Below are 72,089 nucleotides of genomic sequence, written 5' to 3'. Positions count from 1 at the left end.
AAAACACCTCAACATCAACTATAGCTGTCACACCAGTAAAGTTTTATGGAAATACTTTCCAAGCAATGAACCTCAGAAGGAAGCTAGCTTAGCTGTTCTATCGTGTAACAAAATAGAATCCAAACAAAAATTAAGAAAAAAAACTAAAAAAACCAAACAGGGAGGAACACTTCAAAATCATTAGAGGAAAAATCTACAAAGATGATGTTTCAATTCTTAACATCTTTATAAAAAAATTCAAGGACTTATGACTAAAAGAGAAACATTACCAAGCTTAAAACCACACTGGCCCTAACATATTTCTTGTTGGAGAGTTCAGTACCCCACTCTCACCAATAGACAGGTTGTCCAGCCAAAAGCTAAACCAAAAAAAAAAAAAAAAAAATTGCCAACATTAAAACAAATGGACCTGGAGGATATCTGCAGAACCTTTCACCCCAAAACAAAAGAATATACCTTCTTCTCAGCTCTTCCAAATGGAATACTCACTTGGTCACAAAGCAACTCTTTCCAGGCATAAAGAAATTGAAATAACCCATTGATTCTGTTCAGACCATCATGGATTAGGCCTGAAAAAGAGAAGAACTGAAGTCTCAAGGGAATCTAACAAACTCTCCAGAATGGAAATAGACTTTCAAAGAACAGCTAAGGCCAATAATCGTTAATTGTTCCACAACAATAGAAATAGAGGAAACTTTTCAAAACTCATTTTATGAAGCTATGCTAACCCTGATACCCAAACCACACAAAGATTCAAAGAAGAAAGAGAATTACAAATAACCTGAATAAACATAGATGCAAAAAATGCTCAATACAGTTCTTTAAACCCAACCTAGGAACAGGCCAAAGATTTTTTTTTTTTTTTTGAGACAGGGTTTCTCTGTGTAGCACTAGCTATCCTGGAACTCACTCTGTACAACAGGCTGACCTGGAACTCAGAAATCCACCTGCCTCTGCCTCCCAAGTGCTGGGATTCAAGGCATGAGCCACCACAGCCCAACACCAAAGATGTCATAAAACATGACCAAGGAGGCTTCCTCTCAGATATGAAGGGATGGCTCTACATTTAAAAAAATAGTCAATGTAATATACCATATAAAAAATTAAAACTATATGCTCATCTCATTAGACACCAAATAAGCCTTTGACAAAATTCAACCCACTCTAATGAAAAAAGTCTTTGAAAGAGTAGAGATACAATGGACATAGCTAAATATAATACAGCTGATTTACATCAAAGCTTTAGTCAATGTCTTAGTCAGGGTTTGTATTCCTGCACAAAATATCATGGCCAAGAAGCAAGTTGGGGAGGAAAGGGTTTATTCAACTTACATTTCCACATTGCTGTTCATCACCAAAGGAACTCAGGATAGAAACTCACACAGGGCAGGAACCTGGAGGCAGGAGCTGATGTAAAGGCCACAGAGGGGTGCTGCTTACTGGATTGCTTCCTCTTGCTTGCTCAGCTTGCTTTCTTATAGAACCCAGGACTACCAGCCCAGGGATAGCACCACCCACAATGGGCCCTCCCCTGCTTGATCACTAATTGAGAAAATGCCTTACAGCTGGATCTCATGGAGGCATTTCCTCAAGGGAGCTGTCTCATTACCTAACATATGGCCTGAGTTAGAGCTCCTGGGGGCCCCTGCTTCCTCTGGGTTTTGTGAGGTTGGGTTCAGAGCTGCCACCCAGGATCTGCTCAGTCTATAGGTTACATTTTTAAGAAAACTGCTTGTGTATGATACCTAAAACACGTTTGAAACATAATATAGTAATTTTAATGTAAATATCCTTGACTGGTTCCTTCCGGTCTGGGCCAGAGCACTGAGCAGATCTTGGGTGGCAGCTCTGCCCCCAACCTCCAAGAACCCAAAGGAAGCGGGGATCCCAGGCGCTCTAACTCAGGCAGTATCTTAGGTAAGCAGACAGCAGGGCCCGCCCTAAACAGTGAGTAACTGGGACCCACAAGGACCCAGGAAGTCACTCCTGGCCTGGAACACTGGTTCCTTCCGGTCTGGGCCAGAGCACTGAGCAGATCTTGGGTGGCAGCTCTGCCCCCAATCTCCAAGAACCCAGAGGAAGCAGGGATCCCAGGCGCTCGAACTTGGACAGTGTCTTAGAAACTAGCTCTCAGATCTGAGGCCTGGATCAGAGCTCTGCCAGGTCTGCTGTTGTGTGGACCCCGGATTCCACCTGAGACATACTGGAAGGTCCACTCAACCCAGAGCCACAGAGGAACAACTGAACTCAGAGCGTCAGACAACATATCCTGAGATATTCTAGAGGAGACACTGCACCCAGAACAGCAGACACCTAGCTGGACTGCTACCTTGGAGGCACCATATCCTGAGGCATCCTAGAGGTACTACTGTAACCAGTGCAGCTGGAAAAGATCACAGAGACATCTGGACTCTGAGGAGATTAGACACAAGCTAGATAACTGGAAAGACAGGCTTCAGTCAGAGACAGCAAGTACAGGCAGCACTAGAGTTAACCAGATGGCAAAAGGCAAGAGCAAGAACATAAGCAACAGAAACCAAAGTTACATGGCATCATCAGAACCCAGCTCCCCCATCAGAGCAAGCCCTGAACACCCCATCACACCAGAAAAGCAGGATTCAGAATTAAAATCACTTCTCATGATGATGATAGAGGGCTTTAAGAAAGACATAAATAACACTCTCAAAGAACTTAAGGAGAACACTGGTAGACAGATAGAAACCCTTAAAGAGGAAACACAAAAATCCCTTAAGGAATTGCAAGAAAATGCAACCAAAAGGGAGAAGGAATTAAACAAAACCATGCAGGATCTAAAAATGGAAGTAGAAACAATAAAGAAATCACAAAGGGACAATACCCTGGAGATAGAAAACCTAAAAAAAAGATCAGAAGTCATAGACACAAGTATCACCAACAGAATACAAAAGATGGAAGAGAGAATCTCATGTGCAGAAGATACCATGGAAAACATTGACACAACTGTCAAAGAAAATGCAAAATACAAAAAGCTACTAACCCAAAATATACAAGAAATCCAAGACACAATGAGAAGGCCAAACCTAAGGATAATAGGTATAGATGAGGGGGAAGACTCCCAACTTGAAGGACCAGTAAATATCCTCAACAAAATTATAGAGGAAAACTTCCCTAACCTAAAGAAAGAGATGTCCATAAGTATACAAGAAGCCTACAGAACTACAAATAGTTTAGACCAGAAAAGAAATACTTCCTGCCATATAATAGTCAAAACATCAAATGTACAAAACAAAGAAAAAATACTAAAAGCAGTAAGGGAAAAAGGCAAAGTAACATATAAAGGCAGACCTCTAAGAATTACACCAGACTTCTCACCAGAGACCACAAAAGCCAGAAGATCCTGGAGTGATATCATACAGACCCTAAGAGAACACAAATGCCAGCCCAGACTACTATACCCAGCAAAAGTCTCAATCATTGTTGATGGAGAAACCAAAATATTCCATGACAAATCTAAATTTACACAGTATCTCAACACAAATCCAGCACTTCAAAGAATAATTGGTGGAAAACTCCAACACAAGGAGGGAAACTAGAAAAAGCAAGAAAGTAATCTTCCAAAAACCGTAAAAGAAGGTAGCTACACAAACATATCTCCACGGATGTTATCCCCAAAGCTTGGATTGGCGAAGACTCAACCCGCAGACCACATGAAGCTCATGAAGAAGGAAGACCAAGAGGGGATGCCTCAGTTCTACTTAGAACGAGAAATAAAAATGCTCAAGGGAGCAAATAGGGAAACAAAACATGGAACAGAAACTGAAGGAGGGGCCATCAAGAGACCTTTCCACCTGGGTATTCATCCCATGTACAGCCACCTAAGCTAAACACTGTTGTGGATGGCTGGAAGTGCATAATGTGAGGAACATGATATAGCTGTCTCCTTAGAGGTCTGTCAAAGACTAACACACTCAGAGGACGATGCTCACAGTTAACCACTGATATGATCAGGGGTTTCCCAATGGAGAACTTAGTGACAGGACTGAAGGAGCAGAAAGGGTTAGTGACCCCAGGTGGAAAGCAACAATACCAAACAACCAGAGTCCCCCAGGGTCTAAACCACCAGCCTGGGAACACATAGGGAGGGACCCAAGACTCCAGATGTATATGTAGGGGAGGATGGCCTTGTCGGACATAGGTGGGAGAGGAGTTTCTTGGTCCCATAAAAAAAAAGGAACACAGAGTGTGTGTGTGGGGGAATGTGAGGGCAGGGAGGGGATAGTGAGGGGGGGTAGGTGCGGTCACTGCCTCATAGAAGCATGAGGAGGGGGATGGGATAGGAGGTTTCTGGGTGGTGGGAGGAAGTAGGGTAAGGGGATAAAATCTGAAACGTAAATATTACAACCAATTTTAACAAGCGAAAAAAAAAGTTGTCAGAATCAACATCTTTAAAAAAAATGTCAGCCCCCTGGGGGGAGAAATTTTTTTTCTTGATACTAAAACTTGTTCTGAGAATTGTATATTGCAGAATACACAGTCTTGGTGTATCTACTCATCAAGCATACTGAGCAGACCTGCCCAAACCTCCGATGTACTAGAATTCCATCTGGATTCAGTGAAGACACAGCGTCAGAGGCTTATCAACTTACTCTTCCCCCCACCCCTCTTCTAAAATCTCAACGCCCTTAATCAGCTTGAAGAAGTTAAAGAAGAGTCAGCGCCCCTATTCACTGAGCTTGGGGACTAATGTGGTTAATAATGGTCTGTCTTTCTAGGGACAAGTAGTGGTTTTGTTGGAACAGGGGGGATTAGCTAGGACTTATTGCATAGCCATAACCTATTGGTAGAAATCTGTATAATTATTATCAAGATGAAGTTATGATTTCTTAAATGGTACAAAATTTACTTTGATTTCAAATTTAAGGTTTTCATTGGTACAAGCCTCTTATTAATATAAAAATGAGATGAATATTGATACTTCGATGGGCATTGTGCCTGTATAACACATTTAGGAATACAAGGTCTAGACCCAGCCCTTTTTTAACTTTTTAAACTGATTTGGGACAGTTAACCTATGAGTTAAGGGACTATAGCAAATGCATGGTTTTGAGTTTATTGTTAGGGTGTTTTCCATATTTTATTTAGAAATAGCTGAGAGGAGTGAACAGACAACAGTCCAGGTTACCTTACATGGATAGTTGGTTTTCAAAACATCAGAAGTCCATAGAACTGACGCTACAAATATTTATATATTAATGTTCATTTTGATTAGAGACCTGTCTGCTCCTGACAGCTTCCTGTCGTGGATTCTAAGAAGAAATTGAGCATCTTTGGAGTTACTCCAGTTGTGTGGTGACAGCCACTAGGCAAGAATTGCCTCTCTCCATCTACAGACAAATTACTGTCCAGAAAAGGACACACATGCAGAATAGTTGACTGATTATATCTGCCTAGACAGAGTAATCAGCCCTTAATAATCCTGCATCACTAAGGCCTGTCAGATGATTCTGGGCCAGAAGGTTGAAGATTTGATGCTCCAACGTTCCGTCGTATAGGGGCTTTTCAGGTGTTCAGCGGTCTCTATAAATTGGCTAAGTTTTAGAAGTTATGTTTAGTGCTTCCCATAACTTCAGTTAACTCAGTCATTCTGGATTTCTGATGTGGTTGAAGACCTATAGTCTCATAGCCAATCCTGGCTATTTACTCTGAGAGAAAAGATCTGAGTAGATGGTTTTCAGCTGACATTCATTCTAAAGCCAAAAAAACAAAACAAAACAAAAAACCCAGGATCAAAAGTAAGAGTTTTAGTTAGAAGAGATAACAGAGGTTCTGGTTAGTCAACAAAATGATGGACTGGGTATTAGGACTATCTTGTACCTCACTGGTACAATTAGGAATAAGTATGCTCTAATTGTATTTTGAGAAAAAAGTTTTACTTTAACAGGAAGAGTGATATGTAGGAGGAGCTAAGTGGGAAGGAGTACTGAGAGGAAGAGATGGAGTAAGGAGAGAAGATGAAGAAGAGGAGAAGCTAGGTGTTGAGAGAGAGAAAGAGAGAGGGGGCATGGAGGCAGATGTTCACATGTCTCCACCAGTCCAAGATAGTTTTTATATCTAGGTTGGGTATTGGGTTATGCTTCTGATTGAGCATTACCAAACTTATAAATCCTTTAATTAACACTTTAAAAAATCATATAAAAGCAAAAAGGAAAGGGGGGGCATGGGACAGGGGTGTTCTAGGGAGGGGAAATGTGGAAAGGGGATGGCATCTTAAATGTAAATAAAATATAAAATAAAATTTAAAAAAAGAAAAGGAAAAAAATCCTTAAGTTTGTATGAATATATTAATTCTATACATATGTAATTTATTTGGCCTGTTGATGCTATTTAGTGTAAGCAGATTCAACAATCTACCCTTGCATCCTCTTATTTATATATTTGCCCCTTCTTCTTTTCATTCCCTCTCTACCATTTTGGCCTTAGCACAAGTTAGAAGAGAAAGGAGAGAAGAAAGAAAAAAGATCCTTCCATCTTCTGAGATCTTCTTCAATTTCTTTCTTGAGAGACTTGAAGTTCTTGTCATACAGATGTTTCACTTGCTTGGTTAGATTCACACCAAGGTATTTTATATTATTTGTGAGTATTGTCAAGGGTGTCATTTCCCTAATTTCTTTCTCAGCATGTTTGTCCTTTGAGTAGAGGAAGGCTACTGATTTGTTTGTGTTAATTTTATGTTGTGGCCCAAGCTGCCCCACGCTTGGGGGCCAGAAATGTTGAAAGCTGCTCTAGCCCACATTTGGGGGCCAAAATGTCTCAGACAACTCTGTCAATGTTGGAAACCCGCACTGCCAAAAGCCTTGGGGGCTAAATTGTCCCGTACTGCCCACAAGCAGCTCTAGTCCACGGTTCGGGTCAGCAAGAGAGAGAGTGAGGACAGATTCGAAGAATGGAGACCAGAGTGTGATTCAATCCCATTTATTCTTCAGTCTCTCTTCGTCTCTCCAAGTCCCAAGTCTTGAGTTTCCTAGTCCCTAGTTCCTCCAAGTTCCAAGTTACTTCTTCCAAGTGCTAAGTGCCTAATATCTAATTCCAAATTCTTCTTCTAAGTGCCAAGTGCCTAATACCTAATAACTAACTCCAAGTTGTACTCCAAGTTGTACTGCCTAATGTCTAATTCCTACTCCAAGTTGTACTGTAAGTTGTACTCAACTCTTCTGTCTGCCTCAGTAAGCCATGCCTCTAAGTCACACCTTTAAGTCATGCCCTTAGGTCTTGTCTCTAAATCTGATCTCTAAGTCACATCCTTAAGTCACATACCTTTAATTCTCACACACCCAAGGGAAAATCCTGGGTATCTAAAATAAGATGTTATCAGAGTGTGCTCAGCTGTTGTAGGCTATTGTAATCACATCTCTTATCAGGGTATATGGCTCAAGATGGCTGCAAGGATGATAGCTGCCTACCATTGGCTCCCCACAGTCTTATATCTAGGCACTTTGCTGAACTTGTTTATCAGGTTTAGGAGTTCTCTCGTGAAATTTCTTGGGTCACTTAAGTATACTATCATATCATCTACAAATAGTGAAATTTTGACTTCTTCCTTTCCTATTTGTATCCCTTTGACTTCCTTTTGTTGTCTAATTGCTCTGGCTAGGACTTCCATTCCTATATTGAATAGGCAAGGAGAGAGTGGGCAGCCTTGTCTAGTCCCTGATTTAAGTGGGATTGCTTCAAGTTTCACTTTATTTAGTTTGATGTTGGCTACCGGTTTGTTGTATATTGCTCTTACTATGGTTCAGTATGGGCCTTGAATTCCTGATCTTTCTAAGACTTTTACCATGAAGGGGTTCTGAATTTCGTCAAATGCTTTCTCAGCATCTAGTAAGATGATCATATGGTTTTTTCTTTGAGTGTTTTTATATAGTGGATTATGTTGATGGATTTCCATATATTGAACCATTCCTGCATTCCTGGGATAAAGCCTCCTTGATCATGATGGATGATTGTTTTGATGTGTTCTTGGATTCGGTTTGCAAGAATTTTATTTAGTATTTTTGGGTCTGAGGAAATTGGTCTGAAGTTTTCTTTCTTTGTTGGGTCTTTGTGTGGTTTAGGTATGAGCATAACTGTGGCTTCATAGAATGAATTGGGTAGTGTTTCTTTTGTTTATATTTTGTGGAATAGTTTGAATAAAATTGGTATTAGGTATTCTTGAAAGGTCTGATAGAATTCTGCAATAAAACCATCTGGTCCTGGCCAAGAAAGAAGAAGAAGAAGAAGGAGGAGGAGGAGGAGGAAGAGGAGGAGGAAGAGGAGGAAGAGGAGGAAGAGGGGGAAGAGGAGGAAGAAGAGGAAGAGGAGGAGGAGGAGGGGGAGGAGGGGAAGGACGGGGAGGAGGAAGAGGAGGGGGGAGGAGGAGAAGGAGGAGGAGGAGGAGAAGAAGGAAAGAGAAAAGGAGGAGGAGGAGGGGAGGGGAGGAGGAGGGAGAAGGGGACAAAGAAAAGAAAAAAGAAAGAAAGAAAGAAAAGAAAGAGATCCGTGAATCTAACCACTTTTATTTTGTTTCCTCTCTAACCAACACCATTAACTACCGACAAACCCTCCTTAAAGGATGATAAACCTCCATCACCCATCGAACATCCAATAACTACCCACCCTGGCTCTTGGGAATGAGGCTGTTTTCTCTTTAGATTGATGTACATACTTTAATTTTTCCAAACACATCCATCTGCCAAATTTTTTTTTTTTGTTACTTCTAGAGTTTTTTTTTTTTCTGGCAGAAAATGAAGCTAGATTACAACACAAAGAAAAACACATGAAATTTTTAAAATATTTTTTCAGGCTTGTTGGCAAAGATATAGAAACTTTTCTTTAAGCTTTTACTAATTTCACAATAACTTTTATAAAAATGTGAAGTTTCTAATAAATTTGCTATTAATCATTGATCTATCTCCCCATTTCTTAATGCCTATGGTCCTGGCAAACCTGCATGAGACTGAATATAATATATATATATATATATATATATATGAAGATCTCTGTTTTAGATTCCTAGTCACAGTTGTATAAATACTACCAGTCTTTATTCTGAATCATCTGAAATAAGTTGAGCAATTTCAATATGCAAAAGAAGTTTCTCTGTATATTGAGAGCAGCTATATTAAGAGGTTTTAGAAAATCTGATATAAACATGAGAATTCTGATTTCTGAACTAAACATGTGGACTCTGAATTATGTTACTTATGCTTTCTTACTTATAACCTGCTTTTTCTGATTTATTGCCATCTATAAAAAGGTAGGATCTTTTGAAATTAGTATTCATCCCATTAACTGAGGAATAATTTAATTATGTTTTTGTTGTTGTTTAGTTTTTGTTTTTTAGTAGACTATACTTGATTGCTTTTGTGTTATTTTTTCTTAATTTCTTCTCAAAAAAATCACTGCAAGCTTGTTGCCAATCCTAATTGATTACCCATAATGAGATAATATCAGCATTAGCACAAGGCACTGCAATCTCTGATGGGTCTATTCCTGGTAATTGATGAAATGTTATTCTCAATTTGTCTACTTCTCTAATTTCTATATTATTGATATATCCCAGCTTTTTTCCATCCCCTTCTCTTTTACTTAAGAAGGAAGGATAGAGAAGAGGAAAGAAAAGGTAGAAATTCCTGAGTCTAAGCTCTCTAGTTTCTTCTCCACCCAAAGTTACAATATTTGCAGGTTATCCCTTAAAATGACAATATAGCTATAATATATAAGGTAGTCAGAACCATCCACCACAATGTAAGGGATTGGGGCAAGAATCTTCTTTTGCTTGCTTCTAGCTGAATTGGGGCAAAGATTTCTTTCTGGGTGCCCAAAGGGAAGTAGGAAAACTGATTTTGTCAAAGGATGGCTAGCTGACATCGTTTGATTTCCAGTCTCTATGTGCTGACAAAATTTGTGCCTTAGCTAAAGTCCTGACTGTAGCAGTCTGAAAGGCTGTATAGGCAAACTAGATGTTCTGGAAATGTCCTGGAAGAAAGCCTTTAGAGGAAACAGCTTCGATGTAGTTGAGGTAGAACCAAGAAAGAAGCTGGAATGGAAGGTCCCAGAATCTCAGACTCCCAGAGTGTGAATCGTGTCAGGGCCATTTTTCTCTTCTTCCATTCTGCAATATACAAACCTTACAAGCAGCACATAGCTCTGGAAAGGCATTCATATGGAACATGTAGCATGTACTGATATGTTAAGGAAGAGCAATTTAAAAAGACAACTGTCTTTCTTTAGAGGTTAGTTTGATCACATAATCAAACTACAATAGAAATTTTGATTCATGCCATCTTAAAAGATGGCAGGTAATAATAAGCCATGAGAATTTTGTACCCAATAAGTGTTATTGGCTGTATATAGATAATTAAGTCTCAGCCAGTCCCAGAGCTGTCTCAGTGTATGGAGACATACACATCGAAACCTATACATCACCTATCTTGTTGATCTTGTCATTCTCTTTCCTGTCTGTAGCCAAGGTCTTCAGGAGGTCTCCCTGTGTCATGTCTGATTTTTATCACTTTGGAGGGAGTTTTTCTTTTCCTATGGAAAAATAGGCATAACCTCTCCCCCTGCATAATACATTTCCTGTTTTCTATTCTGGTGTTTTAACATGCTTAAAATAAACGAGTTTAGTTCAGCAGATTTTCCATAATTCAAAGTGCTTCAGCAGCTGTAGTTTTTTTGCTCATTGGCATTTCAAAAATTAAGGTTAATAAAGCACTATGTAATCTATCTCTTGGGGGCCTTTGTTGCCCATTTTTGCCTATAAAGCTCAGCTCTAGCACATACCTTTAATCCAAGAGCTAAATGGAGTCAACCCTAAAATAAGGGGCAGCTGACAGAAAGGGAATATAAGTAAACAGAAAGAGGGCCATTGAGAGGAAGGGTATTTAAGACAGCATGGAAGAGGAGAAAGAACTTTCTCTTTCTGGGAGATTGGTGGAGTATGAAGGTCAGCTGCCTGTTTTCTCTGCCTCTTTGAGCTAGCAGGCTTTTGCCACAGCATATGACTCCTGAGTCTTCATTACTAAAATTGAACTGATGATATATTTGGGTTTTTTTTTGTAAAGGTATATTTACTTCATATATGTGGATACACTGTCACTGTCTTCAGACACACTAGAAGAGGGCATTGGATGCCTATTATAGATGGTTGTGAGCCACCATGTGGTTTCTGGGAATTGAAGTCAGGACCTCTGGAAGAGCAGTCACTGTTCTTAACCACTGAGCCATATCTCCAGCCAGATTCTGTTTGATTGTTTGTTTTGTTTTGATTTTTTTTTGAGACAGGGTTTCTCTGTGTATGACCCATCCCACGTGGGTCAGTCAACAGTGTTTAGCAAGAGAGAGAGAGAGTGGGGATAGAGAGGCAAGAGATGAAGTGTGGAGACAAGATGGAGTCTCTGATCAAGTCCCGTTTATTGAATGGAAATCCTGGGTATTTATAGGCACAAGCAGGGGAACACAGCTGAAGATGATTTGCCACATGCCTTGCAGTGGTGGACAAGCAGGGGGAATACAGCTGAAGGCACTTTGCCATGTGCCTTGCAGCTGTGGGCTCTATACAACAAAATAGGATATTTGAGAAAAACAAAATGTTTATTAGAGTGTTCTCAGCTGTTCTGGGCTGTTGGAAAACAAGTCTCTTGTCAAGATATATGGCCTGAGATGGCTGCAAAGATGATAGCTGCTTTCTGCTAGGAGTCAGCTCCCAACATGTGTAGCCCTGGCTATCCTGGAACTCACTCTGTAGACCAGGCTGGCCTGGAACTCAGAAATCCACCTGCCTCTGCCTCCAAAGTGCTGGGATTAAAGGTGTGTGCCACCACTGCCTTTCAATATTTTTGTTTTTTAACGCAACATTTTACTGCTCCAACTTGTGGCAAGACCCCACCTACAGATGCAGCAATCACTCCAGCTCCAGAGAAACTGAGGAGCCAACAGATTTGGTAAATGATCTGGAAAGTCCTGAAAGAGAGAGTCAAGGATGGGAAGTAACATAGTAGAACATTTGAGGATCTAAACAGTGCTAGTTTAGATCACTTGAGAAGAGAGGCAACAAAAAAAGAGGTAGTTGACTTACCTGAGGTTGGCGCAATATAGGTTATAATTATTCTCATTTGGTATTTCATACTGTACAAGATTGGGTTTAGCTAAAGTGGGTTTCTATACCAGCTCAAAAATAACCCCATAGAGATGTAAAAAAAGATACAAAAAGTGTATTGATAAGGTACATGCCTTAGAAGAAAAAATGGAGAGTCTTAATAAATAAAATTGAGCAAAATACTCAGACTCAGACAGAGGAATTTAAGCAAGCCTTAAAAAGACTTAATATCAAAATACTCAGACACAGACAGGAAGTTACACAAAACTTAGAAAGGCATATAACTGAGAATAAGAAAAATATTCAGGCAGCAACAGAGGAATTTAGACAAGAGCCTACCATGAAACCAGGTAATGAAACTGAAAGGGGGTAGCCCAAGGTTGCTAAAAAAGCATCTTCAGTTAGCAATCATGTTTAGTGCATCAGTTTTCAGACATGAACAAGTTTTCAGACCCAGAAGTGCTTGAATAAAGAGGTGGCCAAGTTCCCCTAGGAAGGACCTTGATTAGACACCTAAAAGTTTTGCTGTTATCCTTTCTCCAGTTCTCCCTCAGAGGGGCCTATGTGCTTTTAGAAGGATAACTGTACACTGGGGAAAGACAATAAGCAAATTTTCCAGGATCTATTGGATACATTTTCTGAATTGATGCTGATTCTTGAAGACTCCATGAAACCTTGTGGCCCATGAGATAAAGTGGGAGCTTTTAGAGGCCAGGTAAGAAATGCAGTTCTGATATATATATATATATATATATATATATATATATATATATATATATGCTGGACATTGTCTCAGATTTATTCCCTGTCATGTGGAGTGAGGACTATTAAAGTTGAAAGGCTAAGCAGAAGCCTTTCGAGTTGTCAAAGAAAATAGTGAATCAAAAGCATTGTTGAATCCCTAGTTGAATTGCATAAATCAGTACCACCATCAAGGACTTAAAGAAAGCAGGTGTGGCAGGTCCCATGACATCTCCCTTTAACTCTCCTATCTGGCCAATGCAAAAGACAGATGGATCATGAAGAATGACAGTTGGCTATTGAATATAAAATCAGGTAGTAACTCCTATTGCAGCTCCTGTACCAATAGTAGTGATATCCTTAATTGAGTAAATTACCACATCTCCTGATACATGGTTTGCAGCTATTGATGTTGCAAATGAAATCCCTTTTCTTAGTGTTTGTCCATGAGGACCCCCAGAAGCAGTTTGCTTTTAGTTGGCAAGGCCAGAAATATACCTTTATAGATTTTCCTCAAAGACGAATTAACTCTCCTGCTCTGTGTCATGACCAAGTGAACAGGAGGTAGCAACTACTCTGGACTCATTGGCAACACACACACATATCACTGATTGGGAAATACATTCAATGAAATTCAAGACTTCTTATCTCAGGGAAATTCCAAGGAGTCTACTGGGTCATGTTGAAATATTTCTTCTAATGTGAAGAATAAGTAATTGCACCTGGCCTCTCCCACCACCAAGAAAGAAGCACAATGCTTAGTGCATCCATTTGGACTCTGGAGACAGCACTTTCCTCACCTGGATAGGTTACTTAGGACCATATACCAGGTTACTTGGAAAGCTGCTAGCTCTGTGTGGGGCCTGGAACCAAGGAAAGCTCTTCAACAAGTCCAGGCTGCTGTGTAGGCCCACTAGCGCTTAGACCATATGATCCAGCAAACCCAATGATACTTGAGGTGTCAGTGGCAGATATAGATGCTGTTTGGAGCCTTTGGCAGGCCACTATAGGTGAATCACAGAAAAGGCTTATGGGCTTTTGGAGCAAGGATTTACCATCATTTACATATAACTATTCTCCCTTTGAAAGACAGCTCCTGACTGCTCTTGGACCTTAGTGAAACTCCACATTTGACTTTAGGACACCAAGTTTCCATGTGACCTGAACTGCCCCTCATGAGCTGGATGTTATCAGAGCCACTAAGTCATAAAGTAGGGCATGGAATGTATTATCAAATGCAAGTAGTATATATGTTATTGGGCCCAAGAAGGTAAAAAAGCACCAGGAAGTTATATGAAGAAGTTGCCTGAATTATTTCTCCTTCTGTTAAATTCTGTCTGTGGCCAAACATGCACCTCTAGGCTCATGGGGTGTTCCACAAGATTGGTTGACTGAAGAAGAAAAGACTATGACCACATTTGGCAGGCACCACCCAGAAGTGGATAGCTGCAGCATTACAATTCCTTTCTGGCACAACCCTGAAAAATACAGGAGAAGGGAAATACTCACAGTGGGTGGAAGTTTGTGGTTTTGTTTTGTTTTTGGAAGAAGACATGACCAGAAATGTATGGTTGTTCACTGACTCATGGACTGTAGCTAATGGATTGACTGAATAATTGAGGACCTGGAAAGATCACAATTGGAAAGTTAGTGAAAGAGCTCTGGGGAAGTATCTGTGGATAGATCTCTCCAAGTGGGCAGAAGATGAGAAGATATTTGTGTCATATGTAAATGCTCATCAAAAAGTGACTTCAGCAAAGGAGGAGTTCAATAATTAAATGGATAAGATGACCCATTTGTTTTTGGACACTCAGCCTCTGTCCCCAGCCATCCCTTTCATTGTCTGATGGGCACATGAACAAAGTGGTCATCTTGGCAGGATGGGTTTATGCTTGGGCTCAAAAACATGTACATCCACTCACCAAGGCTGACCAGGCTACAGCTCCTGCTGGATGCCACATCTGCCAACACCAGAGACCAACACTGAGTCCCAGATGTAGCAGCATTCACCAAGGTGACCAGCCAGCAATACACTGGACAGCTTCCTCCATGGAAAAAAACTCTTTTGTTCTTCCTGGAATAGCTACTTATTCTGGTTATGGATCTGCCTTTCCTATACATGATGCTTCTGCCCAAACCATGATTCATGAACTTACAAAGTGACATATCCATTGTCATGGGATTCCACACAGTATGTTTTCTGACCAAGAAACTCATTTCACAGCCAAAGAAGTGCCATAGTAGTCCCATAATCATGGAATCCACTGTTCTTTTTTTGTACCCCACCATCCTGAAGTAAGATGACCTGACAGAAAAATAGAATGTCCTTCTCAACAGAGACTCTAACATCCAGAAGATCCTGGACAGATGTCTTACAGACCCTAAGGGACCACAGAACCCAGACCAGACTACTATACCCAACAAACTTTCAATCACCATAGGTGGGGAAACCAAGATATTCAATGACAAAGCCAAATTTAGTAATATCTTTTTACTATTCCAGCTCTACAGAGGATAATAGAAGGAAGACTCTGACACAAGAAGGATAACTACACACAAGAAAACACAGGAAATTAATACTCATCTTAAAACAACCCCAAAAGTAGAGAAGCACACACACAGAAAGAACACCTCCAACAAAATAACAGAAAATAACAACCATTGGTCAATATTTCCTATCATGAATGAACTCAATTCCACAATAAAATGAAACAGGCTAAAAGAGAGACATATAAACAGGATTCATTATTCTCCTGCATACAAGAAATATACTTTAGCAACAAGGATAGACACTACCTCAGAGTACAGGGATGGGAAAATTTTTTCCTAGTAAACAGTTCCAGGAAACAAGCTAGAGTTGCAATTCTGATGTCTAAAAAAATGGACTTTCAAAAAAAGTAACCAAAGAGATGAGGAAGAACACTTCATACTCATCAAAGAAAAAATCCACCAAGGGGAAGTCTCAGTTCTGAACATCGATGCCACAAACACAGGGGCACAACATTTGTAAAAGAAACTTTACTAACGCTCAAAACACACTGACCCCACACAATGATCATGGGAGACTTCAGCATCTCTCATCAATAGACAGGTCATCAAAACAGCAACTAAACAGAGATACAATTAAACTAACAAAAGTTATGAACCAAATGTATTTAACGGATAACTATAGAACATTTCACCCCAAAACAAAAAGTACATCTCCTTTTCAGAACCTCACAGAACCTTCTCCAAAACTGAACAAGCCACAACAGATACAAGAAGATTGAAATAACCCTTTGCATTCTACCAAATTACCAAAGACTAAGACTGTGGACTTAGTCAAAACAACAGAAACAACAAAAACAACAGAAAGGACACATACTCACAGGGAAGTATGTCAGGAAAGAAATACATAAAAAATTTTAAAGACTTTCTAGAATTCAATGAACATGAAGACATAGCATACCCAATCTCATGGGACACAGTGTTAATTTGGGAAAGCAGTATTAGTAGAAAAATTCATAGCACTAAGTCCCTTCATAAAGAAATTGGAGAGATCCTATATTAGCAACAGCACACCTGAAAGCTCTAGAACAAAAAGAAGCAAACATACCCAAGAGGAGAAGATGGCAGAAAATAGGTAAACTCGGGGCCTAAATCAACCAGTTGGAAACATAGAAAATGATACAAGAAATCATCAAGACCAGGAGCTGGTTCTTTGAGAAAATCAACATGATAGACAAATGCTTAGTCAAACTAATTAAAAGACACACAGACAGTATCCAAAATAATAGAATCAAATGAAAAGAAAGACATGGAATTGAGGAACTTCAATAAGCCATCAGATCTTTTTTTGTTTGTTTGTTTTTTGTTTTGTTTTTCGAGACAGGGTTTCTCTGTGTTGTCCTGGCTGTCCTGGAACTCACTCTGTAGACCAGGCTGGCCTTGAACTCAGAAATCCGCCTGCCTCTGCCTCCCAAGTGCTGGGATTATAGGCGTGCGCCACCACTGCCCGGCAAGCTATCAGATCTTACTATAAATGCCTAAACACAACAAAACTGGAAAAATATAGACAAAATGGATCATTTTTTATACAGATTCCTACCACATATCAAAGTTAAATCAAGATCAGGTAAACTATCTAAACAATCCCAATACCTGTTAGAAATAGAAGCAGTCATTTAGTGCAGAATTCTACCAGTCTGTCAAAGAAGAGCTAATACCAAATACTTCTCAAACTATTCTAAACAATAGAAACAGAAGGAACACTCCTAAATCATTCTATGAGGCCACAGTAACCTGACTCAACAAGGAAAGAGAACTTAAGACCAATTGTATTTATGATCATTGACTCAAAAACACTCAACAAAATCCTCACAGACTGAATCCAAGAATACAACAGAAACTTTCACCATGATAAAATAAGCTTTATCCCAGGGACATAGGGATGGTTCAGTATATGATAATCCATCAATCAAAGAATTTTAATATAAACAAACCCAAAGGAGAGTTAAAAAATAACATGATCATCTCATTAGATGCTGAAAAAGCCTTTGATATAATCCAACAACCCTTCATTTTAAAACTCTTGGAGAGAGCAAGAATTTGAGGCAAAGGTAAAGGGCAGTGTCACTAGGAGAATTCAGAAAACTACAGACTGGAAAAAATCTTCACTAACCCTACATACAATATCCAAAATATATAAAGAACTCAAGAAGATAACCTCCAAAACAACAAAGAACTCAAAAAATGGGGCCCAGGAGCTCTAAAGGACAGGCTAGTTACCTCTTTGGGAATCATAGAGAAAAGTGTCACTCCCACAGAAAACATACACATTGGATGAAACAGAAAATGGCTACATCACATTTAAGTGGATGGGTGAGGCAGAGCTCCTACCCTCAAGCTACTAACTTTTACTTTTCTTTGGCCATTTTATACCTTCTTAGACAAAATTTCTTTAGCTAATTACCTTGTAAATTAAATGTTATACAAAACGGAAGTCACAGAACACTATCAATAACAAGTTTAAAGCAGTACTTCATTCTCTATGCTCATTATAAGTTCAAAGCAACAGTTTTTTATGGCCTTGGCTTTAGATAGAGCACATTGTGGACTGATGTCCATATGCAGGTGAGGGCAGGTAAAATAGAAGGCTAGAGTCTGTAATTGGATAATGAAATAGGAAGGTGGGGCTAATAATTTCAGAAAAGGAGGACAGGTGACAGACAGGAGAAGGAAGGAGAAGATGGAGGAAGAGGATGAACCAGATCCACATAGCTTGAAATAGTCACAGGTACCTATGAATATCATAGAAGACCATAGAATAAAATAGGGCAATTTGTTCAGTCGGATAATGAAAGGCCTTGTCACATATTTCACACTTGTATGGTTTTTCCTCCTGTATGAATTTTCTTGTGTTTAGAAAGTAACGATGGATAATAGAAGGCCTTGCCACAGACTTCACACTTGTAGGGATTCTCTACTGTATGAATTCTCTTGTGTTTAGAAAGTGATGATGCAAAACAGAATACATTTCCACATACTTCACACTTGTACGGTTTCTCTCCTGTATGAATTTTCTTATGGCTCAAAAGTTTTGAAGGATAATGGAAGGCCTTGCCACACACTTCACACTTGTGGGGCTTTTCTCCTGTATGGATCATTTTGTGTTTAGAAAGTAATGATGGATTGTAGCCACCAGCGGCTACGGAAACTGGCTTCACCTGAGAGGAAGCCTGGAAATGAACGAGAATGGAGGGCAAGAAGTGATGAGGCCAAGACAAAGTTCTCTGATCAAGGCCCAAAGTTTAATATTTTGCTTTCACATATAAAGGGGAAGCCCCACTCCCCAGAGTCTCTTCTTGGTTTAGTCCAGGGGCCGGGTTAGGAGATAGAAGTTCAGTAGGTGTCAAGTCTAGCTCAGCAGGCAGTCCATTCTTCTTAGCTCAGTAGCAGACAGTAGGGCGCCAAGGCTGGCAAGGCAATTCCTCTCCTAGGTCCTACTGTTGTTTGGTCTATTGTGGGAAAAGACTCGTTGACCTGCTCAGGCCTGGGGGAAGGGAACAATTTACCCCTTAATTTTTAAAGATGGCAGTTCCAATATCTGGATGGGGCACATTATTTCATCCCGTCTAGGGTCTCAAGTGGTCGGGCAACCATGCCTGGCTTAGGTTGGCATTTATATTACTCCTATATTACCCGTCATTGAGGAAATCATACATAGCATATTGATGTAAATCTCTGTCTTAGGTTTATAGGAGCTAAAAATTACTCCTATAATTACCCGTCATTGGGGAAAACATACATAGCATAATGATGTATGCCGCTGTCTTAGGTTTATAGGAGCTCAAAACACTCTTACTCGTCGTTGACTAACCAGCCATCATTGGCACACTCTTTAGACCCAGACCACATTCAGACCAAAGGACCTGTGGGCATGCACTAGATGCAATTCTTCACAGTGATGTGTAACTGCCATGATGAATAGCTGAGCTTGCTGAGAGTGATCCTCTGTGAGGGCTATCAATCTGCTTAAAATACAAGGTTCAAAGGTTAAAAGTAACAGGATTATATGAGCAAGGATTGGAAGTGGAAGTATTCCAGTATCTCATTCAACTGCTAATTAACAGGGATCAGACAAAGGGTCTGGCCACCAGGTGGGTGGCTTAGTAAAAATTACTTACTCTCCAGTAAGGGTCGAGACTGTTAAATCAAGTTAAATCAGCTGGTTGATAAAGATTTTGAGTCATCTTTATCATTAAAATCATAATTATTAGGCTCAACATCTGTGTCCACTTGACAGACCAGTCTTTCAGGCAGACATCAGGCTCTGTTCTCTTTGTCTGAAAAAATACAGACTGAGCCATGGCCCCAAATTAAAACAGGGTCAGGACCATTCCAAGTATTAGTTAGGGGGTCTCTCCACAAGACCCTGGCAAATGAGTTAGAAGTAACTGGATGCCAGTGGTGATCCACTGCAAACTGACCTTTATCATCAGTTTGTAGAAAATTTCAAACAAATAAGATAAGAGCAAGGTATGCTTTTGGTTGACCTTGGGGGGTATAATTTCCCCTTTCTAGTTTTAAAAAAGCCAATTTTTTAGAATTACTTGTAAAACTTGGCAAGAAGCACCATTAGCTGTTTTTCCCATATTTAGAGAGTTATGAAAATATTAAAGTTTCATAATCTCTCTTTTACAATTTCTTGTCCTTAAGGATAATAATGAAATATCAGTAATATTAAATTGTCAACAAAATATCTCAAATGTTTGACTGTAGTCAAATAACTGTAATAGCCAGTTCCATTATTTATCTTAGTCTGATATGGAACACCAAGCACAGGAAAATAATATAGGCAATAACTAGTTATATTTTTAGTTCCTTCTCTTGTTAAAGTAGTTGGAACTAGAAACCCTAAAAGGTGTCAAGTCACATGTACATATTTTAATTTTTTTAAATCAAAAATGAGTAACATCTATTTGTCAAAATTGATTACATATAGATTACATATACATCATTTTTAATAACCAATTTAATTGTTATTTGGAATAAGGAATAAACCTTTTATTTAAAATGTTTTTAGGATTCATCATATAATCTTGTATTAACACAATAATAATTTTATAGTAGGATGTTCAAACTTTATTTGTAGATGAAGAAAGATAAGTCTACCTTAATGGTTTCTTTTTTTCAAAGGGCTGCTGTGGGCATATGAGTAGTAATATCACAAACAGTCAACAATTTATCATAGTCTATATATTATATCTGTTGATAACTAACAGCTTACTCTATTTTCAGCAAAGCTATCTCTTTTATAGTTAATTGTCAAGGGGAATTAGGACTTGTAGCCCCTTGAGAATATCAAATAGAGGTTCAAATTTTCCTATGGTAAGCTTAAGATAAGATTTTAGCCAATTAATATCTCTTAACAACTTTTGAAAATCATTAAACTCAAATCAAATTAAAAGCAAAACATTTTCTTTTTGCATGTACACGTGTAAGCCAGAAGACGTTGCTAGATCCCACCACAAATGGTTGTGAGCCACCCTGTGGTTGCTGGGAATTCAATTCTTATATTTTTAATTATAAGTCTAGCCTTTAAAGGCTGAGCCATCTCTCTAGCCCCAACTATCTATTTTTATTAGAATTTTCTGTGTCACAATCTGTTTAGGATATAACTGAGATCTCAAATATTGAACAGATATTGCCTTTGAATCCTTTTTGGAGCAACAAGTACTCCAAAAAATTTTAAAGCTCGTTATATTGGAGCAAAGGCTTGCAGAAAAACTCTTTTAGAGAAATCCGCTAATAAAGTATCATATAATGAATAATATATACTAAAAGATTTAAACTCTTAGTTTTTTGCATTAAAGCAACAACAATATTTTTATATATATTTAATGTAAAGCAATTAACCATTCTTTGAGGCAACCATTTCTTAACAATATCCCTTCATGGGCTCTCAAAAATTATGAATAAATTTACTGAATGCAAACCTCCCACCTTTACCAGAAATGTAAAGGAAGGGTATAAAAAACAATCTTTTATATCTGTAATAATTTTATATGTATTTACTGGACTGGCAGCTGTTGTAGGCAAGTCAGGTTGTATAAATCTTAAGTTTGAACTTTGTTTTGAATTAATTCAATAACCAATCTTTTTTAGCTGAGTAAGGGTATCAGATAAAGGCCAAGCTGAAGGCAATCTTGTCCTCTAAATATTGTTACATACATTAGAGGAGCAAAAGCATCTCATTTTTAACAACTTTGGAAGGAAGCAGACTCAAAGGAACCAAAACAAATTGAATATATATATATTTTTTGTTAGCAGGTACAGTTATAACGTCATGGAGGGAAGTAGGCATAATTTTAATCATTGTAACTCTTGGCCCACGGACTGTTGTAAACTTCTTTGGGTCTTAGAATTACCCCTCCTCCCCAGCAAGAAACATCTTTCTAGGAGCTGTTCTTGAAGACCCAGGACAAAAGGAATGTTAGGCACTTGAGCTTCTGCTGAGCTCAGTCTGCATTGTCTTAATTCAAATGTAAATGTTCTTAATCTCACCTGTTTTCTGAGGCCTGACTAGGCCTGTACTGTGTTGCAAGTCCTTTCATTTTTATTTTTTATTTTTTAACTTTAACTCTAAAGCAGGGCAGTGGTGGTGCATGCCTTTAATCCCAGCACTTGGGAGGCAGAGGCAGGCACATTTCTGAGTTCGAGGCCAGCCTGGTCTACAGAGTGAGTTCCAGGACAGCCAAGGCTATACAGAGAAACCCTGTCTCGAAAAACAAACAAACAAACAAAAACCTTTAACTCTATGTGCTATATCTTTTTTTAATAAACATGAGCAATCAAAAAAAACTCAGACTCTCGATTGAACTATCAACTGTAGCCAATGGAATATTGGCAGTTTAACTATGTTTTTAAGCCTCTTTAGCAACATTAGAGTATAACTGTAATTTTGAGAAACAAAATCAATTTTTAATGATGTAAGCAATCTATTTTCTCTAAAATCAACACCAAGTAGATTAGCTTTTATGTTACAAAGTTTTACTGCCAATTTTTATATATGAATACATGATAGTGCAGCTTTTAATATCTCAATAAAGAGACATTGTTTTTAAAACTTATCTTTATACATCTGGTCTCTGAATGACTCTAACCCTGAGTTACTAATGTTAAGTTAAACTTTTGTTACCAAGGTTGTAAATTTTTAATCTGATATCTTATAAGTTTATAATCTATAACCAAGACATGCAGAACATATTTATACCTCAAAACCAATCAGAAACAAAAATGAATTGACAACACATCTTATATATTCAGACCAAACAAAATTTCTTTCTTTTTCTAGCTGTAATTTTAAGATAAAAGCACCTTGTCACAGAGATTTTTCTACAACAAACCACTCTTAGCTTCCTTATAGATTCTAAAAAACTGCTGGTCCCTTTAAAAGCAGCTTATAGGGACAATCAACTGTTAGAAAGGCTTTTCCAGCTCAGCTCAACTCTTAGCTACAAGTGTTAAGCAAACTTATCAGCCACTGCTTTGCATATAAAGACTGCCTTTGAAACCAAGGTAAACTAGACCAAGGGTTGGATCAAGCAATTTTAATGATCTTTTGAACATTAAACATAGAATACCACAAAACATAGAACACCAATCATTCACACAACAAAACAAAAAACACACAATTGAAACACGTGGACATTGGCGCTCCAAGGACAAGTGAACAAAGAAGGCAGAATTATGGATACTACTCAGTGTTCTGCCCTTGTTTCAGTTTTCAAATTCTTTTAAACCCTGCTCCTTTCGTCTGAGGCACCTCTTGGGCTTGCCAAATATTCTCCTGTCCCCAACTCACTGTCACCTCCCTAGATGAGCTTGCATTGGGCCAATGCTCATTCAAATCTAGACTGTATCCACTTTAAACACACTTCCTGTGAACACAGCCATAACTTAGCTATCATCAATGCTGTTCCTTGTTTACCAAGTTCTCTGGATACTCCACTTTTTCTTCCATTTTCCGTGGAGATCCACCAAGACAGTGTTCCTCTGCTGGTCTTCCGTTCTCAGGCCCCATGTTAGGCGCCATTCTGTAGCAGCCAGAGGCTATGGGAACTGGGTTCACCTGAGAAGAAGGCTGGGAATGAACAGGAATGGAGGGCGAGAAGAGATGAGGCCAAGACAAAGTTCTCTGATCAAGGCCCAAAGTTTAATATTTTGCTTTCACATATAAAGGGGAAGCCCTGCCCCCCAGAGTCTCTTCTCGGTTTAGCCCAGGGGCTGGGATAGTAGATAGCAGTCTCAAAGGTGTCAAGGCTAGCTCAGCAGGCAGTCCATTCTTCTTAGCTCGGTAACAGACTGTAGAGCACCAAGTCTGGCAAGGCAATGCCTCTCCTAGGTCCTACTGTTGTTTGGTCTATTGTGGTAAAAGACTCACAGGCCTGCTCAGACCTGGGGGAAGAGCACAATGGATAATAGAAGGACTTGCCACATAAGTCACAATTGTAGGGTTTCTCTCCAGAATGACTTATCCTGTGTTTAGAAAGTAATGATGGAAAATGGAAGGTCTTGCCACATTCTTCACACTTGTAGGGTTTCTTTCCTGTATGATTTCTCTTGTGTTTAGATAGTGATGATGAAAAGCAGAAGGCCTTCCCACATACTTTACACTTGTATGTCTTCTCTCCTGTATGAATTATTCTGTGCTTAGATAGTGATGATGAGACATGGAAGCTCTTGTCACATACTTCACACTGGAATGGTTTTTCTCCGGTATGCATTCCCTTGTGTATTAATAGTAATGATGGAAAGCAGAAGGCCTTTCCACATACATCACACTTGTATGGTTTCTCTCTTGTATGAATTTTCTTATGTTTAGAAAGTCTTGAAGGATAAACAAAGGCTTTGCTACATAGGTGACTGTTATAGTGATTCTCTCCTTTATGAATTATCTTGTGTTTAGAAAGTAATAATGGAATGCAGAAGGCCTTGCCACACACTTCACACTTGTAGGGTTTCTCTCCTGTATGAATTACCTTGTGGTGAGAAAGTTTTGATGGAACATGGAAGGCCTGGCCACATACTTCACACTTTTAGGGTTTTTCTTCTATATGAATTATCTTGTGTTTAGAAAGTAATGATGGATAATGAAAGGCCTTGCCACATACTTCACACTTGTAGGGTTTCTCTCCAGTATGAATTGTCTTGTGTATAGAAAGTGATGACAGAAAGCGGAAGTCCTTCCCACATTCTTTACACTTGTATGGTTTCTCTCCTGTGTGAATTGTCTTGTGTTTAGATAGTGATGATGGAAAACAGAAGGCTTTTCCACATTCTACACATTGGTATGGTTTCTCTCCTGTATGAATTTTCTTATGACTGGAAAGTCTTGATGGATAATAGAAGGCTTTGCCACATACCTGACACTTGTACGGTTTCTCTCCTGTATGAATTCGCTTGTGTTTAGAGAGTATTGATGGATAATGGAAGGCCTTGCCACACACTTCACACTTGCAGGGTTTTTCTCCTGTATGAACTCTCTTGTGTACCAAAAGTAATGATGGAAAGCGGAAGGCCTTGCCACATACCTCACACTTGTTTGGCTCCTCTCCTGTATGAATTATTCTGTGCTTAGATAGTGATGATAAAACATGGAAGCTCTTGCCACATACTTCACACTTGTATGGTTTCTCTTCCAAATGAATTTTCTTATGTCTGGAAAGTTGTGATGGATGTTGGAAGGCCTTGCCACACACTTCACACTTGTTTGGCTTCTCTCCTGTATGAATTATTCTGTGCTTAGATAGTGATGATGAAACATGGAAGCTCTTGCCACATACTTCACACTTGTATGGTTTCTCTCCTGTATGAATTATTCTGTGCATAGATAGTGATGATGAAACATGGAAGCTCTTGCCACAGACTTCACACTTGTATGGTTTCTCTTCCGAATGAATTTTCTTATGTCTGGAAAGTTTTGATGGATGTTGGAAGGCCTTGCCACACACTTCACACTTGTAGGATTTCTCTCCTGTATGAACTCTCTTGTGTACCAAAAGTAATGATGGAAAGCGGAAGGCCTTGCCACATACTTCACACTTGTATGGTTTTTCTTCCGAATGAATTTTCTTATGTCTGGAAAGTCTTGATGAATGTTGGAAGGCCTTTCCACACACTTCACACTTGAATGGTTTCTCTCCTGAATGAATTTTCTTATGTTTGGAAAGTCTTGATGGGTAATGGAAGGCCTTGCCACACACTTCACACTTGTAGGGTTTTTCTCCTCTATGAATTATTTTGTGTTTAGAGAGAAATGATGGAATGTGAAAGGCCTTGCCACATACTTCACACTTGTATGGATTCTCTCCTGTATGAATTCGCTTGTGTTTAGAGAGTATTGATGGATAATGGAAGGCCTTGCCACACACTTCACACTTGTAGGGTTTTTCTCCTGTATGAACTCTCTTGTGTACCAAAAGTAATGATGGAAAGTGGAAGGCCTTGCCACATACTTCACACTTGTATGGTTTCTCTTCCGAATGAATTTTCTTATGTCTGGAAAGTTTTGATGGATGTTGGAAAGCCTTGCCACATACTTCACACTTGTAGGGATTCTCTCCTGTATGAATTATCTTGTGTTTAGAAAGTAGTAATGGAATGCAGAAGGCCTTGCCACAAACGTCACATTTGTAAGATTTTTCTCCTGTATGAATTCTTGTCTCTTCAGAACTTAATGATGGAATATGGAAGTGCTGGGCACATTCTTCACACTTATAGGGTGTCTCTCCTAAATCAATTATCTGGTGATTTTGAAACACTTTGGTCCACTCAAAGACTTTGCCACATTCTTTGCATGTACAGCATTTTCCCCCTGGGGAGGAAGAATTGAGAAATCAATAAAAGTAAAGCAAAATTCTTTACATTTACAATGCTTCTGTTTAAAAAACCAACATTTACTCATACATGCATTTGTTTTTATACATGTTAAGGTACATTCAAATTCCTAAACCTCTATTCAATGAAGCTTAATTTAAAACACAGAATAAGTGAAAATCATGTAGCCTTCCACTAAAGAAAACATGACCACATAGAACATGGAACCAAAGAACAGTTAATCAAAGGAATATTAATCAAAATGTAAGCAAAACATAATATCAACTAAGAAAACCCATTATGTAAATGCAAATGAGCTCCAACACAAATACAGAAATTTTATGAATAGAAAAAAACAAAGTATAAAATAGTCTACCTTTGAACACCACAGAACAAACAATATTTCTATATTGTATACATTATATGTATATAATATATTAAATGTACACAATATAGTTATAATTATATTAGTATAGAGTTTAGTTTTTGAATTTATGAATAATAAATTTCAATGGTTCAAGAAAGAAGTTTATGCATTATCTTTAGGCATGATGTGTTTGTGCAGAATGTAAAGATTATCCTTGTATTGTTCAAACATTGATTTTTCTGCCTCGTATCTACTTTCCAACCACACATGGTAATGTAATGCTTATTCTAAGAATTTCCCTTATCAAGTTTGTGTTCCCATGTTATCTAACTTGTTCCCATGTTATTATCTAACTTGTCAATAAAACTGATCAACCAATAGACCAACTGTAGAGAGGAAAGAGTTGGACATCTGCCAGCACAGGGAAGAAGACACAGAGAAAGGGTGGGTGGTTGGGGGGGGTGGGGAAGGAAAGGATTCACTATAAAGATGGGGCCTAGAGAGATATCATGTAAAGACACCTGAAGCCCAGAAAGCCAGACCAATATAAAAATGCAAGTATTCTGATCATTTTGTCTGATAGATATCCATATTAACTTAGAAGATTAGAGATTAGAATTGATTATTAACTGCTCAGTAATTGCCTCATGAATCTGATCAAATAAATCTTATAGTTTCTGTTTCTTTCATTTTGGAGCTAGCCAGGGATAGAGACAAATCTTTAATTTAAAAAATGTATGTACACTTTTTTTTTTTTTTTTTGAGACAGGGTTTCTCTGTGTAGCCCTGGCTGTCCTGGAACTCACTCTGTAGACCAGGCTGCCTTAAAACTCAGAAATCCGTTTGCCTCTGCTTCCCAAGTGTTGGGATTAAAGGCATGTGCCACCACTGCCTGGTGTATGTACACATTTTAAAATATATATTTTATATCTTAGATTAAAAAAAAAACATCCAAGTTAAAAACTACTTAGAAATGGCAGATCATTGGCTGTCATGGGGAACACAAGTTAATCTCATGGTAGAAGAAAACACAGCTTATTAGACATAATGCATCCTTAATGTTAGATAATGTCTTTTCACAGAAAAAGATAGAAAATTATAGCTTTAAAAGATGATTTAAACCAGAATATTGTGTCTCAATGGCTTTATATTAGATCTTAGAATTTCCCACTCTGTTCTCTGATACCCTCCTCCTGACATACCTGGGTGCACAGTGGCAGCCGCTCCTCTCTTCACATCTGAAGGCTCTTGTATTTGTTCCAGAAATGTGACCAGGTATGGCTTAGAGGAAGCAAGACCTGTTTGTGGAAAAAGGAAACAATATTATTAGTATGATCTCCTGGGAAATAAAATGTCCTTTTCAGGACTATGTGTATAAAGAATGAGAAGATACAATAAAGGAGTATAGAAGATTTGTTTTTCACATGTTTTCTGATGGGCACATCAGAACCCTTAGGAGAAACTTAGTACTTCTGGGTCCAGAGATTCATATCCCTTATTTACAAAGACAACTTTTAAAACCTAAGTGTATGACAGTCTCTGTAAGGTGTACCACTTACTTTCTAACAAAGATGAGACTTTTATGGGGGTGGGGGGAGGAACCAACAACAGAAGAAACAGTTCTGAGGTATATAAATAATTTTTAAATTTCTTTAAAAGTAGCCCTATAAACAGATATTGTTGGAAGCAGAAGCTCTCATGAGGTACTGTACAAAGGGAGCAACTTTCATGCTCACAATTATTAAGAATTCATCTTGGAAGCTATCCTCACCCAGGAATACAAGGTTGTTGTAATTCTCCAACATCACGTCCCTGTACAGTTTCCACTGAGAAGGACCAAGGCATTCCCATTCTTCTGCAGAAAAATCAATGACCACATCCCTGAATGACAGCATTTCCTGAAAGAAAAAAAAAAAAAAAAAAAAAAAGAGGAAATACCACACATTGTTGGGGGTTGATCTGGTGCTTCTATGTGTTCAAATGCTAAATCTATACCACAAGATCTGGCTTCCACAAGACAAGCAAATTCTAAATTACACTTTCATTTATTGTATAATCCTTGCTCTCAAATGTAAAAGTATTTGTTAAATAAAACTGGCAACAGCCAATTATCAGGAAAAATAGAGGGTGATAGAGGTTCAGTGACTGGGGTGGGGGTCAAAGGAAAGGACCAGCATAAGAAGGGTAAATAGGGAGAAGAAAGGGAAGATGGTAGGACATGAGATATCCCTTAGTCATGATGGATCAGTAGCACATGCCCAAGTGAGATCCCCAACCCCCAAGAAACACTGATGGAGTTGAAATAATTCAGGAAAGACTAAATCTGCAAAAAGTTAGAGAACAGCAGAGGAAGTAGCCAGTCTAGGTTTACAAAAATAGATTAGGCATAATTCCCCAGGAACTGAGCGAAAGCCAAATAAATAAATCATAGTGTGAGTCTCATCCATTTGGAAGCTAAACTGGGATAGAAATAACCACAATTAACTTAAACATTGTGCTAATTATAATTATCAATAATAACATAAATACAAAGATGTTGTGGATATCCCTGGTCTTATATTTTGATGCTAATTCCACTTTCTCAGGATGGGCTGCAGAGAGGAGTGAATCAGTATACAGGTGACTTCTTGTGAACCTTCTGCCCACCTTAATTTGTAAAATACAGACTAGAGCCAGTGATTGGGCAGTAGAAGAGGTAGGCGGAGTTAGGAGTTGGGAGAAGGAATGAGGGAGAAGAAGGGGAGAGAGGAGAGAAGATGTCCGTGCATGTCCCTGTGTCTCTAGCTGTCTAAGGTAGTTATTCGTATCAAGGTTAGGTAATAGGGTTAACAATTCTAATTGTGTGGCCATCTTGAGTATTGAGTATTTGCTGATATATAAAAATCTATTTGGCTAATCTTAAATGTTAAGAGTGTTATTTCTACCAGGTACTGGGAATTGTTATATCTACTGCATGGGGATAGCAGATATTCCCTGGGTTATGGGGACTGGATGCCATGGAGCTGACCAGCAGAGGCAGCAGACATGCCAATGTCTTGTGGGTCCCAGGCTGGCACTCCTGGCCAGCCAGGGCCTCCATTAGTGTAGGAAGTTAGAGAGGGAACATGGCAGCCAGGCCTGGAGAAAGAAGGACATGTCTGCCTTTCTGATACCTACCTCTACACAAAAAGCCATCATTCACTTCTGCATATAAATCTAAAGGTGGCCCTAACTAAGAGGAGAGCTGAAACTACTTCTGATATAGGTAAGTAATCTCCTTAAAATACTCCTCATCTGGTGTTGTTTTAAGAAAAGTGGATGACAGAAGGTCCTAGAAACTCCTATGATATGATACTTCTAAGAAGAATAAACTGGAAAACAAGCGCAACTACAGTACAGTGTGCTGGGGCTGGAGAGATGGCTCAGTAGTTAAGAGCCCTGGCTACTCTTCCAAAGGGGTTGATTCCTAGATGCCTCATGGCCACTTACAATGGTCCATAACTCCAGTTAGAGAGGATCAGACAATCTCTTAGACATGAACGGTACCACAATACAAACACACATATGCCTTAGTTAGAGCTTCTATTCCTGCCATGAAACTCCATGACAAAAATTTAGCTTTGAGAGGAAAGGGTTTATTGGGCTTACACTTCCACAGCACAGTTCATCAGTGAAGAAAGTCTGTACAGGGTCTCAAACAGGACAAAAACCTGTTCTGTCTGAATAATGGAGGGGTTCTGGTAACAGGCCTGCCATACATGACTTGCTCAGCTAGCTTCTTTATAGAACCCATGGCCACCAGTCCAGATGTAGCACCTCACGTATCAGATTATGTCATGTTCCATCAGTCATTAGGAAAATGTTATACAGGCTGACACACAGCCTGATCTTAAGGAAGTATTTCCTATACTCACATAGGTAAAGTTTGTTTCTGTTGCAGGTAATATTTTAAAAACAGCGGCACCCAACCCAGCTTGTTCTTAATCAGTCGCCATGTTCCTGACTAGGCTAGGCCTGAGGTCACAGGCAGCGGCATGTTCTAGGTGCTGCCGTGGCTCAGGCAGCCAGAGCCACCAGCCCTGCCACCCACAAGACACCAGTGTGAGAGGTGGCTCTGCCAATCTTCCACGCTGTCTCCACAAGGCTGGGCTGAGCCCAGACCATCTTGCCATCCATGTGATACCTGGTAGAAATGAGACTCTAATGTTTAAAGATTATCCAATAGCTTTATATGTTTGGTAATGCTCAACTAACAAGATGCCCACACAATTGGAAGTATTAACCAATTAACTAACCTAGATATAAGCTGTTACCCAGGACTGCTCTCGATGCGTGTATGGCCATCCATGGCTCTTACAACTCTGTTCTCCCCAGCTCCTCCTCCCCCTTCTCTTCTTCCTCTCCTTACTCCTCCTCTTCTTCTCCTTACTTTTCCCACCTTAGCTTCTCCCAACTTGCAGGGGAAAATATGCTGCTACATGTTTCAACTGCACAATAATCTAGCCAGCACAATAAAAAAAAATATATGTTAGTGTTTCCTGCTTGTATTATAATATAGCACACATCACCTTATTTTTCTCACAGTAGAGAACCGTGGTGATGGAGAGGGTACTTCTCAACCCAATATGCACAATAACAATGACAAATACAATGAAGAAGCAGAAAATATGAGCACCTGTGGGCTGAGGTTAGCATCCTGAGGCTAAGTTTGACCAAGGGTCTGAGTTTGAGCAGCCAATGGGTAGAACAATACATGAAGGATTTCTTTACAAATGGAATAAATTATACTAACAAAATAATAGAAAATTTAGCAATAAGTTGAGTCACTGTGGGGATCTATACAGACCCATGGCTGTCTCAGAGGCCCCATGAAAGGAAAATGGGAATTTAATTCTGTCTTTATCCAGCAGCAGACTTGGCCAGGCAAATCTGACAGAGGATACAGTGCCATGAACAAGTCATTGTTGCTGTTATGGGGGATCTAACTCTTCTCAGGGCCTAGGGATATATGCCCTAAGGCAGCTGTTTCTGAGATACCCTGTGTTCTCATTGCCAGCACTGTGTGATTCATATCTCTGCATGGGCTCCTAGAGCAGCACCCATTGTCTCATCTCCAAGCCTCTCATTTGTGTCTCTAAAAGGTGCAAGCCAGGTTTCTCCCCTCACACAACCCCCATCCCATACTTCCAGGAGAGTCCATGCCCCGCTCTGTGTGTACTAATAAACAGTCTCATCTGTTATTCTCAGCTTATTTCCTTCCTTTCTTCTTTTTGATCTGTGCTCACAAATCTAATATCATCCATATTTTCCCAAATGACCATATTGCATCCTGTAACATCACTGAATAATAATATCACAAATTGAGCTGTGAATTGAGGAGTGTAACAGAGAAACTGTGTACCACAATTCCCTAATTTTTTTACTTTCATGCTGTCATTAAAAATTCATTCAAACTAAAGACATTCATTTCTAACCATATTAAGATGACCTCCAAAATCACAGAAAGGGAGAATATAAAGAAAAACAATGTGTGTGTTAAAGAATATAGAGCTGTTTTATAACTGAGAAGAATAAAGGAAGCTGTTAAGTCGGACACACAAAACTAATAAAACAACAATGCATTTTGCATGAACAGGAACCTATGTGAAAATCGTAAGATCCTAAGTGTGCCATAGCTTTCGAAATTTATCTTACAGTCTCTCAAACACAGTACAAAAACTTGGGGAATCCTTTCTAGAACTATTCAGGAAGCATCAGTGAACCAGAAAGTCACATTGAGAGACAGTACATTTAGGAGAATTTAGACAGTGATGATAATGTGAACAGACAAAAGTAAACAACGTGGTAAGAGAACAATGTACAGAGCCCGGCAGCTTGGCAGAGCCATTTCTCCCTTCCCTTTCAGACATTCCAGCCCCTCCCAGCGATCTTTCTCTCTTCGCATTTATTCTATAAGAAAAGCCGTCCAAATTTTGAAGAAAAAAAAAAAAAAAAACCCACATACTCAGATAGGATTATTGGGGTATAACTGTCTAATGATTTTAATCTGAAGTGTAAAATCTTAATTATTTGGATTGTGCAACCACAGGTTCATACCAATTCCAAGATTATTCTGTGGCTACACAGTCAAGTATTGTGATGATTCAGGTCACAGCGGTGTCCACTAGAAATTCCTACTCAACCCGAGGCATCCATAAATCTAACAATTCATTCCAAAGGAAAAGCAACACACAACAGTCGCCCTCACAAGACTCTCTGTCCCTGGACACTAGGAACTTCAGAAAGTTCTGTAAGTCTGGAGACGCTGACTACAGTCACGTGACCATGGGTAGGCTAGACGGAGCAGGTTCTCAGCAAAGCTGAGTGAGCTCCCTTCAGCAACTCAGCTCAGGAAGTCAGCAGACACAGCCTGCCCTTGCAATCCTGTTGTTTCCAACCTTCTCCCAGGTCAATCCTGTTCCCAGGGGAGTGGCCCACCCTAGGTCAGCACAGCACGTCCAGGTCAGCAGCTTGCCCTGTCTCACAACAAGCCCAAGTAAGCGCCCTCCGCGCCCGACCCGCCACCCTGCACAGTCCCTCAGATCTGCTGGACAGCGCTGCTCCCCGCACCAACCTCCATGTCAGAGATCCAAGCCTCGCTGAGCAAGACACTCACTTAACTTTGGAAGAAGCAAGGTTTAAAAACGAATCCGGAAGTTTGGTACCAACAACCCCTTCTGGTGATGTCATGATTGTTGGGACTACATTTCCCACAAGTCAGTGCAAAGGACTTCCAGGAACACACCAAAGGAGTTTTGTGTACTGCCCGGGTACTTTTCCTACTGTGAGCAGGTGAAATTAGAAAGAAAGAGTCTTCAGCACTTGGGCAGCCACCGGGCCTTCGGGCTCTTTTGAAGTGCTGTGGTCTCAGCACGCGATGCTAGCCTGTGAGTCGAGCCTTTCACAGCAATGTTTATCACATTTGCTAGTAATTTCTGCTAAAACGTGATTTTAAAGCTCAAATCTACAAATCTAGTTATAAAATCACACCAACACATGGGAAATCATGCTTTCATGGTCTGCTTTACTTTAAAAAAAAAAAAAAAAAACAAAGGGAAGCAGGAAACTAATGTAGGACAGAGAGTTTCGTTAAGATGATTAATGAAACCGCTCTTGATGACCCCGCCTGAAGAGCAGGATCTCAGGTGCTTAAGAGAGGGGAATTGGAAATCAAAACTTGTCACCACCAGGTGTTCTCTGAGCACAGGCTTTCCTTTTCCTCCTCCTCCTCCTCCTCCTCCTCCTCCTCCTCCTCCTCCTCCTCCTCCTCCTCCTCCTCCTCCTCCTCCCCCTCCCCCTCCCCCTCCCCCTCCCCCTCCTCCTCCTCCTCCTCCTCCTCCTCTTCTTCCTCCTCCTCCTCCTCCTCCTCCTCTCCCAAGAGGAGGCGCAGAGCTCCTGGGATCACACTGGTGTGTGTACTGACTCTTGGTACAATGTGCACTATAGGATTTCCCTCTATCCCTTTGATGTTCCTTATAGAATTTCCTCTCTCCTCTGATCAAGTAATCGTTCATGTTTGAGACTATTTGAATATTTGGTATCTGTCTTGAACTTCCCTCACTTCTCCTCAGCAGAACACTGAGGTGATTTCTCCTTGAATACAAAGGTATCAGACATATGTCCCTAGGACTATCAAATGAGCTCACTGTTGTAAAGAAGCTACACTGGAAACCTGGAGTCCCGAGAATGCCCGTCTCTTTTTAGGAAGGTTTATTCCTGGGCAGTCCATGCTTGAGACAAAGGTACAAACTCCATCCATCACAAGGAAGGCTTCATGCTTCCATGATGCAAGCTGATTCCCAGGGAAGCTGTTTCAGAGCAGAGACTGTGAAGTTCCTATTCAATTCTTCTATTCCAGGCAGTGTGTTAACCCAGGGATGCAGCCCCCCTTAGAGCAACTAGAGTCAACAAGCAGTACCTTCACCTGGATGCTTGATTGACATGTCTATTTAGAATGAGGTCATGACTGGTTTGTCCTCCTCCTGAATGCTGCAGTGAAGGGCATTGTCAGAAACCATAAGAACTTAGCATTTCTGAGCATAGCTAGGCTTCCAGTGTGTGTGTGTGTGTGTGTGTGTGTGTGTGTGTGTGTGTGTGTGTGTGTGTGTGTGTACATGTATGTTTGTGTCTGTTACATGGACACCTACCTGAGAGGGCACTGACTCGTCTGAGAGGCACTGATTCATGAAGATGCAGCATTCACTCTCAACTGTTCTGCAGTCTCCATTTCCTCCTAGTGGGATTGGTTAATTCAAGAGGAGGAGGAGGATGTGGTGCAGGCACAAACTGAACATGCAGACTCTGGAGGAAGCCTCAGTCAGCATGACATTAGGGGCCCAGGCATACTTTAGGGAAAGGATACCATAGCCCAATTCTCAGACCTCATATGTTTGTTTAGACCATGTTGGCATTTTCAACTTTATCACATATACTATCATTGTATAATACTTTGATCATTTACATTTCCCCCATACGAACATTCTACATTAGCTGTGATGTTTGCCCAAATTCTTTTAAAATCTATGCTTACAGTAAGCTAAAGAGATTGTTCAGTAGTTGAGAGTAATTAATATTCTTACAGGGCGTGAGTTTGTTTTCTAATAATATTGTTCTTGCCGAGGTGACTATGACATGTGAGAATGTTTCCACACATACATGGACAAAAGAAAGTTTGCCAAAAGTAGGAGCATGTGTAATGTCCATTTACCAGAGATCATTAGGCATGAGTCCTCTGATATTTACTCCCATAGACAGAGAATGATGGGTTTCTGGGCAAACGGCTCTTGTCTGACAGCCTGTCTTGTTATTCTAGATTGATAGCATAAAGCACAAGAGTTTTGATGATGAATTTTATAACTAGTTTCTGCTTGCTCTAAGGTGAGCAAAGATTGTCTAGCAAGATCAGCTCACTGATTGCCATCTCCCAAGAGCCCAGATTAAAGTGTACCCGTAGGTGACTTACAAAACACAGGGAAGTTCTACTTTGTAATAAAAGAGGTAACATAAATGAAAGTGAAGATATGGTAGTTTTGTTTAAAGCCAGAGTATTGGTTTCAATAGCTGAGAACAGTTTAAGTATATATTGTGAATCAGAGTAGAGATGTGTGCTTTCTCTGCCTCTCCGCTAACAAACTTTCACCGTGGCACATGGCACGGCATATGCATTTGGTCAACCAAATGAATTTGGGATTTGGTTTAAAAACAATATAATTACACTTGACTTTTAATTTTATGTCATATTTTAAAAAGCTTATTTTAGGGCTGGAGAGATGGCTCAGTGGTTAAGAGCACTGGCTGCTTGCTCTTTCAGAGGTCCCAAGGTCAATTCCCAGCCACCACAGGGTGGCTCACAACCATCTGTAATGGGATCCGATGCCCTTTTTTGGTGTGTCTGGAGACAGCTACAGTGTACTCATATAAATAAAATAAATAAATCTTTTTTTTTAAAAAAGGTTATTTTAAAGTTCTTTGAGGTATGTATTTTAGGATGTACTTTAATAACATATACAGAAGACTAAAAAATGAGAGATATAATTGGTCTTTTCCCCATCTTGTTTCTATAAATAAATTTCATTTGAACATAGCATCACTAAAAACACAATTTTGGACACACACGAGATATTTAATCATTTAAAATTAATGACCCTTAATTTTTAGGTCTTAATTGCTATTCTTTTAACAATTTATATTAAATTAGAAAACACAAGTTTTAAATGCTGTTTAGGCTCTAAATCAATAGTACAGTGAACACTGCAGTTAAAATATTTCATGATTGGCAAATCACATATCCACTAAATACCTCCCTTCTGCTGAGTGAGTGCATGTGGCTTGGGTCCTTATTTTAATAAGCTGCCCAGTTGGTATAATATGAAAGAGTCATATGAGAAACAGTGTTCTGAAATTAAAGGAAATAAGAGATGCTTTATTCTGGAACCAAACATGAGTTCAATATATTCTGTTAGGTTTTCCTGAGGAGAAAAACACTAATGTCCATCCAGCCCAGGTTAGAACAAATGTAGAACATTTCACTAACAACCAACTTTGTGTGAAATGTGAGTTTATGGAGCTTTGTTCACAGCTAAGGAGAAATATTATTACAGGAAATTGGGTGACCTCACTAGGAAAAACTGACAGTAGTCACATCACAGCCCAGATCTCAGAATCTGGGTACCTAAAAGGCCAAGTTACAATATGATAACAGTTTCATTTCATATGTATAGTTAAAGAAGAAAGAAACTCATCCATCCATTCAAGATTCAAGGTTGAACACATTGGTGGGGAGGTTACAGCAAAGGGAAGTCTCTACTGTTCTCTGGTGGCATTCATCACATTGGTGATGCTGGACGTTAGATGTTTGTGTTGACATTCCAAAATAATTCACTTAATCATCTGCACTATGGAACGATTTGAGTTGGATACTGAAGACCCCCAAACTCGGGAGACCCTTCCTCAAGTCTCAGGAAATCATGACCACCCAAAGATCAGAGGAAACCATACCTGGATGCAATCAGCAGAGGCTTTATTAGGGAAGTTGACCAGCCAAGGTCAAACCACAAGCTCTCTCAAGAGCAGAGTTTGACCTCAAGTGGCGGGCTAGGGGGTCTTTTAAAGAGGAAAACCGCAAACCAGGGGAATGAGGGGTTGCCAAGGATACATAAGAATAGCAAAACATTCCAGAGAAACCCACCCTGAATGGTTAATAGCCATGGAACTTACTCAGTACACTCATTCTTCTCAAAAATGTGGTTTTACCATATCACTGCCCTACCCTGTCAACTATCTATTAACTATTTCTCACTAGCTCCAGCCGTAGAGCCACAGCCCTGTCATTGTGTTTTTACCACCTGAATGACTTTCATTCTTTACAGCCAGTTCCTGAAACTGGCCTGGCTTGTTTCAGAGATAAGTTTCCATGTCCCTAAAAGAACTTAAAAAGCATCTATATATGTATATATTCTATAAAAATGATTTTTATAATTTTTCATTCTTCAATACGTCTGAAGGATTAGCCAGGTTCTTACCACGCCCCACACACTGATGCAGTTTGTATCCAGAATGAATCATGTGATGTCCTTTAAGGACTGAAGAAATGTATACTTTTTAAGAATTCCTTAAGACCTGAGTCTCCAGTATGGACTGTCTCGTGTTGAGTAAAGCTATAAAGATTAGCAAAGGCTTCTCATCATCCCCCACACTGGTAGTGGTTTTCTTTAGTGAATTTTTTTCTTTTTATGCCTTTGAAAAGATGAAGATGAGGAAAGACATTTACCACACTGTTCACACTTGCACGGTTTCTCTCCTGTGGGAATTGTTTGATGAAGTGTAGACAACAGTAAAATCTTTTACCACATTCTTCAAACCTGTAGGGATTCACTCAAGAGTGAATTCTTCAACGTTGCTCTGGCATTGAAGGACAGTAAAGTGATTTGCGACATTTTTCACACTTGCAATGTTTCTCTCCAGAGTGAATTTCTTTATGTTGGTTATAGGTTAAAGCAGAGGTAAATGCTTTGCCACATTCTTCACACTTGTAGGGTTTTTCATTGGTGTGGTTTTTCACGTGTATAAAAAGTGACGAGCAAGTACTAAAGGCCTTACGACACACTTCACACGCTTAGGGTTTGTCTCCAGTGTGTAGTCTCTGGTGTATGGAAAGTGCTTTATGAGAACTCAGGGCCTTACCACATTCTCCACACTTGTAGGGTTTCTCCCTTGAGTCAATTCTCTGGAGTTGAATAAATTATAACTTATGATCACTGGCCTTCCTGTGATCATTAAACTCATTGTCTATTTTTTCTGTTGAGGAAAAGTTGAGATATGAACAGGAGCTAAGGAATTTTCATCCCTTTGAAGGCATAAAAAATTTACTGAAGAAAACCACTACCAGTGTGGGGAATGATGAGTGCCCTTTGTTAATCTTTATATTTACAATGCCTAATTTTAAAATAAAAACTACACACACACACACACACACACACACACACACACACACACACACACTCAGTGTCAAAATGTAGAAACCCAATGTGAGACATTCAGATCTTCATTTGAACTTAGAATTCAGGTCATGGTTTGAACTCAGAATTTACTGCTCCAGGGCGCATTCCACATTCCAGGAGGAGTACATTATTCCTGAGTCAGAGGACACTTGCTGGATTAACATTCAGAAGAGGAAGGGAGAGGCTGATTAACATTCCTCAGACCATAGGGAAAGGGACCCAGAGCACAGAGACACATTCCAGGATGGGCGGTGGTCAGGAAGCCAGACCCTTAATGTAATAAACCTGGGCAAATGGAAAAACAAACCTGGAATCTGAGTCACACAGGGACCGAACTTGAGAAGGTCAGCCTTTGTGATTGCCCTTGTGTGCTCTGTATAAGAACTACTCCCAGCCTTTTCTTGGGGCTCTCTTACTAGCTTGTGAGAGTGTCCTGGTGCACCAGAATAATCATTAAACCTCATGTTGTTGCAGCAAATCCTCTGTTCGTGTGTGATTCTGGGGGAGCACGTCCCCTAGTTTGGATCTTAGAATCCAACATTCCAACAAAAACAGGTCAGGGTTGCTGGCATGATGGGATATTCTGTGGGTGGGCTGACACATGAACCATTAGGGGGAGATACATTTGATACGCAAGGCTACTGGCTGTATGTTCTTGTGCCCTCCCTTAGCCTTGAGCAGGACTGAAAGATCTTGTTTACCACAGTAGACCAAACTATAGGACCAGGTGGTATTACCCACCTTGGCTGCACTATTGCCTGCTACAGGAGCTGAGGAGAACAGACTGCCTGCTGAGCTTGCCTTGAGATACCTCTGACTGTGATTAAGGATGGATTCCCCTCACCCACTCTGGCTGAAAGTGGTGGAGGTGGGGCTTCTCCTTTTTGTTGAAAGCTGAACATTAAACTTTGAGCCTTGATCAGAATACATTGTCCCTGGCTTCATCTTTTCTCTTGCCCTCTGTCCCTCTTTTATTCCCAGCCCCCCTTTCAGGTGAACCCAGTTATCTGTGGCCACAGGTGGCTACAGATTGGTGCTGTAAGGCCCCCACAAAGGGAGGACCTCATCCAAGCCTCAGGAATTCCCGGCCATCCAATAACTCACAAGACACCGAACTTGATGCAATCAGCAAGAGGTATATTTTGATCAACATGTTGAGGTCAAGACCCATGACCCACGCAGGGGCAGTGGGGTCTGACCCTGGGGCTTTGGAGGCAGAGAAAATTTAAAGGCCAAAACCACAACCCAGGGGGGAAAAACACAACCCAGGGGGAGTGAAGGAGGGTTATTGGAGAGTACCTGTGGAAAGTCCCAGCCCATTATTCAGTTTGTGACAGGGTCCAAGGAACAGTCATGGGGAACATTTTGTATAGGCTATTCTCAAAGAGACTATTCGTGATCAACCATCTATCTTGTAGTCAGCCAAGTTCCTGAAACACAGAGCTCACAACCAAGCTGACTGCACTCTTGGTTCTGCTCAGCATGCCAGGAGTTTTTGAAAATTTTTTAACCCTTTCAGTGCTAAAACAAGGAACCTGAAAAGGGGGACCAGCTAAGGAATGCTGTCTTGGGTGGAGCTCCACGGAAAATGGAAGAAAACTTGGTGAGCAACGAACAGCATTGATGCTAGCTAGTTATGGCTGTGTTTGCAGGAAGTGTGTTTAAGGGGATATGGTCTAGGTTGGGTAAGTGTTGACCCGACATGATCTCACCTAGGAGGTGACAGTGAATTTTGGGATAGGAGAATTCTAAATAGGCATTTTCCTGCAGCCTAAGAGCTGCCTCAGGAAAGAGGAACAGGGTTAGAAGGAATTGGAAGACTAAAAAAGCAGGGCACTGAGGAGTAAATATCAATAGCCACCACTACATCTCCTAAAGAAAGAGATGAAGAGTTAGACCATGAATCTCAGAAAGAGAAAGGGTTTTAGAAAAGCAGTTGTCCTCTATGGGCTGTGTCAGCAAAAAGGAAGGGAAAGAGAGAGTCCTGAGTTTCTCTCTGGCTTCCACAGGAGCTGCTTTCTTTGTTTATTGTCTGTTCTTGGTGTGCCAATGTCCATGTGTGTCAATTGTCTGTTTTTGTTTCGTTGTTTGAATGATTGGTGTTCTATGTTTTATGGTGTTCTATGTTCAAAAGGAAAGATCGTTAAAACTGCTTGATCCAACCCTTGATCTAGTTTAACTTGGTTTTAAAGGCAGTCTTAATATGCACAGCAGAGACTGATAAGTTACCTTACACCTGTAGCTAGGGGTGGAGCTGAGCTGAAAAAGCCTTTCCAGAAATTGATTGTCAGCATAAGCTGCTTTTAAAGGGACCAGCAGCCTTCTTGGACTCTATAAGGAAGCTGAGAGTTGGTTTTCCTAGAAAAATCTCTGTGACAAGGTGCTTTTCTCTTGAAATTACAGTTAGGAAAAGCAAGAAATTTTGTTTAGTCTAAATATATAAGATGTGTTGTCACTTCATTTTTTTCTGATTGATTTTAAAAGCATAAATATGTTGTACATTTCTTGGTTATAGATCATTGTCCTATACGTGTAGTAATTATTTAAAAAGCAGCTGCCAGTCAATTCAACTGTCTAGACTGCGGCTCTGCCTAGCTCAACCATGTGGCCAGAGGCCACATGTGCACTGCAACTAGAAATGGCCAGCCAGAAACACCAGCCCTGCCACCCATGAGAAGCCAGTGTGGGAGATGGCTCTGCCAGTCTTCCATGCTGTCTCTGCAAGGCTGGGCATTGCCCAGACCATTCCACTATCCATGTGAGCCCGGTAAAAAATGAGACACTAATGATTAAAGATTAATCAAAGGCTTATATATTTGATAATGATCAATAACAAGATGCCCTTACAATCAGAGGTGTAACCTAATACCCAACCTAGATATACCAACCACCTTTTTGACTGGTGGAGACACGTGAACATCCGCCTCCATGTTCGCCTCTCTCTCTCTCTCTCTCTCTCTCTCTCTCTCTCTCTCTCTCTCCTCTCCCCTAGCTCCTTCTCTTCCTTCTCCTCTTTCTTCCTTCCTTCTCCTCTTCCTCTCTTTACTCCTCCCACCTTAGCTCCTCCTACATATAAGTTATTGGGTATGATTAAAACGTGGATTAAAAAAAGGTTGGCCTAAGACTGATAACTCAGGGTTGGAGTCATTCAGAAATCAGATGTATAAAAGATAAGATTTAAAAACAATATCTCGTTAGTGAGATTTAAAAACTGCACTATCATGCATTCATATATAAAAAGTGACAGCAAAACTTTGTTACATAAAAGTAATGTACTTGATGTTGATTTTAGAGAAAATGGATTGTTTAAATTGTTAAAAATTGCTTTTGTTTCCCAAATTTATGGCTTTACTCTTATATTGCAAAAGAAACTTAAAAATACAGTTAAACTGCCACTTTTCCATTGGCTACAGTTGGAAGTTCAACCGTGAGCTTGGGATTTTCTGACTCACCCATGTTTATAGAAAAGAGGATACAACAGGTAGAGTTGAATTAGAGTTTTAAAAACAGCTATGGCACAGTACAGGCCTACAGGAAAGATAATCTTTGGGCAAGGCTTTAGGAAACAGGCCAAGATTAAGAACATTTACATTTCAATTAAGACAATGAAGATTGGGCTCAGCAGAAGCTTGTGTGACAGATATTCTTTTTGTTTTGGTCTTCACAACCAGCCCTTAGAAAGGTGTTTTCCAAAATTTTTGGAAAATTTGTTTATTGCCTTGCTTGCAGGGGAAGGGTCAATCTCAGACCCAAAGACATTCACAGCAGTTTATGGGTCAGGAGTTATAGATAATGATTATGCTGGAGAAATTGAAATTATGTCTGCTTCCCACCATGGCATTACAACTGTACCTGCTGGCAGAAGAATTGCTCAAATTGTTTTAGTTCCTTTGCATCTGTTTCCTTTCAAATTTGTTAGGAGTGAGAGAGGATAAGATGGCTTTGGTTCCTCTGATGTGTATTGGGTTCAATCTATTACTAGCAAGAGACCTAATCTTAAGCAAATAATTGAAGGAAAAAGTTTTGAAGGGTTAATAGATACTGGGGCTGATGTAACAATTATTAGAGGACAAGACTTCCTTCGGCTTGGCCTTTATCTGATACTCTCACTCATCGAAAAGAGATTGGTTATTCAATTAATCCAAAACAAAGTTCAAACTTAAGATTTATGAAACTAATGAGGCAATACAGCCTGACTTGCCTACTCCAGCAGGTGCATATAGAATTATTATACATCTAGAAGATTGTTTTTATACCATTTCTTTACATTTCTGGTGAAGGTGGTGGGAGGTTTGCATTCAGTGAATTTGCTTGTAAATTTTTGAGAGCCCATGAAGTGATATCATTAGAAAAGTTTGCCTCAAAGAATGATTAATAGATTTTTTTTTAAAGATTTATTTATTTTATGTATGTGAGTACACTGTCTTTCTTCAGACACACCAGAAGAGGGCATCAGATCCCATTACAGATGGTTGTGAGCCACCATGTGGTTGCTGGGAATTGAACTCAGGACCTCTGGAAGAGCAGTCAGCGCTCTTACCTGCTGAGCCATCTCTCCAGCCCCCATGATTAATAGATTTATATTATATAAAAAATTTGTTGTTGCTTGAATACAAGAATTTAAATCTTTCAGTATATATTATTCATTGTAATTAGTTGATCTCTCTGAAGGAGTTTTTCTGTAAGCCTTTGCTCTAATATAATGAGCTTTAAAATTTTGGAGTACTTGTTGCTCCAGAAAAGATTCAAAGACAATATCTTTTCAATATTTGAGACCTCAGATATATCTTAAGCAGATTGTGGCACAGAAAATTCCAATAAAAATGGATAGTTGGGGCTAGATAGAAATGGCTCAGCTGTTAAAGGCTAGACTCATAACTAAAAATATTAGAGTTCAATTTCCAGCAACTACATGGTGGCTCACAACCATCTGTGATGAGATCTAGTGCCCTCTTCTGGATTACAGATGTACATACAAAAATGGTTTATTTTTAATGATTCTCAAAAGTTGTTAAGAGATATTAGTTGGCTGAAACCTCATCTTAAGCTTACCATAAAAGAACTTAAACCTCTGTTTGATATTCTCAAGGGGAATGCAAGTCCTAATTCCCCTCGACAATTAACTAATAAAGGAGTGATAGCTTTGCTGAAAGTAGAAGTAAGCTGTTAGTTATCAACAGATAAATTATATAAACAGTGAGAACAAAATTTGAAAGCAGCATTGTAACAATAACAAAAATTCATGGTCAGCAAAGACCACCAACAATTTGTTAAATATAGTCATAATAAAATATTAAGTCCCTGCAGGGGCAGGGTGACCAAAAATGAAAAGGCATGCAAGGACGTGCCCAGACAAGTCCAAACAAGCCTAAGTGAGTAGTGGGCTATCTGGTGTTTACTTTTCTCTCCCCCTTTTTGAGAAGTCCAAGGTTTTATGGAAAAAAAACAAACAAACAAACAAACAAAAAAAAAAACAAAAAAAAAACTAGTCATCCTGCCAGCTCACACGTAGCCACTTCTGCAAGTTGCTGATGTTTGAAATATCCAATCATATGTAACCATGCCAAATTTTCCTGCTCTCCCCAACCCCTACCCATAAATAACCCAAGTTTCCTGGGTTCTGGGTCAGAACCTCTATCTTCTGCATGAGATATGTTCTGGCCCAAGGGCCCTCATCATTAAACCTCCTCTGCAATTGCATCAAGAATGTCTCTCGTGTGTCCTTGGGGGTATGCAGGTCCGGACTTGAATGAGGGTCCCCTTGCAGGGGTCTTTCAAAACTATGAAAAATTGTTGGCTGTTTGCATTATTGCTACTCATGTGCTTACAGCAGTCCTTTGGCAAAAGAAATCATTAATGTAGAATTATCTTTCTTCATCTGCAAGTAAAGTTTGAACACCCTAGTATACAATTATTATTGTGTTAATACAAAATTGTGAGATAGAATCCTAAAAGCATTTTAGGTAAAATGTTTATTCCTTATTCCAAATAACAATTAAATTGGTTATTGAAAAATAATGGACTCCCGGCCTGGAGCACTGGTTTCTTCTGGTCTGGGCCCAGGAACTGAACAGATCCAAGACTGCGGCTCTGCCCCCAATCACACAGAACCCAGAGGAAGCAGGGCCCACAAGAACTCTAACCCAGGAAGTATCTTAGGTAAGCAGACAGCAACGTTCACCCCAAACAGGGAGTAACTGGGACCCACAAGGACCCAGAAAGTCACTCCCGGCCCAGAGCACTGGTTCCTTCCGTTCTGGGCCCAGGAACTGAGCAGATCCAAGACTGCAGCTCTGCCCCCAATCACACAGAACCCAGAGGAAGTGGGGCTCCCAGGAACTTTAACCAGGGCAGTATCTTAGGTAAGCAGACAGCAACATTCACCCTAAATAGGGAGTAACTGCAACCCCCAAGGACCCAGGAAGTCACTCCTGGCCCAGAGCACAGGTTCCTTCTGGTCTGGGCCAGAGCACTGACCAGATCTTGGGTGGCAGCTCTGTCCCCAATCACACAGAACCCAGAGGAAGTGGGGATTCCAGGTGCTCTAACTTGGGCAGTATCTTAGGTAAACAGACAGCAAGGCCTGCCCCAAACAGGGAGTAACTGGGACCCACAAGGACCAAGGAAGTCACTCCTGGCCTAGAGCACTGGTTCCTTCCTGTCTGGGCCAGAGCACTGAGCAAATCTTGGGTGGTAGCTCTGCCCCCAATCTCTAAGAACCCAGAGGAAACGGGGCTCCCAGAGCTCTAGCCTGGGCAGCATCCTGTCTGCGCTTGAGCACTAAGCAGATTTTGGGCCCCAAGGCTTACCCCAGTAGTTATACCCACCCCACAAAGTTCTGATACAACCAAGATAATAGGAAAGACAGGCTCCAGCCAGTGACAGGGCAGGTAGCACTAAGGAGATACAGATGGAAAAGGCAAGCACAAGAACATAAACATCAGTAACCCAGGATACTTGGCATCATTAGAACCTAGTTCTCCCACACTAGAAAGTCCTGAATTCCCCATATCACCAGAAAAGCAAGATTCAGATTTAAAATCACTTCTAATGATGATGATAGAGGACTTTAAGAAGGACATAAATATCACTCTCAAAGAAATTGAGGAGAACACAGGTAAACAGGTAGAAGCCCTTAAAGAGGAAACACAAAAGTCCCTTAAAGAATTACAAGAGAACACAACCAAACAGGTGAAGGAATTGAACAAAACCATCCAGGACATAAAAATGGAAGTAGAAACAATCAAGAAATCACAAAGGGAGACTACGCTAAAGATAGAAAACCTAGGAAAGAAATCAGGAGTCATAGACACAAGCATCACCAACAGAATACAAGAGATAAAAGAGAGAATCTCAGGTGCAGAAGATACCATAGAAAATATCAACACAACTGTCAAAGACAATGCAAAATGCAAAATGTTCTTAACACAAAATATCCAGGAAATCCAGGACAAAATGAGGAGACCAAACCTAAGGAAAATGGGTATAGATGAGAGTGAAGATTCCCAAATTAAAGGGCCAATAAATATCTTCAACAAAATTATAGAAGTAAAATTCCCTAATCTAAAGAAAGAGATGCCCATAAACATACAAGAAGCCTATAGAACACCAAATAGACTAGACCAGAAAAGAAATACCTCTCCTCACATAATAATCAAAACACCAAGTGCACAAAACAAAGAAAGAATATTAAATGCAGTAAGGGAGAAAGGCCAAGTAACATATAAAGGCAGACCTATCAGAATTATACCAGACTTCTCACTAGATTCTTTAAAAGCTAGAAGATGCTAGACAGATGTCATGCAAACCCTAAGAGAACACAAATGCCAACCCAGACTAATATACCCAGCAAAACTCTCAATTACCATAGATGGAGAAACCAAGATATTCCATGACAAAACCACATTTACACAATATCTTTCCACAAACCCAGCATTACAAAGGATAATAGCAGAAAAGCTCCAATACAAGGAGGGAAATTATACCCTAGAAAGAGGAAGAAAGTAACCCTCTTCCAACAAATCCAAAAGAAGATAGCCACACAAAGATAACTTCACCTCTAATAGCAAAAATAACAGGAGACAACAATCACTGTTTTTTTAATATCTCTTCACATCAATGGACTCAGTTCCCCAATTCAAAGACATAGGCTAATGGACTGGATACATAAATGGGACCCAGCATTTTGCTGCATACAGGAAACCCATCTCAGTGGAAAGACAGACTCTACCTTAGAGTAAAAGGCTGTAAAAACAATTTTTCAAGCAAATGGTCCTAAGAAACAAGCTGGAGTAGCCATTCTAAAATCTCCAGCCTGAGAACACAAAGGGGGGGGGGGCTCATGGCTCCACCTGTATAGGTGGTTGAGGGTGGCCTTGCCAGGCATCAGGGGAAGTGGACAGCCTTGGTACCTGAAAGTTTGGATTCCCTAGTGTTGGGGAATTTGAGAGCAAGGAGGTGGAAATGGGAGGATGGTGGGAGCACACCCTCATAGAAATTCCCAGAATTATATGGATTAGACATGACAGAGGCAGGCCGCCAGAAGACTATATTCCAGAATTCAAACAAAAAATTATCTTGATACTAAAATTTGTTTTGAGAATTGTATATTGCAGAATACACAGCCTTGGTGTATCTACTCATCAAGCAAGCTAAGCAGACCTGCTTGAAACTCTGGTGTCCTGGAATTCCAGCTGGATGCAATGAAGACAGTGTCAGAGGCTTATCAATTTACTCTTCCCCCAACCAATCTTCTAATATGCCAACACCCATAATCAGCTTGAAGAAGTTAATGAAGAATCGGCGCTCCTATTCCCTGGGCTTGCAGATTGAGGTGGTTAATATTGGGCTGTCTTTCTAGGGAAAAGTAGTGGTTTTGGTGGAACAGGGAGGATTAGCTAGGACTTATTGCATATCCATAACCTACCAGTAGAAATATGTATAATTGTTATTAAGATGAAGTTATAATTTCTTAAATGGTCCAAAATTTACTTTGATTTCAAATTTAAGGTTTTCATTGGTATGAGCTTCTTATTAATATAAAAGTGAGATGAATATTGTTACTCTCATAGGCATTGCACCTGTATAACACATTTAGGAATACAAGGCTTAGACCCAGTCCTTCTTTAACTTTCTTAACTTATTTGAGATGGTTAGCCTGTGAGTTAAGGGCCTATAGCAAATTCATGGCTTTGAGTTTATTGTTAGGGTGTTTTCTATATTTTATTTAGAAATAGCTGAGAGGAGTTAACAGACAATAGTCCAGATTGCCTTACATAAATAGTTGGTTTTCAAAACATCAGAAATCCACAGAATTGATGTTACAAACATTTCTGTATTAATGTTCATTTTGATTAGAGACCTGTCTGCTCCTGACAGCTTCCTGACTTGGATTCTAAGAAGAAATTGAGCATCTTTGGAGTTATTCCAATTGTGGTGAGTCAGCCCCTAGGCAAGAATTGCCTCTTTCCATCTACAGACAAATCTCTGTCCAGAAAAGGACACACTTGCAGAATAGTCGACTGATTATATCTGCCAAGACAGAGTAATCAGCCCTTAATAATTCTGCATAACTAGGTCTGTCAGATGATGCTGGGTCAGAAGGCTGAAGATCAGATACTCCAACGTTTTGTAGTATAGGGAGTGTCCAGGTGTTCAGTGGTCTCTATAAATTGGCTATGTTTTAGAAGCTATGCTTTGTTCATTCCATAATTTCAGTTAACTCAGTCATTCTGGATTTCTGATGGGGTTGAAAACTTATAGTCTCATAGCCAATCCTTGCTATTTACTTTCAGAGAAAAGTTTTGAGATGATGGTTTTCAGTTGACATTCATTCTAAAGCCAGGAAAAATGCCAGGTTCAGAACTAAGTCTTTTATTTAGGAGAGATGACAGAGGTTCTGCTTAGTCAACAAAATGATGGACTGGGTATTAGGTCTATCTTGCACCTTACTGAGATAAATTGGTATAGTTATGCTCTAACTGTATTTTGAGAGAAAAGCTTTATTTTAACAGGAAAGGTGATATGTAGAAGGAGCTAAGGTGGGAGGAGTATGGAGAGGAAGAGGAGGAGTAGTGAGAGGAGGAGGAGAAGGAGAAGGAGAGGAGGAGCTAGGTTATGAGAGAGAAAGAGAGAAGGGGGCCAGACATGGAGGCAGATGTTCACATGTCTCCACCAATCAAAGATAGTTGATATATCTAGGTTGGGTATTAGGTTACACTTCTGATTGATATTGAGCATTACCAAATTTATAACATTAAAACATTATAACATTAAAAATTGTATAAAAGCAAAAAGGAGAAGGGGGTATGGGATAGGGGTTTTCTACGGAGGGGAAATGGGGAAAGGGGATGACATCTGAGATGTAAATAAAGTATCCAATTAAAAATAAATAAATAAAAATAATGATATTTTGCCTATTATACGGCAAACTTTTTAGACAAATTTGATAATCATTATCCAAAAGACAAGTTGTTAAGTTTTCCTCTGTACATGTCTTTATATTTCCTGTAAATTTGCGTATATCCCATAGAAAAGATGTTTATTTTATTTACAGATACCTCATCTATTGAGAAGGCAGTATATGTAGTTAGATCACATGTTCATTTTCTTTCTTTCTTTTTCTTTTTTTTTTCTTTTTTTTTTTTTTGTTTGTTTGTTTGTTTTTCAAGACAGGGTTTCTCTTTATAGCCCTGGCGTCCTGGAACTCACTCTGTAGACCAGGCTGGCCTTGAACTCGGAAATCCGCCTGCCTCTGTCTCCCAAGTGCTGGAATTAAAGGCATGCGCCACCACCGCCCGGCACATGTTCATTTTCTTGTTTTCCCTCCTTCAGCACAGATAATTAACTTACATGTTGTAGCCACTGTTTGAAATGCTGAAAATTCAAGCTTTCAATTTGTATACTCATAGCTAGTATATGGCTCATGATTTATAATTGCTTAAAATTGTTCCTTTTTTAGATATTGCTAAGTCTCAAATATTACAGTTATTTATAAAAATACAGCTTAATTTAAGAAACAAGTACTGTTCCTTAACTTTATAAGACATTTAAGAGCTCATATTGGATTGCCTGGATCCCAGTGCATTGCCAGAACAGATTTGTACACTAGGCAGATAATAGACCTTACAGAAACAATTGGCCATACAATCTTATTCTTTACATCATCAAAATAGTAATAGCTTGAGACAATAATTTGGCATTTCTAAAATGTATACAAGTTAAATTGCAAAAACTTGCTCTCAGTATCCTCAATTTTTTTATAATGGTGTTAAGCCTTGAGGACTCATACGTAATCAATTATGGCAAATGGGTGTTACTCATTTTTTATTTTGAAAAATTAAAATATGTACATGTGGATTGATACCTTTTTAGGCTTTCTAGTTGCAACTGCTTTAACAAGAAAAGCAACTAAAAATGTAACCAGTTATTGCCTACATTATTTTCCTGTGCTTGATGTTCCAAATCAGACTAAGATAGGTAATGGAAGTGGCTATTGGTTATTTGACTACAGTCAAAACGTTTGAGATGTTTTGTTGACAATTTAATATTACTGAGATTCCTTATAACCCAATGGGACAAGGAATTGTTGAACATGCACATCAAACTCTAAAAAACTGTCTAGTTAAAACTAAAAAGGGGGAATTATACCCCCCAAGTCAACCAAAAGCACATCTTGCTTTTGTGTTATTTGTTTTAAATTTTCTGCAAACTGATGCTAAAGGTCAGTCTGCATTGGATCACCCCTGGCATCCAGTCACTTCCAACTCATTTGCAAGGGTCATATGGAGAACCCCTCTAACTAATACTTGGAATGGTCCCGACCCTGTTTTTATTTGGGGTCGTGGCTCAGTCTACACTTTCTCAGAAACAGAAAATGGAGCCTAATGGCTCCAGCCTGAAAGACTGGTCCATCAAGTGGACACAGATCTTGAGCCTAATAATTATGATTCTAATGATGAAGATGGCTGGAAATCCTTATCAGCTAGCTGATTTAACCTGGCATGTAGTCTATACTTAAAGCCACCCACTATATACCTGGTGGCCAGACTTTGGATCTGATCTCTACCAATCAGCAGTTGGATTAGATACTGGGACATTTTTGCTTTCAACCTTATTTTCTACATTGCTTTGATAATCATGTTGCTTTTAACCTTTGAACCTTGTATTTTAAGCAGATTGATTGCCCTCACACAGGATAACTCTCAGCAAGCTCAGCTATTCATCATGACAGTTATCCATTGCTATGAAGAATTGTATTGAGTACATGCCCAGAGGTCCTTTGGTCTGAATGTGGCTTTAGTCTATATGGGAAAGAGTGTGCTAATGATGGCTTGTTAGTCAAAAATGGGTAAGAGTGTTCTTGAGCTCCTATAGACCTAAGACAGAGGCATACATCAATATGCTATGTATGTTTTCCTCGAAGACGGGTAATATAGGAGCAATATAGACACCGACATAAGCCATGCACTTAAGACATAAGCCCAGCCACTTGCTACCTAGATGGGATGAAATCTTGTGCCCAGTCCAGTTGCTGGCACTGCCATCTTTTAAACTAAAAGGTGGGACTTGTGCCCTTCCCCCAGCCTTGAGCAGGCCTGAAAGATCTTGTTGACTACAGTAGACCAAACAAAAGGATCCAGGTGTCATTACCCACCTTGTCTGCACTACAGCCTTCTACAGGAGCTGAGGAGAACAGACTGCCTGCTGAGCTTGCCTTGAGATACCCAAGGCTGTGATTAAGAATGGGTTCCCCTCACCCACTCCAGCTGAAGCAAGAAGGGGGTTGGTGGTGGAGGTGGGGCTTCCCCTTTTTATTGAAAGCTGAACATTAAACTTTGAGCCTTGATCAGAATACATTGTCTTGGCTCCGTATTTTCTCTCGCCCTTTGTCCCTTTTTCATTCCCAGCCCACCTTTCAAGTGAACCCAGTTATCTGTGGCTGTAGGTGGCTTCATGTTCTATTGACCTTGGTGGAAGGAATGAGGAGTCCTCTGGATAAAAAAAGACATCCTGGGCATATGTCAGCCATTGTTTCTGCTAGAGTGTGGTTTTGTTTCTCACAGCACTGATGGGTATAGAAAGGCTGTACTTGTAGAGTGAAAAATTATAAAAAAAAAAATCCTTTTATAAAATATATATAGGCTTTTCTCTAAGCCTCACTTTAAAGGACATGGAAAATTTTCTCTGAAGCAAGCTAAAAATGTAGACTGGCTAGTTTCAGGAACTGGCTAAACCACAAAGAGAAGAAAGGAATGCAAGTCATCTAGGTGGTGCTGAGATGCTAGTAACCGTGTCTGGAGCAACTGAGAAATAGTTGAGCAAGTGACAGGACAAGGCAACAATGACAGGGCAAGACCACATTTTTGAGAAGAATGAGTATACAGAGTGTTTTCCACATGACCCTGACTCATTAGGTTGGGTTCCTCTGGAGTTCTCTGCTATTTTTATATTTCCTTAGCAATCCCACACCCCCTCCTCACTCCCCTGGCTTGTGGTTTTCCCCTTACAAAATGCCCCTCAGCCAGCCGGTCTTTGTCAATTCAGCTCCTGCATGGGCAAACGAATTGACCGTTAGTTAGTCAGCTAACTCTCCCTAATAAAGCCTCTGCTGTTTGCATCCAGATTCGGTGTCTTGCAAGTTTTTGGGTGGCTGTGACTTCTTGATACTTGAGTGAGGGTCTCCCCAGAGAGGGGGTCTTCATACTGATTAAACACGAGGCTGCTGCAGTATTCACGGTCAGCACTCCTGAATCTATCTTTTGTCTCTGTGTCTTCTTTAATCCTTGGAACCCACAGAACTGTTGAACTTGTGGTGGCAGGCTCTGGCATATAATATTTTTTTTTCCTCAAAAAAGGGGTGGGGGGGAGGAGGGAGCCTTATAACTCAGCAAGAGGTCTAAATCTATTAACTGCCATAAAAAAGAGGCCCAGAATCCCTGGCACAATAACTGTTGTGATAAAGACCCACGGCTGAATGCCTAAAGGCTCAGCAAGATCTCACATCATTATATAACTAGGTCAAATGGTCTGCCCATGATAACTAACTGTAAAACTTCATTGAAAAAAACCGTAAGAACTTCTGTTAAGTTAGATGATGGACTGGCCTGATACATTGCCCTTATAAAATAAGTCAGGCTTTGACTCTTCCCTAAGTCCAGTGGTACATGAACTTCCCAAAATAACTCTGGATCATCTGACTTCTATCTGACTGCTCTCCACCCCAATCTATTTTAATCAACAGAACTGAAACTGCTGAGCCATCTGCCCCTGTCTGTCTCAGTGTGATGGAACTGTGGGTTTGAAGCAATCATGCCTCACTTTGGTGTAGAGATCTTGCTGGCATGAGCCTGCTCCCAACCCCAGCAGATAAATGACTCTTCTGAGTCTGACCTCCATTGAATGGCATTTCCCCGAGTCTCACTTTACAACGGAGACACAACACAATGAAGAGCCTGGGAAGTCACTGTAAATACAAGCACAGCTCACTGCTGGGGAAACACAGAGCTGAAGACACTCAAACCACCATAAACAGTTGAGAGATGTCTTTCTCTGAAACCAAAGACAAGAAGGAGAGACCTAAGATTTTCTGGACAACAACATCATATGTCAAGGTATTTGGGAAAGCTGAGCTTTCTGTTGGATCACCTCAGCTTTTCGTGGACCTTCTCTTTCCTACTGACCTGGGAACACTGTGCTGTTTGTCTCTTCACACTGGGAGATGCTAGTCTTTGCTCCAGAAATGTCACCAGCTGTGGCTTAGAGACAGCAAGACCTGTTTGTAGGAAAAGGAAATGAGATTGTTTAAGAGTTCATCTACTGGGAATTGACATGTCCCTTCAAGTACAGTATTTACAAGGAAAGAGAATTATGTCCTTAAAATAGTTTCTGATAGGATTACCAATATATATATATATATATATATATATATATATATATATATATATTCCAGATTCTGAGTTTCATTTAAAGGGAGAAATATTAAACTGAATTGTTAAACGCTTTAATTCATAAATGTGCTCCAAGCCTCATGCCCTTGAATTTCTTATAGTGAAAGATATATACGTCTAACACAGAAAGGTTAAACACATAAAGAGAAGAACAATAAAGTGGTTCTTAGCTGTGCAACAACCTGACTGATTTTTTTTTAAAGAATATGAAACTCAAAAAGCAAATACTCCCATGAGATATTCTACAAAGTGAGGAAGCTATATGTCAATGGTGAGATACGAATTCTCTATAGATGCAATGCTCACCCAGGAACACAAGGGTGCTGTAATTCTCCACTATCATGTCCCTGTACAGATTCCACTGAGCAGGCTCCAGACATTCCCACTCTTCAGGAGATAAATCGATGGCCACATGCCAGAAGGAAACCATTTCCTGAAATGAAGACCAATGAATAATATCACAGTTTAAATAAATTAAAACCACCAAAATCATTTAAATACTAAGATGAACTCTGCTGGGTAGTTCTCTGGTCATCTTGACAATAGCTAGAATTATTTGAGAAGAGAGAAGCATATTTGAAAAAAAAAATGCCTCCATGAGCTTGGCCTGTAGCCAAGCCCATGGCATTTTTCCTAATTAGTGTTGATAATGAGATATCCACAGTATGGGTGGGACCTGTATTGTATAGGAAAGCAGTCTCAGCAAGCCATGTAACACAAGCCAATAAGTAGCGCTCCTCTGTGGCCTCTGCTCCAGGTTCCTGCCTTGACTTCCCTCTGTGAGGAACTGTTATCTGAAGTTTTAAGCTGAAATGAACCCTTCCTTCTCTAAGTTGCCTTTTCTCGTGGTCTTCATCACATCAATAGAAACCCCAACACAGGCACCATGTGCCCGTGGACACGAATCTAGGTTCTGTGTAAGGATGAAAGACAGCTAGAAGTGCTTCTCACACCTCTGAGTAATACTTCTCGTACACATCTGAGGTGCTCCTATGATTGCACAGTGGACCCACCTTCAAGGAAAAACAAGGTAAAAGATGCTCTAGGACCATATGGATTCTATACATTGAAGACAGATGACATATAAAATGACTGTGTCCATAAAATAACTTGCAATTATTGCCATATGCTTGGATTAAACACCACACATATAAAGATTTCTCAGAGGAGAAAGTCCTGGTGAGGGAGAAGTTACTTGTTAACACTAAACATGCATAGCCATGAATGTGAAATGAAGTGAAAATACAGACAATGATGAGGTGGCTCTAGCTGTCGTCTGGGTTTTTGGATTTGTCCAGAGTTCAGCAGTGACACAAAGCACAGTGACAAGGGACAGGAGCTGTAGCTGGCAAGGGGTAGAATTGTAAAGGAAGAACTCACAGACTAATGTCATTAAGTATCTGAACATATGGGAAAGTCACCAAGCATCGACTAAGCACACAGAGAATTTAAAATTGAAGTCACTGTGCTCTTTAGTGTGTTCCCTTTCTACCTTTTCTCTGACAGGTACTGAGTGATGTTTATGACATTCCTAAACCGTGTTTTACACATATGCCACCATGTATCACTGTGCTATAGTTGAGCAACATGTTAGCTATGCCGCTTTATTATCTCAAATTTTTCTAATTTTAGGATATACATTTTTCATGTCTTATTGAGTAATGTCCTAGAATGACCTACGAGAATAGTCATACATTATTTTTTTCTTTTTATTAATACACAAAATGTCAGCAGTTTATGTATTTTATTGGATATTTTCTTTATTTATATTTCAGATGTTATCCCATTTCCCGGTTCTCCCCGCCCCAAAAAACTGCCTACCTCATCTTCCTTCCCCTTCTTCTATGAGGGTGTTCCCCCACCAACCTACCCACTCCCGCCTTTCCACCCTCAATTCACCTACACTGGGGCATCTACCCTTCACAAGACCAAGGGCCTCCTCTCCCACTGATGCCTGACAAAGCCATCCTCTGCTACGTATGCAGCTGCAGCCATGGGTCCCTCCACGTGTACTCTTTGGTTGGTGGTTTAGTCCCTGGGAGCTCTGGGGGGGGGGGGGGTCTGATTGGTTATTGTTATTGGTTGTTATTGTTCTTCCTATGGGGTTGCAGACCTCTTCAACTCCTTCAGTTCTTTCTCTGACTTCTTCATTGGGGACCTCATTGGGGACCCCATGCGTAGTCTGATGGTTGGCTGTTAGCATCCGTGTCTGTATTTGCCAGGCAGCATTTATGTATAAATGGGGTACTTTTAAATAACCGTGTGGGTAAGCGTTAGATCGTCTTTCCAAGTATTGTCATGCTCATCACAAACACTATCTTCTCAGATTCTAAGATGTACCCACACAGTCCACACACACATCCAGTATTCTGGGCAACAAGGCTGCAAGCTTCTCCCTATCCCACTGCTCCAGAGCATCCATTGCTCAGGAAGCCCCAGAGCCTTGGCTTCCTGACATCACTGGTCCAGGGTAAAAACTATATTACCTCCTTCTTCTATAAGTTACAATTCTGTATCTTTAGTTTAAAAATAGCTCAACAATTTCAATGTGAGATGAGAACATGGTGACACTTCGGGGGTCATGGTGCATGTCTTCAATCCCAAGGCTAAGAAGCCAGAGGCAGGGGGATCTCTGTAAGTTCCAGGTTTGCTTGGTCTACAAAGTGAGTTCCATGAGAGCCAAGAGAAAGTCTGTCTTGAAAAACAAAACAAAACAAAAAGCTAAACCAACTCTCCCCAAACCAAACCAAAACAACATGCTGACATAACCATTGTGGGCCAAGCACACATTCTTTTTTACAAGTACTCAACCCTCAATTAGGTATGGAGGCCATTTTTAAGGCATAAGAAACCCCATCCTTCAAGGTGAAACAGAGGTCAGATTCTCCACAAGAGAACCTCTCTGGTGTACATGTGTGCTCTTATTCCTAGTCAAAACTTTTCTATTTTAGCTCATAATGAAGACCCCCAAACTCGGGAGACTCTTATTCAAGTCTCGGGAAATCACAGCCACCCAAAAATTGCAAGACATCGTACCTGGATGCAATCAGCAGAGGTTTATTAGGGAAAGTTGGTCGGCCAAGGTCAAACTGCTTGCCCACACAGGAGCAGAATTTGACAAAAGACCAGCAAGCTGAGGGGCTTTTTATAGCATGGGGTGGGGAAAGGGAGGAATTTTCACGTGGTTACCCGTGATTGGTTGCTTTACAATTTTTGAACATCAGCAGGCTGTACCAGTGGGGAGGAGGAAGGGCAGAGGGCAGTTCCTGTAGGCGGAAGCTTATCTAGGTTAGCACAGCATCTAGTTAGACTTAAATTACAGCTTTCTGGAACACTGGAAAGACCTCAAGTGCGGGGGAGGGGTAACCAAGGAAACATAACATAAAAATAGTAGAAAGTACGCTTATCTTTTGTAAGGATGTAACCTCGCCCAACCATTCATCTTGTGGTCAGCCAGTTCCTGGGACTACCCAGATGACTTGCATCTTTCTTTGTAGTCAGGAATGTGTCTTCCTGTTTTGGGCCTTCCCCACCGCAGGTGGGTTCTCTTCCCTGAGGCTTGAGGAATGTTAATCCAGCAAGTGGGGCCGTGAAGACCTGAAATCTTACAATTCTGGCTCATTAGTCTCCTATATTCAAGAATTTCCCACCTGCCACCTGTGGCACCTCAGATTTACCCTCTCTTAGTTCTTTTGTAAAACCCAAATGAAAAGGACCTCACCGATCCGTGGAGAACTGCAGACGCACCCCAAATCACTCACGAGAAACACAACTTGATGCAAATCGCAAGAGGTTTACTGGCTAGCCAGGGCTGTCTTTCCTTCAAGCCCGCGCAGGGGCAGCGGAATTCAGCCAAAGAACAAAAGAAGTTTACAGCTTTTAAGGGTGAATCTACAAACCAGGTGGGGGTGGAGTTAGGGAAGGGGGAAGGCTGAGAGTGGAGTTAGGGAAGGGGGAAGGAGGGGGAACAGGTCACTAGGTCATAGATACATTTGATCTCAAATTCCTAAGATGCATGGTGTGTCACTTTATAATTGGCTATTTCGAAGTAGTTTCACACTATATATCATGAGCTCCAGTTCAAGGGGGTCAGGCTTATCTCAAACTTTTAGCATCCTGGCACCAACTGTCTCAGGGCTGTTAGTTCAAAGCCCGGCCAAGCTAATCTCGGGCCCATAGCATCCTGACACCATGAATCTTAAGATTTGTTTAGTTAGGGCCATCTGTTCAAATGGTCAAGCTAATTTCCTGGGACTGAGGCAACACAGTGTTTGACTTACAGGTTTTTATGTCTTTGCTTTTAAGAGTAGGGTTCAGGGGATCAACTTATGATTTTTCTATCTTTCATTCCCCAATTTTTTTTCTTTTATGTAAGTTTCTAATCTTAGAATCTTAATTCGTAGTATCACTAGATTCATCTGCAAGCCCCGGTGACGTATAAGACTGATATTGTTGTCTGAGTATCAATATTTGTACTGTGTTCACCCTTTCTCTGACAAAAGCTACAGATTGATCTAGGAAGCAGGGTCCTAGAGGGAGTAATAGGAGGAGAACAAGGAGGGGCCCCATCTGGGAGGATACCAGTGGGGATTGGCAATGTCAGCTTTTAAATCCTTAGCAATCATCATTTTCTTAGCCCAAACCACTTTCTGGAGCAAGAGGGCAATAAAACATTTGTTAGGCTCAAGTTGCTAATTTTTTCTCAGGCAGGGTAGCTGATAAGGTCCTTTTAACTCAGGCTGACATTAGTTCTCAGGAAGAAGGAAGTCTTGGCTCCCAGCATCTCTTTTTAAACAATTTTAAGGAGACTGCTCTGAGAAAGCAGACATTTGTAAATCTCATTGATACATGAGCAGGCATTAACCAGAGGGGGAAGATTGACCTGATCCTCCCATTATCATTAGAAATAGTGTCTTTTGGGGGAGGAGAGGGTTAAATGTCTCATGGGCTTCATAGGATATTGAGGGTCCTAGTCAGCAGCTTTGAGACACAAGAAATTAACACCAACCTCTATGCAATCAGGTTTGCTTCACGGGGGACTCAGATGTGGACAATTTGGGTCCTCCCCCCTGCAGTACTTCGTCACACACCCCTTGCAGGTACCCACGCTGTGTTCATGTCATGTGAACCAGCGTGCATAGATCTGAGTTCTATGCAGTTTTTAAAGGAGATAGGTCAATGCAACTCTCAGCCAAGTCTCTATCAGCCAGATCAAGTCTATAATAATATACTTGTAGAGGTTTAGATGCCAAGGAGTCAATTTGTTGTTTTACAAAGCCAGTGAGTCTGTTACAGGCCCAAGGGCTGAAAGTCAAAAGGAGAAGGAGACGACTACAGAGCCCAGGATGGAAGGGAGAAGGTTGGTAAGCCAAGGAGAGGCGGAGAACCAGTTTTTTAAGCCACCCTCCCACTCATTCTCACTATTTCTTTTGTCATTTTGATCTCTCTCTGATCTTAGCTATATTATCTCTAACTACCCCAGTATGGTCAGTATAAAAACAGCAATCCTCCTTGAGGACAGAACATAGTCCCTTGCTGAAGGGAGGCCAGATCCAGCCCTCTGTGTGTGGGGGTGGGGGGACCACTTCAGACAGCAAAACAAGGCATTTTTTCAGATTAGTGACGTCAATCTCTAGCTGCTCGATGTCCTTGTCAATGGCCCCTTGAAGTTCTGAGTGGTAGAAGTCCTGAAGCTGGCATCAGAATTAGAACTTCCAACAGCAGACATCACGGGTGGCCTTTTTTATCTGGAAAGGAAAAAGAAGGGAATTCTCAGGGAGATCTCTCTTCCCTGGATGTCAATTGTTATTTATCTTATCTATAGTTAGGTCTGGCTTTGTGGAAGTATCTATTTGTTTCACCAATTTTTCTGGCAGCCATCTATAGTTGTGCTTCTTTGGTATCAAACAGACATATCAATCCTCAGTCCCATATGAGAAACTGGGTCTGAGTCATTCCATTTAAAGGTAAGAAGGTCCTTCCACATAACTGTTGCATAGTTTTTATTGGTCTCGGGGTGCCAAAGGCATTCAGCAGCAGATTTGCCATGTGCAACCAGATTTGGAAAATTGAGAACACACAAGGCATGATAAAGAATATCCCTAGGGAACCCCTTCTGGGTGTATAACTACTCCTCTTTTGGTTTTTCAAAAAGTTGATGTTTCAGTGTTCCTTGTAAGAACCAGGGCAAAAGCACTAGTAGCCGCTCCTCCCACTCTCAGATAGTTATGAAGGTATTATTTTAAAGTTCCATAGTATCTGTTTCACAATACCTTGTATTTGAGGATTATAAGGAATTCCAGTAATATGGGTAATATTAGATTGTCAACAAAACATCTCAAATGTCTGACTATAATAGCCAGTTTCCATCTATCTTAATCTGATATGGAACACCAAGCATAGAAAGATAATGTAGGCAATAACTAATTACATTTTTAGTTGTTTTTCCTGTTAAAGCAGTTTGTAACTAGAAAGCCTGAAAAGGTGTCAAGTCACATGTACATGTTAATTTTCTAAAATCAGAAATGAGTAACATCCACTTGTCATAATTGATTAGGCATAGGTTCTCAAGTATTAACACCATTATGAAAAAAAAAAATTGAGGTCACTGAGAACAAGTTTTTGTAATTTGACTTATATACTCTCTAGAAATATCAAGTTACTGTCTCAAGCCATTATAATTAAGCATGTGTAACAATAACCAAGCAACAGCACCTTTGGAGCAGATCTCTGCAGATCCATGAAGATATAATATCTTGTGGTGATGCTGTATAGACAAATAGATGGCTTCTTAGTTCTAATGATGATCCTACAAGAATTTCTAAAATTATATCAATGATGATTAAGCTCTTCTGTAACTGGACTGTTATTAGGCAATGGATGTCCAGCCAGACAATCACTCCCAATGGACGTGCATGTAAACATTCTCTGTTGCAAACTTCCACCTCATCCCATGATTTGACCCAAGGTGTGAGGCTGTGATGAACCCTGTCACGTGTGATTATGTATTCTGAAAGATATACAAGCACTGAGGACAAAGAGATGACAGGCAGATACAATGGAGAGATAGGATAGAATCTTTCACCTATCTCCACTTACGGTATATGTTTTCCTTTTCTCCACTTAGGATCTTTCCACTTCTCTCCCTAAACAGCTTTCCTAGGAAACTTTTCACACTTAGTAATAAACTCTACAACAACTTCTTCTAAATGTCTTTTCTTTCTGCAACCTGAGACTAGCAGGCATAGTTAGAACCCAGCAGTTCCTAATGAGATAGAACAAAGGCTGTTTATTTAATCCTTGGCTGTTTTCAGGATGTGTTAAATTGAAGAAACTGCACTTTCTGGCTTCAGAGGATCAGAGAAAGCAGGCCAGCCACAGTGGTATAGTAACTTAGACAAGTAAACTTTTTTATTTAGCAACTTTAAATATCTCCTAAAACAAGGTCCTAACCCCTGCCAAGGCTCTTCCCCCTCCACTGTCTCAAGAAGAGCTAACATGAAGAAGAAGGAAGAATGTCTATAATCTGCCTAGTATATAAATCTGATTTTCCTGGGATCCAGGCAATCCAGCATGAGCTTTTAAATGTCTTATAAAATTAAGGAAAAGTACATGTTTCTTAAATTAAACTGTATTTGTAAAATTTGAGAATTAGCAATATCTAAATAAGGAACAATTTCAAGCAATTATAAACCATGAGCTATATTACTGGCTACGAGTATAGGAATTGAAAGCTTCATTCCTCAGCATTTCAAACAGTGGCTACAGCACGTAACTTAATTATTTGTGCTGAAGCAGGGGGAAACTGAGGAGGATCCAATTACATATACTGTCTTCCCATTAGATGAGCCGTTTGTAAATAGAGTATATACACTATAGGCTGCATGTGTAAATTTATAAGAAATATAAAAGCATGTATAGAAAAATTGTAACAACTTGTCTTTTGGATAATGATTACAAAATTTGTCTAGAAAGTTGGTCATATGATAGGCCAAATATCAGTATTCTTTAATAACCAATTTAATTGCTCTTTGGAATAAGGAACAGTTCATTAAGTTCTTCTCAAAATACTTTTGTAACCCTGACCTACAAGTCTGTATTAACACAGCAACAGCTTTAAAACAGGGTGTTACAATTTTCTTTGGAGATAAAGAAATATGAATCTATATTAATGGTCCCTTTTCCCAAAGAACTGTTGTGAAACAGCCAACAATTGACCAGTCTGTATAATGTATCTATTGATAACTAACAGCTTCCTCTACTTTCTGCAAAGCTATTTCTCCTTCATCAGTTAATTGTCAAGGGGAATTAAGATTTGCATCTCCCTTGAGAACATCAAACAGAGGCTTAAGTCCTCCTCTGGTGAGCTTAAGGTGAGCTGTTATCTAATTAGCATCTCCTAGAAGCTTCTGAAATCATTTAAAGTAAGTAAACTATCTTGGTGTCCCAAATATTGAAAAGATATTGTCTTTGAATGTTTTCTGGAGCAACAAGCACTCCCCAAAATTTTAAAGCTCGTTTTATGAGAACAAAGGCTTGCATTGAAACTCCTTTCAGAGGGCTATTAACCATTTCTTGAGGCAAAACTTTCTAATAATATCTCTTTTTCAATCTTGGTGAGGCTAAATTTGCCTCTGTCACTGTATCAAATAAAGTTGGCAGCAGGCCTGTACTGTGCCACAGCTGTTTTTATTTCTTATTACTTTTGCAATCATCTCCACCTGTTCGATCCTCTTCTCAATCATAAACATGGGTGAGTCAAAAATTCAATGGAATACTGGCAGTTTATATTTTTAAGTTTCTTTTGCAATATTAGAGTATAACCATAACTTTGGGAAACAAAACCAATTTTTAACAATGTAAACAATCTATTTTTTTTTTTAATTAACAGCAAGTACATTACTTTTATCTTACATAGTTCGGCTGCCAGTTTTTATATCTGAATGTATGATAGTTGCAGCTTTTAATATCTCACTAAAGAGACATTGTTTTTAAATCTTATCTTTATATAATCTGATCTCTGAATGACTCTAACCCTGAGTTACCAATTTTAATCTAGCTTTTTGTTACCAAAAGTTGTAATTTTTAATCATATCTAATAACTAACTTATAGGTTAATAACATATAACCGAGATACATAGAACATTTAGTACTTTAAAACCAGTCAGAAACAAAAGTGAAGTAGATGTACATTTTATATATTTCATCCAAACAAATCTTTCTTACTTTTTCTAGCTGTAATTTCAAAAGAAAGCACCTTGTCATTTGTTGAGCCTAATAAGCTAATAAACACGGTCACAAAAAATTTTCCTAGGAAAACAGCCATCAATTTTTTACCATAGAAGTAAAAAACTTGTTGGCCCCCTCCAAGAGCAGCTTATGCAAATAATCATACCTGCCAGGGTTCTTTCTGGTGTGCCTTATTTCCAGCCCCAGAGCAAGGTAATTATTTATCAGCTTCTATTGTGTAAATTAAGATTATCCTTTAAGAGAGTTTTAAGTTAAATCAAGCCAGAAGTTTTAACCTTTTTGTTTTAAAACATGAAACATAGAACATTTATTCATTCCGACGAAACAAAGACAGACACGTGGACAAATTTGGCGCGCCAAGGACACACAGTAGATAGAGAAAGCATAACTAAGAATTCTCTTCAGTAGGAGCCAGAGAGAAACCTCCTAATTTGCTCCTGCTCCCAGAAGGGCTCTGAAATAGCCTTTTCTTTTGTTAACACGCCTGAGAGCACACTGTTTTAGCTCTCTCTCTCTCTCTCTCTCTCTCTCTCTCTCTCTCTCTCTCTCTCTCTCACTCACTTTCTGTTCCTTTCACCAAATATTGCAGAGTAAAGCCCTGCAGCCCCTCAAGTCTCTCTAACTTTTTCCAGCAGTCAAGAGTCTCCTCATCACTTGCCGGACAAAACACAAAAACAGCAAGCAGAAACCAAACAACCTGAAACACACTGGCTACACCTAGTACTCCCCAACCACACAACTGACTCAGATGGAAGGGGGTTGCAAGGCTCCCCTCTCAGAAGGAGACCGGAATCCTCTTCCTCAGATAGGAGGCTTTCACCAGACACCTCTGGCCCTCCTTAACCCCCCCGGACGTCTCCAGGGTTGGCAGCTTGTAGCCATCCAAGCACGTCTGCCGACTACAGCTTCCCAGTCATTACGACCAGTGAAGCAGCCGCAAAACCAAAAAGCGCTTTCCCGAATACAGAATACAGGTACAGATACAGAATCAGACCCGACAACTGACTTGCCGGTGCTTTACAGAATACTCCAAACCGAGTTCAGATTATTTCGGACCGAATACAGATTATTTTAAACACACCTCAAACAGACAATGGACTCGCCGCCGGCTCATGCACTCACTCACTCACACTGGGGATCCCCTTACCTCCAAGGTTGTTTCTGGGAGTGTGGGGGTGGCTGCTGTTTCCCGGTCAGGGAACCAAAATGTAAAACCCAAATGAAAAGGACCTCACCGATCCGTGGAGAACTGCAGACGCACCCCAAATCACTCACGAGAAACACAACTTGATGCAAATCGCAAGAGGTTTACTGGCTAGCCAGGGCTGTCTTTCCTTCAAGCCCGCGCAGGGGCAGCGGAATTCAGCCAAAGAACAAAAGAAGTTTACAGCTTTTAAGGGTGAATCTACAAACCAGGTGGGGGTGGAGTTAGGGAAGGGGGAAGGCTGAGAGTGGAGTTAGGGAAGGGGGAAGGAGGGGGAACAGGTCACTAGGTCATAGATACATTTGATCTCAAATTCCTAAGATGCATGGTGTGTCACTTTATAATTGGCTATTTCGAAGTAGTTTCACACTATATATCATGAGCTCCAGTTCAAGGGGGTCAGGCTTATCTCAAACTTTTAGCATCCTGGCACCAACTGTCTCAGGGCTGTTAGTTCAAAGCCCGGCCAAGCTAATCTCGGGCCCATAGCATCCTGACACCATGAATCTTAAGATTTGTTTAGTTAGGGCCATCTGTTCAAATGGTCAGCTAATTTCCTGGGACTGAGGCAACACAGTGTTTGACTTACAGGTTTTTATGTCTTTGCTTTTAAGAGTAGGGTTCAGGGGATCAACTTATGATTTTTCTATCTTTCATTCCCCAATTTTTTTTCTTTTATGTAAGTTTCTAATCTTAGAATCTTAATTCGTAGTATCACTAGATTCATCTGCAAGCCCCGGTGACGTATAGACTGATATTGTTGTCTGAGTATCAATATTTGTACTGTGTTCACCCTTTCTCTGACAAAAGCTACAGATTGATCTAGGAAGCAGGGTCCTAGAGGGAGTAATAGGAGGAGAACAAGGAGGGGCCCCATCTGGGAGGATACCAGTGGGGATTGGCAATGTCAGCTTTTAAATCCTTAGCAATCATCATTTTCTTAGCCCAAACCACTTTCTGGAGCAAGAGGGCAATAAAACATTTGTTAGGCTCAAGTTGCTAATTTTTTCTCAGGCAGGGTAGCTGATAAGGTCCTTTTAACTCAGGCTGACATTAGTTCTCAGGAAGAAGGAAGTCTTGGCTCCCAGCATCTCTTTTTTAAACAATTTTAAGGAGACTGCTCTGAGAAAGCAGACATTTGTAAATCTCATTGATACATGAGCAGGCATTAACCAGAGGGGGGAAGATTGACCTGATCCTCCCATTATCATTAGAAATAGTGTCTTTTGGGGGAGGAGAGGGTTAAATGTCTCATGGGCTTCATAGGATATTGAGGGTCCTAGTCAGCAGCTTTGAGACACAAGAAATTAACACCAACCTCTATGCAATCAGGTTTGCTTCACGGGGGACTCAGATGTGGACAATTTGGGTCCTCCCCCTGCAGTACTTCGTCACACACCCCTTGCAGGTACCCACGCTGTGTTCATGTCATGTGAACCAGCGTGCATAGATCTGAGTTCTATGCAGTTTTTAAAGGAGATAGGTCAATGCAAGTCTCAGCCAAGTCTCTATCAGCCAGATCAAGTCTATAATAATATACTTGTAGAGGTTTAGATGCCAAGGAGTCAATTTGTTGTTTTACAAAGCCAGTGAGTCTGTTACAGGCCCAAGGGCTGAAAGTCAAAAGGAGAAGGAGACGACTACAGAGCCCAGGATGGAAGGGAGAAGGTTGGTAAGCCAAGGAGAGGCGGAGAACCAGTTTTTTAAGCCACCCTCCCACTCATTCTCACTATTTCTTTTGTCATTTTGATCTCTCTCTGATCTTAGCTATATTATCTCTAACTACCCCAGTATGGTCAGTATAAAAACAGCAATCCTCCTTGAGGACAGAACATAGTCCCTTGCTGAAGGGAGGCCAGATCCAGCCCTCTGTGTGTGGGGGTGGGGGGACCACTTCAGACAGCAAAACAAGGCATTTTTTCAGATTAGTGACGTCAATCTCTAGCTGCTCGATGTCCTTGTCAATGGCCCCTTGAAGTTCTGAGTGGTAGAAGTCCTGAAGCTGGCATCAGAATTAGAACTTCCAACAGCAGACATCACGGGTGGCCTTTTTTATCTGGAAAGGAAAAAGAAGGGAATTCTCAGGGAGATCTCTCTTCCCTGGATGTCAATTGTTATTTATCTTATCTATAGTTAGGTCTGGCTTTGTGGAAGTATCTATTTGTTTCACCAATTTTTCTGGCAGCCATCTATAGTTGTGCTTCTTTGGTATCAAACAGACATATCAATCCTCAGTCCCATATGAGAACTGGGTCTGAGTCATTCCATTTAAAGGTAAGAAGGTCCTTCCACATAACTGTTGCATAGTTTTTATTGGTCTCGGGGTGCCAAAGGCATTCAGCAGCAGATTTGCCATGTGCAACCAGATTTGGAAAATTGAGAACACACAAGGCATGATAAAGAATATCCCTAGGGAACCCCTTCTGGGTGTATAACTACTCCTCTTTTGGTTTTTCAAAAGTTGATGTTTCAGTGTTCCTTGTAAGAACCAGGGCAAAAGCACTAGTAGCCGCTCCTCCCACTCTCAGATAGTTATGAAGGTATTATTTTAAAGTTCCATAGTATCTGTTTCACAATACCTTGTATTTGAGGATTATAAGGAATTCCAGTAATATGGGTAATATTAGATTGTCAACAAAACATCTCAAATGTCTGACTATAATAGCCAGTTTCCATCTATCTTAATCTGATATGGAACACCAAGCATAGAAAGATAATGTAGGCAATAACTAATTACATTTTTAGTTGTTTTTCCTGTTAAAGCAGTTGTAACTAGAAAGCCTGAAAAGGTGTCAAGTCACATGTACATGTTAATTTTCTAAAATCAGAAATGAGTAACATCCACTTGTCATAATTGATTAGGCATAGGTTCTCAAGTATTAACACCATTATGAAAAAAAAAATTGAGGTCACTGAGAACAAGTTTTTGTAATTTGACTTATATACTCTCTAGAAATATCAAGTTACTGTCTCAAGCCATTATAATTAAGCATGTGTAACAATAACCAAGCAACAGCACCTTTGGAGCAGATCTCTGCAGATCCATGAAGATATAATATCTTGTGGTGATGCTGTATAGACAAATAGATGGCTTCTTAGTTCTAATGATGATCCTACAAGAATTTCTAAAATTATATCAATGATGATTAAGCTCTTCTGTAACTGGACTGTTATTAGGCAATGGATGTCCAGCCAGACAATCACTCCCAATGGACGTGCATGTAAACATTCTCTGTTGCAAACTTCCACCTCATCCCATGATTTGACCCAAGGTGTGAGGCTGTGATGAACCCTGTCACGTGTGATTATGTATTCTGAAAGATATACAAGCACTGAGGACAAAGAGATGACAGGCAGATACAATGGAGAGATAGGATAGAATCTTTCACCTATCTCCACTTACGGTATATGTTTTCCTTTTCTCCACTTAGGATCTTTCCACTTCTCTCCCTAAACAGCTTTCCTAGGAAACTTTTCACACTTAGTAATAAACTCTACAACAACTTCTTCTAAATGTCTTTTCTTTCTGCAACCTGAGACTAGCAGGCATAGTTAGAACCCAGCAGTTCCTAATGAGATAGAACAAAGGCTGTTTATTTAATCCTTGGCTGTTTTCAGGATGTGTTAAATTGAAGAAACTGCACTTTCTGGCTTCAGAGGATCAGAGAAAGCAGGCCAGCCACAGTGGTATAGTAACTTAGACAAGTAAACTTTTTTATTTAGCAACTTTAAATATCTCCTAAAACAAGGTCCTAACCCCTGCCAAGGCTCTTCCCCCTCCACTGTCTCAAGAAGAGCTAACATGAAGAAGAAGGAAGAATGTCTATAATCTGCCTAGTATATAAATCTGATTTTCCTGGGATCCAGGCAATCCAGCATGAGCTTTTAAATGTCTTATAAAATTAAGGAAAAGTACATGTTTCTTAAATTAAACTGTATTTGTAAAATTTGAGAATTAGCAATATCTAAATAAGGAACAATTTCAAGCAATTATAAACCATGAGCTATATTACTGGCTACGAGTATAGGAATTGAAAGCTTCATTCCTCAGCATTTCAAACAGTGGCTACAGCACGTAACTTAATTATTTGTGCTGAAGCAGGGGGAAACTGAGGAGGATCCAATTACATATACTGTCTTCCCATTAGATGAGCCGTTTGTAAATAGAGTATATACACTATAGGCTGCATGTGTAAATTTATAAGAAATATAAAAGCATGTATAGAAAAATTGTAACAACTTGTCTTTTGGATAATGATTACAAAATTTGTCTAGAAAGTTGGTCATATGATAGGCCAAATATCAGTATTCTTTAATAACCAATTTAATTGCTCTTTGGAATAAGGAACAGTTCATTAAGTTCTTCTCAAAATACTTTTGTAACCCTGACCTACAAGTCTGTATTAACACAGCAACAGCTTTAAAACAGGGTGTTACAATTTTCTTTGGAGATAAAGAAATATGAATCTATATTAATGGTCCCTTTTCCCAAAGAACTGTTGTGAAACAGCCAACAATTGACCAGTCTGTATAATGTATCTATTGATAACTAACAGCTTCCTCTACTTTCTGCAAAGCTATTTCTCCTTCATCAGTTAATTGTCAAGGGGAATTAAGATTTGCATCTCCCTTGAGAACATCAAACAGAGGCTTAAGTCCTCCTCTGGTGAGCTTAAGGTGAGCTGTTATCTAATTAGCATCTCCTAGAAGCTTCTGAAATCATTTAAAGTAAGTAAACTATCTTGGTGTCCCAAATATTGAAAAGATATTGTCTTTGAATGTTTTCTGGAGCAACAAGCACTCCCCAAAATTTTAAAGCTCGTTTTATGAGAACAAAGGCTTGCATTGAAACTCCTTTCAGAGGGCTATTAACCATTTCTTGAGGCAAAACTTTCTAATAATATCTCTTTTTCAATCTTGGTGAGGCTAAATTTGCCTCTGTCACTGTATCAAATAAAGTTGGCAGCAGGCCTGTACTGTGCCACAGCTGTTTTTATTTCTTATTACTTTTGCAATCATCTCCACCTGTTCGATCCTCTTCTCAATCATAAACATGGGTGAGTCAAAAATTCAATGGAATACTGGCAGTTTATATTTTTAAGTTTCTTTTGCAATATTAGAGTATAACCATAACTTTGGGAAACAAAACCAATTTTTAACAATGTAAACAATCTATTTTTTTTTTTTAATTAACAGCAAGTACATTACTTTTATCTTACATAGTTCGGCTGCCAGTTTTTATATCTGAATGTATGATAGTGCAGCTTTTAATATCTCACTAAAGAGACATTGTTTTTAAATCTTATCTTTATATATCTGATCTCTGAATGACTCTAACCCTGAGTTACCAATTTTAATCTAGCTTTTTGTTACCAAAAGTTGTAATTTTTAATCATATCTAATAACTAACTTATAGGTTAATAACATATAACCGAGATACATAGAACATTTAGTACTTTAAAACCAGTCAGAAACAAAAGTGAAGTAGATGTACATTTTATATATTTCATCCAAACAAATCTTTCTTACTTTTTCTAGCTGTAATTTCAAAAGAAAGCACCTTGTCATTTGTTGAGCCTAATAAGCTAATAAACACGGTCACAAAAAAATTTTCCTAGGAAAACAGCCATCAATTTTTTTACCATAGAAGTAAAAAACTTGTTGGCCCCCTCCAAGAGCAGCTTATGCAAATAATCATACCTGCCAGGGTTCTTTCTGGTGTGCCTTATTTCCAGCCCCAGAGCAAGGTAATTTATTTATCAGCTTCTATTGTGTAAATTAAGATTATCCTTTAAGAGAGTTTTAAGTTAAATCAAGCCAGAAGTTTTAACCTTTTTGTTTTAAAACATGAAACATAGAACATTTATTCATTCCGACGAAACAAAGACAGACACGTGGACAAATTTGGCGCGCCAAGGACACACAGTAGATAGAGAAAGCATAACTAAGAATTCTCTTCAGTAGGAGCCAGAGAGAAACCTCCTAATTTGCTCCTGCTCCCAGAAGGGCTCTGAAATAGCCTTTTCTTTTGTTAACACGCCTGAGAGCACACTGTTTTAGCTCTCTCTCTCTCTCTCTCTCTCTCTCTCTCTCTCTCTCTCTCTCTCTCTCTCTCTCTCACTCACTTTCTGTTCCTTTCACCAAATATTGCAGAGTAAAGCCCTGCAGCCCCTCAAGTCTCTCTAACTTTTTCCAGCAGTCAAGAGTCTCCTCATCACGTGCCGGACAAAACACAAAAACAGCAAGCAGAAACCAAACAACCTGAAACACACTGGCTACACCTAGTACTCCCCAACCACACAACTGACTCAGATGGAAGGGGGTTGCGAGGCTCCCCTCTCAGAAGGAGACCGGAATCCTCTTTCCTCAGATAGGAGGCTTTCACCAGACACCTCTGGCCCTCCTTAACCCCCCCGGACGTCTCCAGGGTTGGCAGCTTGTAGCCATCCAAGCACGTCTGCCGACTACAGCTTCCCAGTCATTACGACCAGTGAAGCAGCCGCAAAACCAAAAAGCGCTTTCCCGAATACAGAATACAGGTACAGATACAGAATCAGACCCGACAACTGACTTGCCGGTGCTTTACAGAATACTCCAAACCGAGTTCAGATTATTTCGGACCGAATACAGATTATTTTAAACACACCTCAAACAGACAATGGACTCGCCGGCCGGCTCATGCACTCACTCACTCACACTGGGGATCCCCTTACCTCCAAGGTTGTTTCTGGGAGTGTGGGGGTGGCTGCTGTTTCCCGGTCAGGGAACCAAAATGTAAAACCCAAATGAAAAGGACCTCACCGATCCGTGGAGAACTGCAGACGCACCCCAAATCACTCACGAGAAACACAACTTGATGCAAATCGCAAGAGGTTTACTGGCTAGCCAGGGCTGTCTTTCCTTCAAGCCCGCGCAGGGGCAGCGGAATTCAGCCAAAGAACAAAAGAAGTTTACAGCTTTTAAGGGTGAATCTACAAACCAGGTGGGGGTGGAGTTAGGGAAGGGGGAAGGCTGAGAGTGGAGTTAGGGAAGGGGGAAGGAGGGGGAACAGGTCACTAGGTCATAGATACATTTGATCTCAAATTCCTAAGATGCATGGTGTGTCACTTTATAATTGGCTATTTCGAAGTAGTTTCACACTATATATCATGAGCTCCAGTTCAAGGGGGTCAGGCTTATCTCAAACTTTTAGCATCCTGGCACCAACTGTCTCAGGGCTGTTAGTTCAAAGCCCGGCCAAGCTAATCTCGGGCCCATAGCATCCTGACACCATGAATCTTAAGATTTGTTTAGTTAGGGCCATCTGTTCAAATGGTCAGCTAATTTCCTGGGACTGAGGCAACACAGTGTTTGACTTACAGGTTTTTATGTCTTTGCTTTTAAGAGTAGGGTTCAGGGGATCAACTTATGATTTTTCTATCTTTCACTTTCACTGATACAGAAAATGAACACAATCAGATCCCAAGACCATTACAGTAAGCCAGCCAGCTACAGAGTACAGGAGGACAAGAAACTCCTTTTTCTCTAAAGATAGCGAAGAATCTGCATCCATGTGAGAATGGAGCAGCTAGTGAAACATGCTTCCTGGCAAAGTTGTTCCATGAACCCCTGAACCACCTCAGAGACAGGTAGTCAGCTCACCATCATTAGCTTGAAGTCCTTTGCACTATGTATCTACTCCCGGGCTAGCAGGCTGCTCTGGTGTACCAGAAGTATAGGGTGAACTCAGACTGCATGCAGTGTCCTAAGGAAATCATCACCTAGGAAACAATCCTAAGCCCCTTGACCTGCAACCTTACGTGCCCCAGCCAGTTCAGCACAGCAAGTCCAAGCAGCTTCTTTTGCTCTCCCACCCAGCTCAGGTTCACTCCCTCTGAGACAGAACCCTGATCCCTGAACAGAGCCCCAGACTGTGCTGTTTCCTGGACCAAACTCCATGTCACAGACACCAGGAATGTACAGCCGCACAGGTCTCTTGCAAAACTTTGGGGAAGACCTGCCAGTGTTGAGCAAAAGCCTAGTGGGAATTTCCTGGTTGGCTCCCTGTGATAGCATGGTATCCAGACTACATTTCCCAGAAGTTTGTGCA

General features: G+C 40.1%; 1 protein-coding gene and 1 pseudogene across 1 annotated transcript; both read right to left on the bottom strand.

Annotated features, from left to right (window-relative positions):
- Positions 1-22,932: 22,932 nt before the first annotated feature.
- Positions 22,933-33,313, bottom strand: LOC117723657 (uncharacterized). Its single transcript, XM_076916347.1, has 4 exons — positions 33,175-33,313; positions 28,354-28,480; positions 27,785-27,880; positions 22,933-26,213 (listed from the first exon to the last, which is right to left on the bottom strand). The coding sequence occupies exons 1-4, from the start codon at positions 33,178-33,180 to the stop codon at positions 24,436-24,438; spliced, it is 2,007 nt and encodes a 668-aa protein (XP_076772462.1). The 5' UTR covers positions 33,181-33,313; the 3' UTR covers positions 22,933-24,435.
- Positions 33,314-37,810: 4,497 nt separating this feature from the next.
- LOC143435058 (uncharacterized) lies at positions 37,811-53,977 on the bottom strand (annotated as a pseudogene).
- Between the last annotated feature and the right edge of the window lie 18,112 nt (positions 53,978-72,089).

This window comes from Arvicanthis niloticus, chromosome 19, assembly GCF_011762505.2.
Source record: "Arvicanthis niloticus isolate mArvNil1 chromosome 19, mArvNil1.pat.X, whole genome shotgun sequence".
Lineage (NCBI taxonomy): Eukaryota > Metazoa > Chordata > Mammalia > Rodentia > Muridae > Arvicanthis > Arvicanthis niloticus.
Note: the sequence above shows the minus strand (reverse complement) of the source record. Positions and strands in the feature narration are given on the sequence as shown.

Excerpts from the sequence above, each read along its gene's own strand:
- LOC117723657 (XM_076916347.1), bottom strand. Across the intron at positions 27,881-28,353 it reads CAACAACCTTGTATTCCTGG|GTCTTGCTTCCTCTAAGCCA; the intron begins GTGAGGATAGCT and ends TTCCACAAACAG. Across the intron at positions 26,214-27,784 it reads GGCTGCCACTGTGCACCCAG|GGGGAAAATGCTGTACATGC; the intron begins GTATGTCAGGAG and ends CTTCCTCCCCAG.